The sequence below is a fragment of the Heptranchias perlo genome, chromosome 2 (genome assembly GCF_035084215.1).
Source record: "Heptranchias perlo isolate sHepPer1 chromosome 2, sHepPer1.hap1, whole genome shotgun sequence".
Classification (NCBI taxonomy): domain Eukaryota; kingdom Metazoa; phylum Chordata; class Chondrichthyes; order Hexanchiformes; family Hexanchidae; genus Heptranchias; species Heptranchias perlo.
The window spans coordinates 84992082-85064170 of NC_090326.1; the positions used below are offsets into that span (position 1 = coordinate 84992082).

At 42.3% G+C, this 72089-nt stretch overlaps 1 protein-coding gene across 1 annotated transcript; it reads left to right on the forward strand.

The window, feature by feature from the left end:
• The first annotated feature begins 1499 nt into the window (after nucleotides 1-1499).
• meox2a (mesenchyme homeobox 2a) lies at nucleotides 1500-30275 on the forward strand. Its single transcript, XM_068003865.1, has 3 exons — nucleotides 1500-2225; nucleotides 5698-5870; nucleotides 28373-30275. The coding sequence occupies exons 1-3, from the start codon at nucleotides 1724-1726 to the stop codon at nucleotides 28595-28597; spliced, it is 900 nt and encodes a 299-aa protein (XP_067859966.1). The 5' UTR covers nucleotides 1500-1723; the 3' UTR covers nucleotides 28598-30275.
• The last annotated feature ends 41814 nt before the right edge of the window (nucleotides 30276-72089 follow it).

The following is a 72089-nucleotide window of genomic DNA, read 5'->3' on the forward strand; positions in this document are numbered from 1 at the left end:
AACATGTACTTGTTATGGAAACTATATTTTGGCATTAATTTCAAATTTCATTATTTATAATTGCTGTATTTTAAAATATTTCACTAATTTATGATAAATGTGCGTTTCAAATAATTTACAGAATTCAGATATCAATTTTGCAAATTCAAAATAATTAAAATATCATCATTTTCGTGAAGCAGTTATCGATGAACGAAAACATTGTTCCACGTTTAGAACGATTTAATCTACATTGGACCCAACAGTGTGGAAGACACTTGATAAACGCGGTATGATTCTAAGGCAAGATTAATCCAGCAAACTCCATATCATCAGCATTCTGCTGTTCGATTGTGAATAAGGAATATAAATATAGATTTTATTTTTATGCAGAAAACGCGTTGCATTCAGTCCTTGTCTCCTATTATTTTAATCCAAGCTGAGACCTTATTCCTAGTGGTTTCAATATATTAATTGATTAACGTCACTGACAAAGTTTTTAATATTAATTCTGACAATGAACTTACTAACAAATACGTTTAAAGCTTTTTTGGCGGTGAGGGAGAGAAGATCATTAAAAAGGATGATGTTTAAATTTAATTCTGATATCAATCTCTGCTAAAACCCGTTCCATTGGATAGTCTTCCTTTTTATTTATTCCCCCCTTTTCATTTAGACCCTTTTTGAGACATTTTTCCACAGGAGAGGGGATTTAATCAGGGTTCAGCGAAAACTAAAAAAATGATTTCAACAGTAATGAAAAGTGATAATTAAACACAAAACTTTTCATAATTTTTCTTTTTTTTTGCAATTGAAAACATCCCAATTACAAAAAAAACCCACTTCAGTAATAATGAGGACGGGGCCACCGAATAAGGAAGGTCGGTCCGGGTAGGGAAATCTCCCGGTTTAAAAAAATGCACAGTACCAAAATTAGAAAATCAACTTATTTACATTCCCATGACTTCATCAGTTAAGAATTTATTCTGTCATCTGAAGATGTACTCTTCTGTTTCTTTAAGGACTCTGATGACAGGATAAACCTTTTCCCTCTCTCATTCCTTGCTGCTTTACTTGAAGACTCCTTGTATAAAGGCTGCAGACAGACTTTTCCCTGGCTCTTGAGACGCTGATTGACAGCCACAGGTTCCCCCCCCCCCCCCCCCCACTAAGGTACGACACGTTATAGACATCTGACACCCTGGAGGTGCCAAGACATTTTAGGAAAAGAAAAGGTTTGCCTCCTCTTCCACATCACTCGTTAATTGCGAACTTTTAAAATCGACAGCAGCAAATCAAAAAAAATCTAAAGTAATGCAAAGGGAAAAAAGCCTCCCCCTCAACTTTGAGAAACGTTTCTCTTTCTCTGTGCCTGCGAATTTCCGGTCATTAATTGCCATGATTTATGGGGCTGATGTTTTTTTGGAGGTAGCTTCACATGTGGTTAGGACCTTGCCTTAGATCCAGCCCCCCTCTCACGTTACAAACTATTTATATATCTTCCACGATTTTCCCCTTAAAGCAACTCCCTGGGACAACGTGCGATTGGCTTCTCTTGTCATCCGAGAAACAGGGTTAGCTGGTGTGTGTGTGTGTGTGTGTTTATTCAGAGAGCCCTGGCTGTTAAATTGCGATTGATCCAGATCGCTTTTAAAGACCCTTGCTTTTTTGGAAGCTGTTTACTTTGAAATCGAAGGTGCTTTGGATATAATTCCAGCCTCTTGGAATCTGAAACCCTACTACCATGGATCATACAATATTTAGCTGCCTGCGCAGCTCACATGCCCCAGCCCAGAGCCTGCACCACTTCTCTCAGTCTCCACTAGCTCTTCATGGAAGATCAGACCATGTGGTTTTTCCAGACCTGTCTTCTTCTTGTATCATAGCTGGATTTCCTAATGAAGAAAACATGTTTACAGCCCAGCGTCATCATCATCACCTACATCATCACCACCGAGGCCATCAACAGCATCAACAGCAACAACAGCAAGCGGCTGCCCAGGCTACCTGGCACATCCCCCACATCGCCTCGCCCCCTCCTCCGGCCAGGCACGCTCTCTGTGTCCAGTCGGAATCAGGACCCCCAGATCTGGGGACGAACCCCTCAAACCTGGTGGACAGCAATTCGAGTTTGGCCCCTAACAACCCTAACGTGGCTTCCTGTGTTCCTGGGGATTACGGGAGGCCGGCGGTCACTCCTGTGGAGACAGAGAAAAGGAACTCCAAGAGGAAAAGTGACGGCTCAGGTAAGCGATCAGCAACTCGGATAGAAAACAGGTCAAATTAGCAGCTATTAATGCACAGTGCAGAAAGTTCAACTATTTGTTTTTAAAAGTATTTAAGGTGAATATTTCCTTCCATTCTACAGGTTAAAATTCAAATCGCACGTAGATTGTTTGAAATTAATTTATGCTCACTTGAAAAAGATTTGTATATATTAACGCTACATTATGTGTACCAAACCTTGTTTCGATCTGATTCATTCGGTGGGTCCCACCAGTGAACATCCCCCTTTAAAAGCACGAATTGATTTTTTTCCGCACTCCTTAACCGACCTGTTTTGGACTAGTCTGTAAAATATAAGTACTGTAAAATCAGGAATAGCTTTGACCCAGAACACTTCTGTTAAAAGAAAGCAATGGTTTAACACAATTCATCGTACAGACAAACCCCGCATGAAACATTGCATCGTTCTCAGGTCACACATGGAACGGGGTGAAGCTCATTTCAGCGAGCGAGACTATTGTAATCTTAGCGACCAGCCGACATAAACTGAGAATAAAAAGCTAAAGATAGACACGAATTGGGACGATCGTTTCCATTGGCGTGTCGCCGGGTGTATTTCTGCGCTTAAATTACAATATTTAAACCGTTGCTGATCCAGCAAAATAACAATTCAAAATATTGTATCATCACATTTCATGCATTTAAAGTGGAGTCAAATTAATTCGAGTTCCAATCACAGATGAACTGTATGTTTTCCTGGTTGTTATGACAGTTACCATTCGGCCTGATGCTTAGTTCAAAGACACACCCCACTAATGCTTTCAATTTGAAATAAAATCACGTGAATTTATTTTTCTAAATAACATGCAATTTCTCAAACAGCTATAATTTTCAAACTTCCCATATAGGTAGATCATAGCATTTTCAATCAATGTTAAAGTCTCGTCCTGACATTGAGTTTGATAACCTCATTGTTTGTGCAATGTTGTTTCCAGAAATCTCAATATACTGTTTTTATAGGTTTTGCTGTCGTTAACTGTTCTAACTAGTGAACACAATAGATTGTTCAAGATGGTGAATTATTTTCATAGTTAATATTTAATGTTATTATCATCGAACAGGTCGCCTGGTGGCGAACCAAAAGAAGCATTCGATTAAATAACTTCATACTAAGAGTGTCGTTTTGTACAAATAAATATCCTACTTGAAGCAAATAAAATAATTATTAAAAGTTCTATAATGGATACCCTTTCTATATTTCAGTTGCAACCTTATGCATCCTGTAACTTTAATTGAAAACCTCGTTTTTAAAAACATCTTTTTGATTTGAATGAAAAGAGGCTGATAAGAGATTGGACATACTCAACACAATATTTCCACTTCATAAAAGTAATCATCTTTCTCCCAAGATTTATGTCAAAATGTACTGAGATTTACTTCGAAACAATAAATCTATCGTCGGTTAATGGGCTGCATTTCCTCCGGTTCACAAATTCATCACCTAACCTTACAGAGATAGAACATTGGCAGGAAACATAAAAGTCCTTTTCAGCTTCACTACAAAGACTGAGCGTTTAAACTGCAAAGGGCCAGACTCCATATTACTGTTTTTACACCTGCTGCCAGCACCATTTCGTTCCTCGGATTATTTGTATTCATTTCGTGATGTAAACAAAGAGGCAAGTCTTCAATGAGTCACACAGAGAAGTCTTTAGCCATTAATTTAGAAACTGCTTCTAGTCAAGGAAACTGCTTCACACCCTACAGGACCACTCGGTGCTCCCCGTACAAAATAAATACAATCAAAATCTCAATCGACTGGGAAAATGCAAATAATGGGTTCAACTCTGAAGAATCACTTAATGTCGTGTGAAACAGACATAAAATACAAAAGGCAAGTCAAATTTTAAAAATCCATATATGGATTCCATTTGGAAAATTCTCCCTCACTAACTTTCTTTACATAAATACACTCCAATTTTTAATTTATGTGTAAGTATGGATATCCCTTTTTATACGATGAATCTTGATAGGAACATTATTTAATTTAACGGTAGTATTAGAAAAACACGTAACACTGAACTTAATAAATAAGGATATTTTAAATCTTAAATATCCTTATTCTTTTTAGCAAGAACTTTTATTTAAGAGGTGTGAAAATTCAGCTATATAATCTTGTATTTTGTCTTAATTATTTGGAAAAATTTAGAAAGCAGTCAATTAATTAAATGTCATATTGAATTGAGCACTTTTATCAGAGTGTCATTAGTTCCTTTACAATATAAATTATATATATTTAGTATTTAACAAACTATCTATACCCAGTGTTTTGAAAAATAACATATGTTGCTTCAAAAAGAGGATAATGTAAAATATCCTTTTGTTAATATTTTTTAAAACGTATTATATTCAACCTGCATCATGTGTAAGGAATGTATCGTGTCATTAGGGGAGATAGTCATTAACAATGAATTTGAATAATCTCACATTAATATTTAAATATTTTAATATTGTTGGAAAGGTATTGATTTCAGCATCAGTCCAGTGTGATTTTGGATATGTTTACAGTAATTCCCATATTTGTGACTTTACTTATCAGATAAGAATTATTTTTAACATATTGTTCATAATTATGTTGAAGCTGGTACTGCCAACATGTATAAAAACATCTCAAACAGTGAGTTGCAAACACCTTAATGCTGCGACTATGACCTTTTCCCAAAAGAAATGCATTTTGTTTGCTATTAATCTGTAGATGTGCCAACATTTTTATAGCAATAACGATAGCAAACTGAAAGGGAGTCTCCTGGCATTAACCTGTTGATAACAAAACAGAAGAAGGAATAAAAAGATAAAATGACAATACGTGCTTTTGTTGAGAAACTCACTGGTAAAAGGGAATTGTTAAAATTCACAACCAGGCATTTACATAATATGTACACCTTGTTACAATACAGATAAAAAAGTTCTCATTAAATGTTTTAGCATTGTAATCAAGTAGCACACAGAATTTGCATTCTTAATGTTGCTGTACAGGCATATTGGAACTTATTACAAAATATTACAGTATAATACTCAGTCTTTCAAAAGTATACTAGACTAGCTATTGGAATACATTAAACCAAGGCCCTGTCTGCTCTCTCACATGGACGTAAAAGATCCCATGACACTATTTCAGAGAAGAGCAGGGGAGTTCTCCGCGGTGTCCCAGCCAAAATTTATCTCTCAACCAACATCACTAAAAAAACAGAAAAACAATCTCATTGCTGTTTGTGGGACCTTGTGTGAAATTTGGCTGCCGTGTTTCCCACATTACAACAATGACTACACTTTAAAAGTACATCATTAGCTATAAAGCGCTTTGGGACGTCCTGAGGTTGTGTAAGCCGCTATATAAATACAAGTGCTTTCTTATAATTAAAGGTACTTTTTTATTGCTGTACAAATGATTGTTAAAAATCTAAACTGGAATTACTATGATCCTGATTGTAGAGATACAAGAAGGCAGCTACAAGGGAGAGGTGAACAGCAAACCCAGGAAGGAAAGAACAGCTTTCACCAAAGAACAGATTAGAGAGTTGGAAGCTGAGTTTGCTCATCACAACTACCTGACCAGACTGAGAAGATATGAGATAGCAGTAAATCTGGATCTCACTGAGAGACAGGTAGGATACAATGAAACATATTGATTTTAAATACTTTCGAGAGTGAGAAAACAGTCACCAGGAACTTCAACTGAGTCAGAGCACAGCGATGCATACATATTTGTTATGGAGACCAGCGCAAACTGACAAATATAAGTGACTGATGGGTGTAGCAATCAATTAACCTTTGCTGAAAATATATGACCTGAGTTTAAAATGTGACATAACTGTCAACCTAGGTCTTGATTATCACCACTCATCTATCTTAAGATGACATATCGCATTGAAATCGAATAAGGCATGCCGTCTTAAGACTGATGAGCACCAAATGGATTCAGGCCCTTGGATGTGACCAGAGATGGGGGTCGCACTAGATAGGATTACATGGGTCTCTTTCCCCATTTTTTAATCCATTTAATTTTGCTTTTCTTTTGCCATTTCTAAGCTATATTTATATCATTTTCCATCTTATTTTGAAACAACGTGGCCCTTTTTTGCTTCCGTTTATCTTCTTGTTACATAAATCTTCATGTACTCCATTAATTCAAATTCTTCTAATTTTAATGCCCCTGTGTTAATGAACAACATGAAATCTAATTATCCATTCAATGTGTGCTAGAAGGTGAATTCGAAATCTTTAAAGGGACATTATCACTCCCATAACATTGCTAGACAAGCTTTCTTCCCACTCTATAAGTATAGAACGCGATGGTATAATTGGTGTTGGGATAATGTTATTCATGTCAGAAAACATTACTTTTGTGTCATTTAACATGGTATGTTTATGACTAGTGACTTTTCCAGCTTTCCCTTACCAAGGCGGCAGCTATTCCTTTTAAAAATTCAGTTAAACTTCCTTACCTGTTGAGATTGTATTCACTTTGGCTATGACAAAAGCAGCCTGGTTGAGATTTCTCCCAGACTTTATAATGAAGGCTGTTCCCCATCACTTCAGGCATAGGCATCTATTACATTCTTTGCAATGATGCAAGACTGTACCAATAGTTCAATTCCAGTTTAAATTCACAAGAGATATACAACACACTTATACCAGCCTGATGTGAATACCCCAATTTGCAGCCCCAAACAAGACTTTGAGCAGGAGTTGAAAATATTTCACTATGAAATTTGATCTCAGAAATGAACTCCCCACTGTTTATACTTCCCTAGTTTCTTTGATTGTGTTGTAAGTCTATAATGTGTGCAGTACAAGTGTGGATAGAGCATAAAAAGGCAAATGCCGATAAGCAACAAAAACTGTAAATAAAGCAAAAGGAAAGGTTAGGAGTTTTATTTCAGTGTGTTATCAAAATATCTACACCTACCCATTAGTAAATAAATAAGTAAATATAGAATGCATGGTGGGGAGTTATGATATATGAAAACACATCACCGAGTGACACAAACACTACAACTCACAAGTCCTGTAGGCATAGATGAACACTGGTGGCTGCCCCATGAAGGTTTTTTTAATATAAAGGGCCACTCCCCGACTTTTGTTATGTTTTAAATAGAACTTTTGCCCAGATTACTGGCTAATTTATTGTTGTGAAGGTTGTGAGAGACCAGAGATTATTGTAGCGTAACAGCTCAAAATTAGTAAAAAAAAGTTAAAATTAATTTAACTGTTGGCCTGCAACATACAGAAAAGTATTGTATATTCAAATGGATATTTAGATCTTCACTTGCCTAAAGGTTAGATATGCTTTAAAAAAATAAACAGCACACACATCAGGAATCGATAGAAAAAGAGGTTAAACCATTGATTTTGTTACAGTTTTTTAAAAAACGTTTGGAGGCAGCTCAGGGGAGTCATTAGCTACAGAGCATATACCACCTGCATAAACTAAACATGCTTTGCATAAAATAAACACAAAATAGTGGCTTCCAGTGACATTTTGGTCAACATTTTATGACCATTTTCATGATTATAAGGACCACTGGGAATCACAGATTTACTTTCAAAATATTTTAACATTTTTTTAAAAAGCTATGTGTTCTATATATATTATGAATTAAACGCACAAATTTTTAAAAATGAAATTATGAACATGCAACTTAATACAAATAAATATATTTCAAAAAAGTCACATTACCTACTATTAAATATAACACAATTTAACCTATTTTTGTAATTAATAGTTTTAAAATAAATATTTATTTTTAGTTGCTAATAAATCTAATTTAATTAAATTAAATGTAAATAATTTCAGAGGTTAGATTTTTTATAGGGTAAAATCAGTTTACAAAAAGCTGCTATTTTAAAATATGTACAATTGAATCTTCTTTTAATTTGATTGTTCTATGAACAAAGTCCAAACAACATACTGGATATATGATTTATTATGAGCCTTAGTTTAGCTCCTTGCTTCCTTAAATTACCACAGCCATTCTTTGCAAATCAGGTTACAAGCAGCAACTTCACCCATCATCATAATCTATTCCCTGAAAGGATTCAATTATATTTCCCGAAAGAGTAGCAGAATTACACAGATTAAATTAAAAAACTGACTTTTTTTAAATGATGAAAACATTTTATTGCAGTGGTATAGATTTAAAGATCGTGAACTATTTACTTTGCCATCAGGCTCCTAGCTATTAAAATATTTCATTTTACATTCCTGGTATGAATATTCTGAGTGTGGTGAAAAGCTCCAATTTTATTAAAAAGGCACCTAAGTGAAAAAAGGAAAGTAATGACAGTAATGTACCTGCTTGTAGTACCTGCCAAGTAGTGCAATAAGATCACTCAAGTGCTCCCCTTAGCCTCAAAAATAAAATAAACCATCAAATCATTTCGCCAACGAGGTTGCGCAATTCACAGCTCTCAAAAGCATGACCGCACTGCTGCTGCTACAAACAAATCCACTGCCCACCCACTACTCACAAATTATTACCAAATAATCCCAACAAAGGTGCAATAAAAAACAAAACAAATCTACAAAGCTTTAAAAAAACAAAACAAAAAAGATCTGTTACAATATTTAGAGCATTTGATGGGAATGGGGTTCCATTTATTGCATGTCTGAGGCAAGTCTATTTAACTCACTTGTAGCTCATCTCTCATGAACTATGAAATCAGTCTCAAACATGTGGTGATAATTTCACCATCTACCCCATAATATAATTTGTTGCCATGGAAATGTAGTGAATGGTTTGGTTTCTAATTAAATGTAATGCTGTTAGACCAGATCCATTTCATATTTTTTGTCAGTCTTTTTCCTTAACCAGCTGGCTGTCTTTGCCAACATGACTGAAGCAAAATAACTGGAAGAATAGCTTCACGGCTAATTCCCAAATTTTACAGGAAAGCTTCTGACAACATTAGCCTCTTTCTGTACAAAGCCAGGTTGGGTCTGATGAAAACACTTTCAATGGCAATGCCATCTGGAATTTTAACTATGTAGCTACGGGTGTGGTACTTTTCAAGCATTACAGGCGGCCTGTAGTATTTTGATTAGTAACAAGACTGTGGTCAAAACAATGTTTTGCCAAAATCTGTGACTTCACTTTCCTCAGTGTCAAACTTTGAACTATAACACAAATAATTGCACAAAACCTTTGCCAGAATAAATATTTTGTTGAACATTAATTGAAGTTATCAGAATATTAGAATAAAAGTTTCCCATTTGTCATTTTTATGAAGTCAGATTATAGGTTCATATTTCTTGAAATCTTTGGTATCAGATAAATATAAATAAACCAAACATAAAAAATAAATCAGTTCTATAAAGTGTTGTAAGAAACATGTCACAAAAACATTGCTGCCAAGAATCATAAAACTTTAAGAATTGTTGTTCAATATCTTTTAGTTTTTCACAGAGGATGTTCTAGTTCAACTTCAGATTCATGCTTCATTGTAGTGAAAAATATACTCAATTATCAGCCTTTTGAGTGTTAACAAAACAACAGTAAATTGCATTTTAAAATAAATGTTAACTGCACTTTTTCACATTATTACTGACATATCCCAAAACCTCAGTTTTAATTCTTGCCTTTACAAGCGCTGTGGTTATTTGAAATCTCAATGCTCCATTTAATTCTTTTGCAACATTCTCAACTTAAAATCTTATATATTATGTTTTTCCAAGTGAGTGTAGTCACACCACAAACAAGCTTTCACACATATTTTCCCACAGAATCCAATCTATAGATTGGAACAGAAAGCCTACCCTCTGGCTTGTGTCCAGAAGCTGTGAGCTTGAGCAGCTTGTACTGGAAGAGCACTACTGTGCTTTTTAGAATCAAAATGTTGAATATTTGTTGAATATCAAACAGGGAAATGAAATTCAGCTGAACAAGATCAGCATTAACAGAAGCCATCTGAACAATTACTGATTTTCTGAAAAAACACACGAGCTATTAGGTCTTGTTCTTAGTAAATTTTCTGATATTGTTAGGAAAATCCAATTTGCTTTCTAAATAAGCATTATAAATAAATAATAAGTCTCAGTAAATATCCTGATTGATGTTGTAAGTGTGGCAGTTGTCATATACCTATATATAATTAAATATTGAGCAATGCAAGCTGTATTCTATTTGGCTGGATGCTGCACACATACCCTCATCTGACTACATGTACCTTCATGTGTCCTGCTGATCCAGTAGGGCCTCATCACTATGCTGGATCTCCAGAGCTGAGTTAAACAGATATCCCATAAAAAATAGGAGCAGGAGTAGGCCATTCGGCCCTTCGAGCCTGCTCCGCCATTCTATATGATCATGGCTGATCCTCTATCTCAATACCATATTCCCATTCTCTCCTCATACCCCTTGATGCCTTCTGTGTCTAGAAGTACATCCATCTCCTTCGTAAATATGTTCCGAGACTTGGCCTCCACAGCTTTCTGTGGTAGAGAATTCCACAGGTTCACCACCCTCTGAGTGAAGAAATTTCTCCTCATCTCAGTCCTAAATGTCCTACCCCATATCCTGAGACTGTGACCCCTTGTTCTAGACACCCCAGCCAGGGAATCCCAAGGTGCATACTCTTCTACCTATGCCCACCCACCCTCACCCGTCATACACACACATGACCAAGAAGCCCTATTCAGGATCCACTGGCACAGATTACATCGTTCCGTAAGACTGACACTGCGTTAAGCAATACAGATGTAAAAAACAAAAATATGAATATATATCAAAAAATGAAAAGGTGTGGTTGGATAGGAGAAATCCAACTTTGTCCAATCTGATTTTTAATTGTTCAGATTATCTTCAATTCCTCTCTAGAGTACATGAGGTCATCTCAAATTAAATAAATACAGAGAGACTTATATAACTAGATGTACACATACAGCTGCTGCTGATTGCATGTACGCACATCAATTTTTTCATAGACCATTTTTTTCTTTTTGTAAAAATAAAGTAAATAGTGATCACCCAATGGTCAAACAATGCCCTAGGGTGAGATTTTGAATATAAGCATCCCAGCAACTACTGCTGAAATACAGGGTCAATGGTTTAAGAATTGTTGTTCCCAAGTGAGGGAGAGGATTGAAAGGAGCAAAGGTGTTTAACTATCCAGTTCTGGAAAACAAAAATGTTCAGGATTCCTTTGACAGCTTTATTGTTATCCCATGTCAATGATCAAGCCACGTGCCTCGTAAAGCAGAATGGCCATATTTGGAACAGAGCATGTAAACAGTAGTTTTAAAAATAAAACCACAGGTTTAATGTCAAGCACTAGTCACTAATTGAATAATCAAGATGAAAGCAATGATCACAACTACACTTCAGAAGTTAGCCACTGATGCACTTCATTAAAAGCAATTGCCTGAGACAGGCATAACTGGATACCTCAAGAACATCATTAATCATTCAGAAAACTGATGCTGAATAACATGAGACATATCTATAATCGTGATAGATAAATAATGCACTGAAAAGAGTTGTATGTCATTATTAAAAGCACAAAGAATTACTGATTTGATGTCCAAATCTTGCCTACACAATCCTTGAACAATAAAGTATAAAATTGATTTTAATATGCTCTTTCCCTGGTTGCTAGGGCTAGCATTTTGGAATTCAAATTCCAGAAGCTAAAGCTTTCTAGTTGTCCATCTGGAATAGTTGCAGTAACCCATATTTTTATTTTTAAAAATCTTAATTTATAAAGTTGCTGAAAATGAATCCTGCTGCTGGAAAAATACTAAGTACAAATATTCCAGTGTCTCTTTCACTTAGAATCAAATTTATGGCTGACAGTTCCTTGAATAATTGCAATTATTTTGTGCTGTTTATTCTGGAGAAGATAACTCTAGGGAATGTTCAATACTCACATCTAGATCTGTTCCATACATTTTTAATCAAGGTTTTTTATATTGATTATATGATTTTGCATTCTTTAACAGTGATTCATGTTTTTTCCATTTTTTGAAGCATAGAAAAATTAATTGCACTGTTCCATCTCACCTAAAAGTATTGAGGACCAAATAGTGCTGATATCATGGGAGATTTTGAATAAGAACCTTTAAAAGAAACAATATTATTTTTTCTTTAATGAAATGTATTAGTTAAAATAATCACATTTTAACAGCCTCTTCATTGTAGGCCCGTTAGTCCCATTTTGCTCAGTAAAATAGTGGAATGGACACGCTCTGGTGATGCCAGCTAAGGGAGATCCCTTTGGACTATGCCTGCTTCATAGAACTGGCGCCTATTATGAATTTGTTCTGTTTTCAGCTTGGTTATAAGCTTGTTTTTTTCCCCCCTTCATTTATGCTGAGTGGCTTGCTGACAATTTGGAAAACTTCATCAAGAATTCACACAAACTGAGAGAAAAATAGAAAGGAGGTGGCTCATGATCAGTCTCAAAGTTGACTGAACTTACTGGCACCAATAATAGACACCCAACAAGCTTCATGGAGATCTTCTGTGCTGTGTCACCACAGTGTGTCTAGTCCAGTAAATGGAGATCAACAGAGTTTCATTGAGAAGCTTTTAATGCACAACCATGCTGACAAAGATTCTGAATACAGATCTAGTCCACAATATTCATAATATTTACCCAGAGCGTTTCCTTCTTCTTTCCGCCTGTTTTACTTTGTGATTTTCTGCTCTCATGCCAGGATCTTCAGTACACTGAGAGTCAGTATCAAATAAATATAACAGCCCCCAAAAGTTCAATTCAAAGAATTGGTCACAAAGCTACAAAGCTAAAATATGTGTAAGGTATTCTGAGAGGGACATCACTTTGCAATTCAAGGACATTCAGCTCTTTACATGAAAGGCTGTAGAAATGAAATATGCAAGAAGGTCATTAGGATTTTGTATAATCATAGGTATAAACAATAGAACGTGCCTTTTGAGAGTTCAGCCAATACTCTTCTATTTCAAAATGTACAGACATAATTAAATATAATGCATCTGGCTTAAAATAAAATATAACTTGTACAAATGGGGGCATAGGTCCATGTGCAAGATCAGTTTGGAAAACTTGTCATATAAAGTCAAAACCTGCTAATTTTTAGTACACGTAAGCAATTGTGAATTTTTAAAGATTTCTTTTTCCCTTTTTGGATGGATAGGGTTATTTTCCTTTTTTTCTTTTCTTTCCACAATCCCCTTGTTTGTTAATGGAAGTATGTGCAAGGCTGTACAATAATAGTACTAACTCACAAAGTATCCTATGTGACAGACACTTTAGAGTACTTAGAGGTTTCAAATCACAGCTCATTCACACCTCACATCCCAGAGAAGAATGCAATGATAATATCCATCATATAGAATGCCATAAAACTCATGGTATAAATGAAAGTGGGAGACAGAAAAGTATGAGGCACCACTTTAAGAAAACAAATGAGAAAATCCCTTGGGTAACTTGCTACTTCACTATTCATGTTTTTATCCACCCTTGTTTTAATCAAACTGACAGTACCACATTGTGTAAAAGCCTCAATGTCTGTATAGTCCAAGAAAACACATTTGCACTAATAGTATGACTTACAAAATGCAATTAATTTACTTAAGTCTTTCTTTCCTTGGGACCTAACTTCAAACATAATGGCTCAGCACTTGAGCAGTGAAGACCATTCCACGTTCACTTATGGAAACATCTCTTGCTACATTCCACGTTGGAAATGAGCTTTAAAGCAAAATATTTGCTTACAAGTTAAAGAAATAATTTAATTGCCATCCACACCACGAAAATGTCTTAAAGTACATCACACTGTGAACTGATGTTTTGGGAATCCAGTGACTCCTGTTGTTTGCATGGCAGCCAGCAACGCCCCACAGGCAGCGATGGGATAAATAACCAGTTAGCCAGTTTTTTTTTGGCGGTACTGATTGAGCGAGGAATGTTGACCATGATATTAGGAGAAACCCCTGCAGTTCTTCAAATAGTACCATGAGATCTTAAACGTCCACCTGAACCACTAGAACAGGCAGATGTGATCTTGGTTTAACAATCTCATCTGTTGGACAGCACCTCTAACAATGCAGCACTCCCTCAGTAATAATGGTGTAATTCAATGTGCTTGCATACTGGTGAGGGGCTTGAACACACAGACCTCTGCCCAGATGAAAGTACTACCAACTGAACGAAGCTGGCACTGGATACAGCTAAAAAAAATAGAACTTTATTAAGCATTGAAATTAATATACTAACCGTCCAATCTAAAGAAGTTATTGAGGAAACCAGCTCTTTACTGCTTTCTGTTAGATTTGTGGTCTAAATTCTTCTCAGTAGATTTTCATTCATTTTGGAACTAATAAGGGAAAATTTTCCTGACAGTAGCAAATATCAGAAAATCAAGCAGGTGAGAATGGGCACCTGTAAAGGAATCACCCAATTTTCCTTCAGTTAATTTAAATGGAAGGAAAATGCGGTGGATTCCTTTTCAGGTATGCTCTTTGACCTACCTAATTTTTTGATATTCACAGTGCCCAATTGAACCAGTGCAGCTGGCTGCAGACCCAGGAAAGTATCCCCCTATAATGTCATACTAGTATTGCGTATAAATTTCAAAAGAGATAGTCCTCTTTCAGTTGACCTGAATCATGCCTTTATACGTTGTGGAAATTCATTTAGTTTTCCAATGATGTTTAATGGCAAGATTTGCAAAAATGGCATTAAAATTGGCAGAAAACTGGGAGCTATCAATGATGATTTTAAAGATGATATTAATGGAGCCAACTTCTGCTCATAATTTCCACAGAATTTTAGCTCATAATCCAAACACATTTATTAATTTTTGTGAGCCAAAAATCTTGTGGAAAGTTTATAGTAAAGCTATAGAGCTTTAATAGTGCAATTACAGAGCATAAGTACAGAGGGAGTGCTGCAGTGTCAAAGGTGCCATCTGCTTTCTCAGCCACAGCACTATTCAAAGAAGAGCAGAAGAGTTCTCTCAGAGTCCAGGCCAATATTTATCTCCCAACTAACATCACTAAAACAGATTATCTGATTATTTATCTAGTTGCTGTTTGTGGAACCTTGCTATGTGCAAATTGACTGCCCTGTTTCCCTACATTACGACAGTGACTACGTTTTAAAAGTACTTCATTAACTATGAAGCAGTTTGGGACATCCTGAGGTCATGAAAGGCATTATATAAATGCAAGTTCTTTCTTTCTTTCTTTCTTTCGTGGGCTATTAAAAATGTCATCTTCTTCACAAAGCACTGCACAGTTGAAAACAATAGCATGACGCTGGTAAGCCTAGAAATTACTGTTGGGGTTATTAGCAAATGGACACTTATTGAGTTCATGTGGCATTCTTCTCTCTGCCATTTTAGTGGAGATGTAAACTTGTTTATTTTAAATGGGTTAACGCCACTGCTAAAATAGGGTTTATTTTAAATGGGTAAATGCTACTGTTGCCAACAACATCGGTGTGCACTTAAGATTGTTATGTGAACATCTAAAGTGCGCACCGATGTTGTTGGCAACAGTAAGTTCTAGGCTGTAATGTTACAAGTTGGATTTCTCCACAACATGGGCTCGATTTTAGGGTCGGGTTACCTGCGGGTTTCCAGCGGGGGGGCCCCGAAAATCCCGATCTCCGATCACGTGACCGGATTCGGACGAAATCCCGGCCACTTCCGGGTACCGCGCTGACGTGCGGGGCTGCGCGCGCAAGCCCCGCTGGTGGGAATCCCGCAGGCAATTAAAGCCAGCGGGGTTCCACTTGAGAGCACTTAACTTGCTCGTTGTGGTCAGTTAATGAGCTGAAGCAGCTGTCAAAAGAGGAAGTGTGGGATTTTACGTTCAAAGCAGTCAGTTTCCCACACTGGGGGAAACAGGACCCTTCAAACCAGGCGTGTTGCAGCCAGCAGCCTGTGGCAGGTGCCAAGGTGCGCTCCACGGGGGAGCGCCCTCACCCACGCAGGAGGCCACCGCGTCACATAGGGCAACCCCTGCCCCCCACCACCCCCCGGCCAAGCCAGAGGACAGACCGACACGAAACCGCAGCCCCAGTCCGAGGACCCACACACCTACCCTGCACAACCCCTCAGACCAACACCTGCCAGTTGGGTGGTGTGTGGACACCCTCGGAGGACGAAGAGCATGACCACCACCAGCAGCCTCGCAGTCCACGCCGTCCGCCGCAGAGACGTGGATCCCCCCAACACGGTGTGGTTGCACGCCCACCTGCACAGCAGGAGGGAGGGCTACCGCAGAGAGAGATGCGTCGCAGAGGGCACTACCCTCGCCACAGGGTCCACAGACCGAGGCGCAGCTCCCCGGACCTCTCCCAGCAGCAGTGCACAGGGAGGCGCAGATTCGCTCGACATGTAGTCGTGGAGATCTGCAGCCTCTTTCATGCCGAGCTGCTCCTGGCTGGCCCCAGCACCAACTGCTTACCTGTCGCTGGCAAAGTCACCACTGTCCTCCACACCTTCTCCTCCGCATCCTTCCAGGGTGCAGCCGGCAACACCGCCGATGTCTCTCAGTTGTCTGCGCGGACGAGCCCTGCAAATACACCTGCACCTACTCTGCAGTAACACGATGGGTGGCATCAGTGGTGGGTCCTCATAGTGATACCCAGGAGCGGGCATTATTGGACACAATGGACAGGATTCGCGGAGACATGGCAGTGGTGGTGTCAATATAATGTGTGCTGTTTGTGGCTCTGAAATTCAATATGGGTAACACCCATGACAAACCCTCAGACACCCTTGTGCACCCCCTTCATGCTGACGAGACGTTTGCCTTACGCTGCCTACTGCACATATGTGATGCATGCCCTGTGGCTGCAGCACAGGTGGTGGCAGGTTGAGTGAGGCTGGCCGTGAGGGAGATGCACGAGAGGGTGAGTATGGGATGGAGCCATGAGATTGTATGAGGATTGGGTCGCGTGTTAGTGGCAGGATGAGTACTGGCGAGGTGAGTAGGTGGAGGTAAGATGAGGATGGGGTGTGAGTGGGCATGAAGGGTGATGTGACAGAATAGTGTTGGCGGTGCCGAAGGAGATTTGGGGTGGGGGCAGTGTTGTGGCAGACGGAGTGTAGGGGAAAGACTTCGTGTTCTCACTGTGGCTGACCTACTGCGGTCATTGCAGCGCCTCCTGCACTGTATGCAGGTGGGCGATATGTTGGTGGCGCAGGTGACCCCCTCTGCCACCTCGAGCCAGGCCTTCTTGGTGGCAGAGGCAGGCCGCTTCCTCCCGCCCGCCGGGGGGAAGATCTGTGTCCTCCCCCTCCTCCTCACCCCATCTGATGATACCTGGGGTGAGGCATCATTAAACTGGGAGCAGCCTTCCCCCTGGGCTGCTCCATGCTGCAATTTGTCCCATTGGTTGCAGCATCTGTCAGTGGAGGACTGCCCCTTTAACTAGAGAGCCTCCAGCTGACAGATCGTACTGCGCATGCGCAGCCCGCCCGACGCGCAGGCCAGCGCCGTGGACCCCGGAGGAGCAGGTAATTGGATCCTATTAGTGGATTGCCTGCTACGATCGCGTGGGCAACCCACTAATTTCGCCGTTCGCGTTTTCGACGCTCCCGGAGGACCACCCGCTGGGAACCCGCAGGCCTGCTAAATTCGAGCCCCATATGTTTGGAGCACAGATGATTTTAGTTGTGAGCAAACTAATAAAATTTATAATTTGTGAAGTGAGGTGGAGCTTCTCTTTAACAGTTCAGTTCTGTTAACTTGATCATGCAGGGTATTTTTCAAAGCGCCATTGCTCTTCATCATCAATGACAAACCAATTAAATTAGTTGAGAGGACGAGCTTAATGCTAAAAGTTAAAAAAAAGTAAATTAGAAGCCCCCTCAATGGCTCAGCACGTTTATCCAAGGAGTAGCTGAACAATACAGACCAGGAATGTTCCAAGTTTGATGACTAGTGTGTGCTGAGTTAACTGATCTCTGCAGGGACACCAGGAGGGGCACTACAATTAGTGTGCCTTTAGGTTAGGGATGGGAAAATTGGCTTAGGGTTCCCACTCCTGATCACTAGCCAGTGACTTCTGCTAGAAGTGCATATGTGTGAACATCAGGTGAGGATAGTATTGGGCTGAACATTAATGGCCCCCACAGTTAACTAATTTGCTGACACTCGCTGTTAAAGCTCACACATGAACAATGGGTACTTGGAGTGATACTGCAAGCCAATTGGTACATATAGAATTGTGTCCCAGCAAGGAGTCAAGGAGTCATTGACTTCAGGAGAGAAAAGGGGGGAGAAATTTGGTGAGAAAAAAATAAATAAAAGTTAGAAATGTCAGAGTACAAATGATCATCATTGAAGTTCAATTCCAACTTACAGTTAATACGTCATATTGGAATAAAGCCATAAATAGTCATGTGCAAAAAGAGACAGGCATACAGTCAACATCACAGAAACATATACCTCAGCCATGCAAAATCCTGATTTCCAAAGTGCCAAACCACTCCCTGTTCACCCCAATTGAATAGAATGCTAATTCCAAGCATCTGCACACAAATGCACAAAGCTTTAGGAAAATAATTGGAGAACTAAAAACAGTCATTGAGTATATTAATCGATAGATTTTTGGACTCTAAGGGAATCAAGGGATATGGGGATCGGGAGTTGAAGTCGAAGATCAGCCATGATCTTATTAAATGGCAAAGCGGGCTCGAGGGGCCTTATGGCCTATTCCTGCTCCTATTTCTTATGTTCTTATGTTCACTTAATTAGTACGGGGAGCTATACGGTCATAGCTTTGACAGAACCTTGGCTTCAGCCAGGCAGGACTGGGAACTAAACAATCCCGGCTGTAAAACTTTCAGAAGTGATAGAGGAAGCAAAAAGGGAGAAGGGGTAGGTAGCATTACTAACTGAGGAAAGAAATAAAAAACTTCCATTGATTTGTACATTATCACGTTCTCAGACATCTTAAAGCATTTCACATCCAATAAATTACTTTTTGTTTATGTGGGCAAACATGGCAGGCAATTTGTACACGGCAAGGTCCCACAAACAGCAGCTGAATAAATGATCAGTTAAGGATATGATTGCAGCATTAGTAAGGAAGGATATTATCAAAGATGGTGTTTAGACTGAGTCTTTCTGGATTGAATTGAGAAATAGTAGGGGCTCTGCGATAATATGGGATATTTATTAGAGACTACCAAATAGTGAGTAAGCAATAAAGGAGTGAAAGAAAAAACGCGCCTCACAGGCCTTGAAACATATCAAATCACTTCACATATAAGTAATTAATTTAAAGTTGAGTAACTGTTGTTATGGAAGTAACCATAGAAGCCAATATGCACACAAGATCTCACAAATGGAAATTGGATGAATGAACAGCTAATCTATTCATTTTTGGTGGTGTTGGTTGAGAGGTGAGGGATTAATTCTGGATGCTTGCCATTTCCTCCATATGTTTCCCTTAATAGTTCAGCAATACGAGAGATTCAATTTATTTATTCCACAGTCTGTCAATTTTCATGGGTAACATCTCAGGTAAGCTGCCCTAGCCATCAAACATACTTTTTGATTATTTCCTGATCACAGGCAACGAAATAAAGAAAACCCATTTAGGACATATGTCTCCTATTGAATAAACTGTAAAGGACTGATTTTGCTGCTGGTTATGTGTGTTGGTCACCAATATCACAAAAGGATGGAGTCCAACAGTAGGCTGTTGTTGTTTTCGTATCTTTACACCCTCCCTTGGAGAATAGTGTGAAGTATTGGAATGATTAGCAGACTGATTAACAGCCTGACAGGCCGTGACCTGAATGTTCCTTCCATGGCCATAACCTTCTTCATATCAGTTGTTAGGGTGGTTAGTCATAGGAACATAGGAACAGGAGAAGGCCATTCAGCCCCTCGAGCATGTACCACCATTCAATTACAACATGGCTGATCTGTATCATAACTACATCTACCGGCCTTGGCTCCGCAACTCTTAATACCCTTGCCTATCAAAAATCTATCAATCTCAGTTTTGAAATTTTCAATTGACCCCTAGCCTCAACAGCTTTTTAGGGAGAGAGTTCTAGATTTCCACTACCCTTTATGTGAAGAAGTGCTTTCTGACATCACCCCTGAATGGCCTAGCTCTAATTTTAAGATTATGCCCCCTTGTTCTGGACTGGGGGGGATGGGGGGGGGATACCTGTACCCATCGGACACAACCAGCCCACTGGGTATCAACCCAGAATTCAGAGCCGGAGTTCCGGTCTCCAGTTGCAGCGACTACGTGGAGTGGGGTTCAAACCCTGCGTCTTCTGAGTCGGAGGTGGGACTGCTATCACTAAGCCAAAGGCTCACTCCAACAACAGTAGGTAAATAATAATATTGTGTTAAGGAAATTGAAAAATTTTCAGCAAATTAATGGACTAAGTAGGTTACTAGACATAATGGGTAATTTTATAAATTTACACTCATGATATGGACTTTTATCCATCAGGATCGGATGTTAGGAATTTGGGCACACACTCCCCACAGTTTTCTGTTCAAATGGAACACAAGCTTGTAAAATTACCACCATGGTACAGAATACATTTCTTTTATTTTGTTTCTCCAATCTGTCCCTTTTTAAAACTGTTGAACTTGAGTTCCACGTCCAGCAGACATCCTATGATTTCTCATCCTAATGGCCATTACTCATGTGTGAGACTCTGCAGGGAGTGTTGGCAGGCCATCTGACTGCGGAGGACATCATAACTGATAGATCCTATCCTCATCTGACAGGCACACATGTGCATTCTCAATGAAGTTGCTGGATGGCAGTCAAGAAGTGAGAACCTTGGCCAATTTTACCTACCCTTACCCAGGACACTGTAATGTCCCAACCATTGTCCCAGCAGAAATCAGCTAATTCAACACAGTCTGGGGATCAAATTTGGGACCTTCCTTGTCTGTGTGATTTAGAGAGTTGAGGCAGATTTTCCTCTTTTGCACTTGGGCGTAAGTAATTGCTGGGGCAGAGCACATACAGAAAAATTGAGCAGGGGATCACGTGCCTGTAACAGAGCTCTCTTGAATTTCCTCTATGTGTGCTACCCTGGTACAGCTGTTACAAGTTTCGGGTATGCTTTCGATATCCTCTCCGGTACAGCAGTGCTGGTCACTCCTGTAAGCGGTCTGAGCGTCTTACATTCAGGAGTGTACCCGTAATGCCCAATGTCTAATTATATGACAGAGTAATCCAGGGGTGTAACAATAAAGCTGCCTTGTGAGCTGAAGTGGATATCATGGCTTAGAAATTCAATGGCGCTGCGCCCGTTTTTTGGGTGCTAAGCCTCCAATATGGTGGGCAGGGAGCGTGTGCTCATTATGTGTCGGAAGAGTGCTGCCCGCCATATTGGTACAGGCAAAAGAATAGGCATCCAGGACCCATACCTGAAACAGGCTTTAGGCCCTTTGCATATGTAAACAAGGGGTCTAACACCTGTTTCAGGCCTCCTGGGTTGGGTTGTCTTGAATGCAGCCGGCACTGGGTGAGCTGCATTCAGGAAAACAAGGTCTACATGCGGCCAAACCGGTGGACCTTAAAGGGACCGCTGCAGGCCGCCACCAAAAAGGTAAGTTTGTTAAAGATACTAAACTGAATGTGGAGTTGAGAGGTGCAGGAGTGCTCCTCTCAGCTCCACATTAAAACCACGGACCGTTGCTAGCCACCGCTTCTCCACCCCCCCCGATCGCCACCTCGCCTCCTCTCCAGATCGCCGCCTTGACACCCTCCCAATTGCCGCCTTGAACCCAGTCCTGACGTCCCTATTGCCCCCTATCCTATCACCCGATGTCCCAAACGCCCCCTGTCCTGGTCACCCCCCTCCCGATCGCATCAGCTTCACATATAACGACCTACCTGAGGGTCTCTTCTGGTGACGCAGAGGACTGAAATTCAAAGCCTCTTCGCCAGCGAGCTGCTTGGGGACCTGGGAACAAATTTCTAGGCCAAATCTCTTTTTCACAAGCCCTCTTGTGCACTTCCCCAATTTTTCTGAAGGGGACTGAAATACTTAGTGAAACAAGGTCAAATATGAGTTGTTCGGCTACAGGGTTTTACAGGCAGCAAGTGCATGTACAGAGTAACTGTTGTAATCAAATCTCACCTTGATTGAACTAACTACAAAACCCTCCACGTGAACAAGAAAAATACATCACAGTATCCCTATAGCGGGCTTACTTAACTTTTCCTGGTTGGTCTTCTGATCTTGATAGCTTTTGTGCTAAATATGAGCAAGTTTCCCCTCATTAAGCCAAATTTTCTCCCCATTGCTGGCTGGGTCCATGTGTCCCTTTGTTCTTTTCTCTCTCTGTTCAATGATTCACCAATAAGCCTGTCGATAAAGGCAGCTACCTCTCCTTCTCCTTCCCCCACCCCCACCCCCTCTCCCTTATGCTGTGGGCTTAAAGAAAACATCTCCTGCAATTCTCAGAACAAGTAACGGCCATCCTGGCTTAATAGCCTTGGGATGAAACAATCGACTTTCATTGGCAGAGTTTGAAGTTGATGGTGAGACACAACATTCCACAAATTGGCTCATCCAGCTTTGATGCACATCCTCAATGCAAGCAGCCTGTGGCTTTTTTTAAACCTATACAAATTCACTTTGTTTTAAAACACGAAACATAACTCATTCCCTAATCTTTTCTGTGAAAAAAAATTGAAAATCCTGAAACGTGTCAACGCCCAATAACAAAAGAGGAAAATCTGCCTCGGTGACTTTACCCTTGAGCTTAGAATACATTTTAAATGTGACATATTAAATGTGACATATTCAGGCTGAGCACAAGGGTTTCAGAAAATGATGCTTTGAATCATAGAAATATTGTCCTTTTCTTTTTAATTTCCCCAAAGTGTTACCAAATAAGAAATAATTTTGAGAAATTAAATATAAATAGAGTAGTTTAAACAAGTTTATTTACACAAAACTTTTTGTCATTGGAACATTTGCCTTTGAATAACTGAATCACACAAACAAAAATTAGCAGTCTGACGATTGAACTATTCCTCAACCCATAGTCCATAGCATAGATCGAGAATAGCAAATCAAGTTGTCAAAGTCTGGTCTCACAGAGATAGCAGAAGTCTCAGCTTATGGCTATTTATTTGCCGACCTTTTTAAGCAACAGCTTATTCATCACTCTGTAAGACATAAATACGAAGCAACTTGTCGACTAAGGAAATAGAAGAAGCTTTTGACATTCTGCAACAGGTGTATTAACACATCAATCTTTAATATTATACTGGTGCAGAAATAGTAGCTAATCCAAAACACTCTCCACTAAACCATACCATAAGAAAACTATACAAAGACTATATTAGTATTGCCATTGTTTTTTTTTGATTAACTCATGGATGGGGGAAATGTCTGTAAATTAGTTTTACGTTTTACTTTGGCAATCAATCAAAGCCAGGAATTAAATATTATAGCCTGGAAATTATGTTGTGCAATGTTCTTGTAAGAATGCAAAGGATGCATACCAAATTCATTTCTCTGCTATTTTAACAGAGCCGTTAACCCATAAATAGGTTAATGCCTCCATTTAAAGTAGCAGAGAGGAATTTGATACAAATACATTAAGCGTTCATATAATAACATTGCTCATAGTACTTTCCAAGCTTACATTTCTCAATCTTTATTTTATTTTTTAAAACATAATTTTTAAACATCTAATTTTTTCCTTCTTTCCTAAAGACACTGAACCCTGCTGGAATTTAGTTCCACAGGCACTGGCTGCTACTAGCACTATGCCTCATGGCCCTTCCTCATGTGTGAACCTGGACTGTGAGTTCAGTAGACTATTCAACTGCGATGAGCATCACAACTTAACCTGATCCTTTCCTTACCTGATATCTATATATGCACACTCATAAAATAATTTCTATAGTGTTCATTCTATATCATTTTGAAGCAATCAGGAGAGGGAACCCTTGATGATCTTTGCTCTTCACAGCCCAGGGGCTCTTATGTCAATTACAGCATCCCTTCCACTGCCCTGGCTAAGATCTGCAAAGACTGGGGATCAAATCTAGTACCTTTCATATCTGTATGGGTGAGTTCCACCTGAGGCATTGAGCTCACCAACTATGGCATTACTACTACTAATACTATTAAATTCCCATCCGTCAGCTCAGCAGTGACAATGGGGCCAAATTAATTCATTCCAGTGTAGTCGGTTCTGAACTAGCCTGGTTGCTTCAGTCACCTGTATCCCTCTCTGTGACAAGTCACTCCTGATATTGTCTATCCAGTGCTACCTGGCCCATCCTCGGCTTCTTATTCCACATACCTCTGTGTTCTAAATGTTTCTATTCTTGAAACGTGCCCAAAACATTGCAGTCGACTTTTTCGGATCTTCTGTAATTGCGCTGTTTCTTGTCTAAGACATATTCTTATTATTTCATATTTGGTTTCAGAGGTCTAGAATTCACCAAGTGTTCAACCATTATTCCTTGGCTTATCTCAGTAGGTTTAGCATGCCAACTGAGGATAGGTCCCAGGATGTGGCACTTGGAACCACGAGTGAGAGCTGGGTGAGTCGTCAGGACCAACTGCTTGTAAAACCACCCTTCTGGGTGCGGTTATTTACCATGCAGAGATGCTACCTTTAGGGCTCACCCTATTCACCCCATTAGGGAGCATCGATCATTATTTTATAAGGATTGCATACAGTTCATCTAGTAGTAAAATATTTCCCCTGTAAATTATGTGTAGCGAAATTGTGAACATGTTCTTCATAAATGCATATAAGGAGTGATTCTGTGATTTGACACTAGCAGCAGGGAGTGGTGCTGGCAGGGAACGTATCTCGGGAAATCAGGCAGGCAACAGCCCATGATTTTCTATTTAGTAAAATGAATGGACAAAAAGATCATGGACTGTGCATCCACGATTTTCTGAGATGCGTTCTCTGCCAGCACCACTCCAATAGCACACAGAAAATCTCCCCCGAGTATGAACTAAATTGACTTATTAAAAATATCCTTATTAATGGCATCAAAAACCACAACATTCTTAACTTAAACCTGTAATTCTGTGACCACAATGGATGCAATCCTCCGACATCTGGCATATATTGTCACTGGGAATTTCCTCGTATTCTCCTGATCGGCCAATGTAACTTCATGGAAGATTGGTGGAAACCCTGTTAGAACATAGAAACATAGAAACATGGAAAATAGGAGCAGGAGTAGGCCATTCGGCCCTTCGAGCCTGCTCCGCCATTCAATATGATCATGGCTGATCCTCTATCTCAATACCACATTCCCGCTCTCTCCCCATACCCCTTGATGCCTTTTGTGTCTAGAAATCCATCTAGCTCCTTCTAAAATATATTCAGTGACTTCGCGTCCACAGCCTTCTGTAGTAGAGAATTCCACAGGTTCACCACACTCTGAGTGAAGAAATTTCTCCTCGTCTTAGTCCTAAATGTCCTATCTCGTATCCTGAGACCGTATCCCCTCGTTCTGGACCCCCAGCCAGGGGAAACATCCTCCCTGCATCCAGTCTGTCTACCCTGTCAGAATTTTATATGTTTCAATTCTTCTAAACTCAAGTGAATACAGGCCGAGTCAACCCAATCTCTCCTCATACGACAGTCCTGCCATCCCAGGAATCAGTCTGGTGAACCTTCGCTGCACTCCCTCTATGGCAAGTATATCCTTTCTTAGGTAAGGAGACCAAAACTGCACACAATACTCCAGGTGTGGTCTCACCAAGGCGCTGTATAACTGCAGTATTTACGCAGTATATTTGAGGTTTCTGCCGATATCCCATCATAATTATGGCGGCCAACTGGGAGAATCCCCGAGGAAATTCCCAGCGTGTGCATTTGGCACTTTGGCTACTTTGACGCTTTACAAGTGAAATTCGCAGAGCCCAATATGTGCAAATGAGCTGCTCCTTATCATTCCTTTCACACACAAAATTTCCTACACAATTAATTTCTCAATCTTAGCTGTGGGATCTAGGGGCAGTTGCTGTGCAGAAGCTCGGCACTTCCTCACAAGGAGGGAGGAAAGTATCAAAGAACTAATCAATGGAGGCCATTTTTGTAAACCTTCTAGCTGGTGGGTTAAGAGTGACATTGGCAGATGCCTGGGAGCAGGCTGGCTTAGCTAAGGAATGAAAGTTAGTGTAGAACAGCTAAAGATAGGAGAGAAAATAAAATAGTTGTAGTCACAATTGTAGTAAGTATCTTTTGTTTCTGGTGTTATGGGGAAAGTTTTCCCTTTCTTTTGTACATTTTTACATCCTTTCTATGTCTGCTTCCATTCAACTCCTCCCTGCATGTAATGGCTGAGGTTGGGAACTAAGTGAAGCAGGCTTAAAACTGCATCCAGCCCTGCTCTGTGGTACTGAGTGTGTTAATGGGTCAGCACCTTCCCTGTAGTGAGTATACTTAGGGGCATTTCTACTCCATCCAACAGCTTGATGAAGTGATTGATTATTTCAACTTGTTAGATCAGCTTAATTGGCAACAACAGCAGCCTTATTCAAGAAAGTAGGAGAAAACTGTACAAATCACAGTATTTTTGAAGGATGTGACCAGTAGCAGCTTCAGATGAAAGTTTCTTCAGTACTAAGTGACCTCTGTGATCCAGTAGTTGCCTGAAGACATATCTCCTTCTCTGTGACAGTAGAAATGTCACTGAAACTGATGATCACAACAGATGTTCAGCCTAGTGCCACGTCGGATAATGCCAAGCAGGCGGTTTATTTTACATCAGGAATTTTTGGCTTGCAGTCTAGAAATACCTGATAACTACACTTTGTTAGCTCATGTAATCCTTCAGGATTTTCTAACAAAACATATCTATTAGTATATAAGCAGATCATTTTTATCTGAGAAAGAATGTTCTAATAAATTGCCAGAACACACAAGAAGGAGACACATTGCAATAAGTAGCAGTTTCAATTAATATTCCTTCAACTCAGAGTTCTTTCGTTATAAAGGGCACTTCTTTCTTTAATTTTTGAAGGCTGGGCAGTACAGACCTATTAAAGGGCTGTTTTTTGATCTGTTCATGTCCTTCTCTGTACAGACTCTTGTTAATAGCCAGCATAACATTATTTTGCTGAAAATTGTATCATGATTATAGAAAGCAAACATTCAGCACTAGTTAAGTGAAATGTTTCTCTGGGAGAGGATAGTACCTGCAAATAACTATGACATAAATGTCAGGTACCTCATTGTTAATAGAATCATAGAATGTTACAGCATAGAAGGAGGCCATTCAGCCCATCGTGCCTGTGGCTGCTCTTTGAAAGAGCTATCCAATTAGTCCCACTTCCCTGCTCTTTCCCCATAGCCCTGCAAATTTTTCCTTTCAAGTATATATCTAATTTCCTTTTGAAATTTGTTATTGAATCTGCTTCCACCACCCTGTCAAGCAATGCATTCAAGATCATAGAAATATAGTAACATAGAAAATAGGAGCAGGAGAAGGCCATTCGGCTCTTCGGGCCTGCTCCGCCATTCAATATGATCGCGGCTGATCCTCTATCTCAATACCATATTCCCTCTCTCTCCCCATAGCCCTTGATGCCTTCTGTGTCTAGAAATCTATCTAGCACTTTCTTAAATATATTCAGTGACTTGGCCTCCACAGCCTTCTGTGGTAGAGAATTCCACAGGTTCACCACACTCTGAGTGAAGAAATTTCTCCTCATCTCAGACCTAAACATTCTACCCCATATCCTGAGACTGTGACCCCTCGTTCTGGACCCCCAGGCAGGGGAAACATCCTCCCTGTATCCAGTCTGTCTAGCCCTGTCAGAATTTTATATGTTTCAATGAGATCCCCTCTCATTCTTCTAAACTTGAGTGAATACAGGCCGAGTCGACCCAATCTCTCTTGTGGGGGATTCCAAAACGAGAGGTCATCAATATAAAATAGTTGCTAATAAATCCAATAAGGAATTCAGGAGAAACTTCTTTACCCAAAGAGAGGCAAATAGCATAGATGCATTTAAGGAGAAGCTAGATAAGCAGATGGGGGAGAAAGGAATAGAAGGGTTAGATGAAGTAGGGAGGGAGGAGGCTCGCGTAGAACAGTTGGGCTGAGTGGCCTGTTTCTGTGCTGCAGTTTCGATGTAACTCAATGTAAGTTCCTTCACATGATAACCAGTTCTGAATTATTTTAGGTCAAGGTGTGGTTCCAGAACCGGAGGATGAAATGGAAACGTGTTAAAGGAGGCCAACAAGGAGCTGTCGCAAGGGAAAAAGAACTGGTTAATGTGAAGAAAGGGACATTACTGCCCTCTGAGCTCTCTGGGATCTCCACATCAGGTGCTCATCATGCTGGAGACATTCTATCAAACGATGAAAGCCAGGACAGTGATCACAGCACTGAGCTTGGCCACTTGTGATGTACAAAGAGAGAGAGAAAGTCTCAACAGATACTCAGGAAAGAAATGGCATGAGGAGAAAGCAAAGAACATTGTTTTACAGCCTCTGTGCGAATGACTCCTTGTGGACATGTTGCTGACATCAGAGCCTCTGAACATTCCATATTTGCATATGACAATCGGACGGTTTGCAAGTTTATGCTTTGACTTCCACTGTAAATAAGAACAGGAATTAATGCAAAAAAGCTAAAGAAATATTTACAAAAACTTGAGAGAGAACAATGGGGAAGATTTCTTCCATACAATCGGGGGAGCAAAATATTAAACACGTTTATAAAGAATTGGTGTACAATCTTGCCACAGAAGAAATCCTCACCCAGTAATGAGAAATGTAGCATTTCAATGCAATTGAAATTTTAAAACAATGCTCTGAAAGAGACAACTAGAAAATGCAGACACCTTCACCAATATTCTTAATCATAGGTGCAACACTTACTCAAATAGAAAAATAGCTATTTAGGCAGCAGCAACACACAAGGCATTGATATTTATAGGGCTGTCCTGGCACATATTTTAAGAGCTGATGAAGTTAGAAAATATCCAATCAGCTCAACAAAACCTTGAAACCCTACAGACTGCTACTCCAGTGAATGATACCAAAATCATACAGTAAAAGTAAAAGTTTAGTTTGTTGCCCTGTCAATAGTCATTTCATACACATCAGAGCCACCAGTCAACCGAGTGTTGGGAATCTTATTATCTCCTGTGGCTAAATACTATCAATTTCTATCAAGCAAACGCAAATAACAGGTAATTAGTAATTACCAGAAGGTTAAACAAAATTGAAACACTGAGGGCAGCAAAGATATCAACTATTGTTTTCTTTTCATCTTTCTTATTCAGAGATCCGATAGAGATTCCTATTTCCAGTCTGTTATTTTTACTTCAGTCATTAAAAAGTCAAACAAATATAGTGAAAAAACTGAATATCCAATCTGTGCAAACTGTAATTGGAAATTCAACATTGCTCAATCAATATCATTAGTTTTACTATTAATTATCAGTCTTAGTGAAGTGACTATAACTTCCATAACAATTGCACCCAGAGTTATCAAGATAATTTGATTGGCATTATCCAACATTTGAGAAGTTTTTAAAGCACTTCTAAAATGTATAATGTTGATAATCAATACAATTTTATGCACTAGTGTTTAATGCATGCCAGGTTTAGGGGATATAAAACATGAATGTCTAATAGCATCCTGGAATTCTTTTTGGCCCTTAAGTAATTTTCATGTTTAGTATTGCTGTTTGGGAATGACTTGCAATACAAACGATAGATCTATTAAGTAAATGTTACACATTTTATTGAAGTGTAATAAATTGTTGAACAATGTGCACATCTAAACCAACCAAATTTCAATCAGTATCTTATCTATGGTATTATATATAGAATAATAGATACCCAGGTGTGAAATACAAGGTTGTGCCTCAATTGAGAAATTGGGGATGTAATTCCTGATTTATCAGGAAGTAGAGAGATATGAGCTTGGTGCCAGAATAAGGGAGAGTTACAAATGGGCTGTGGGTCTTGTATGTAATGCATAATGACAGCGTGGACTCAATGGCTGAATGTTCTTTCTTCGTTCCTACTATATTATGTATAAACAATAAAAGTAACACCAGAAAGGTTTACAAATGCTGTCTGATTTCCGAGATTAGGTTACAGCTTTTACCTCACTCCCCCTGGTATGTTTTATTATATTTAATGTGTATGAAATTTTGTTGAATTGTCAAATTTGTAAAAAGTCACGAGTTTCTTGACATTCTGAGTTTGTTCCTAATGTGGACATGCATTCCTTCAGAATATAATTATGATAGGTTTACTGGTGAATGACCTGCAATGGATTGCAGGAAAATTTCATACAATATATATTTTAGTATCCGTAGTACCAATTTGCTTCATACATCAATCAAAATATATAAATAGTTGTAAATAATGTCTTAAACTTAGAGTTTCATTCATTACTTGGTAAATATTTCTTTTAAAGTTTTGAGTAAATGATTAAGTCTTAACTCTGAAAAAGTCTGATTCACAGGGAGTACAGCATTGCAGTGATGCTGCACTTCAGCCTTCAAAAGATGGAGGTTTGACAGTGATAGACATATACTTTCATAAATCTGGATATGCAATCCTATATAATGATTTTGCCTCAGTAGCTTGTGGTGACTAAACAATAAATGACATGAGAAAGGATGAAAACATTATTGACATAAAAAACGTATCTGGTTTTGTGTTCAAAGCTTGCAGGAATGTAATAAATGTCTTCTGAAAAAAGAGTTTTGCATGCTGATATTATATACAGTGATGCATTTACACTTTTCAACACAACTGTTAGTGAAGAAATGAAAAAGGTTTGCCAAAGACTTTTTCATGAAGACATTGCCCCTTCAAGCAAATAATACTCAAGCTCCTTAGTATTGTTTCCCAGGTATTCTGTTTATGTAACAGTCCCTAAACGTGGAGCTAATGGTAGATTTCAAATGGTTTCTGAGGTAATATATAGACAATTCCTGGTGGTATCAAAGCAAAACAGTTCAATTAGCTACCTCCTGGGAATGATAATTATGCTATTTGCTTAATGAACTTCAAGCAGAATTAAATACAATGTATTAACAGTAATCACCTGAGAAACATATGGCTTCCTGCAGTTGCAGTAGGGCAATTAAATAGCCAAACCCTTGGCAACATATTGTTTACAATGTTCCAACTGCCTTTGCCTTTGTACAATAATTGCACATTGGACACAAAAGTGTCTTAATGTTTTGTTGTGTCTTGCGAAAGAAATACTATTGCTTGCATTTAGTTTCTTGTGTTTAATGAGAGGCTTTTTAAAGAAGTTTGAAATGTGCCCCTAATAAATTCACATTGAAATAGTAATCACCAGGGAACATATTGTTTATTTTAAGAGTTCTAATGAGGGTTTTTTTTGCCCATAAAAGAATCGCAACTGATTTACATATATCTTGGGCAAGTCCAGAAACCGACAGAACTTTAATTAATTGCATTTCACTGCCTCCATTTTGTTGTCTTTTGAGAAAAGTATTAAAAAAGAGCAGTATAAAAAGAAATTACTCAGCATTTTGCATTTGCTTTGCATTTAATTATGTATTCTAGCACTATTTAGCTCTGCATCTACCTTTCAGAAAAACAAAAAAAAGGATTAAAATCTCTGCAGTATGGAGACACCTCCAAGCAATGACTTTTGAGAGGTGAACATCCAATTCAAAAAAATTAATCCACTTTATTTTTATTCTCTTGGGTTATCACATCCAACCAGCAGCCTGGCTGATGTAAAATCCAAGAAAATGCCACTTCGTAACCTCCAGCTTCCAGAGGTTGATTCTGTGCAATACCTGTTACTGCAGAGCAGCCAATTGACTTGCAGTAACTGGCATACTGTAAACTGCTGAAAACAAAGGCCAGAATTGTGATGGACAAATGAAAAAGCATTTGTGAAGCACTCTCACTGGTCACATTCTTTAGTGTCGTACCTATGTACTGGAATATTAACTGCAAAATTGGCCATTTACAGGAAATGGCTTGTTTGAATACTTGCCTCAATATCATTTGAAATTGAATGTCTAAAACATTAGTTGCAACCCATGTTGCAGCAGCTATAGAGTTTGTGGGCCCGATATTAGGAGGGAGGCGGGTTGGCAGCAGGGGGTCGACTGGGTGCGTGGGTGACGCGCCCAGTGAAATCGGGGTGCTCCACACGCGATCGCAGCCTGATTGAATGTACTTATGCGTGCTTCCGGGTTTCCCATTCCGGACCTGCGCACCCGCGTCACAGGCCGTCAGCAGGACGAGCCCTATTTAAAGGGGCAGTCCTCCAATGCTCCTCCTGCAGCAAAGAACCATTTTGGCAGCATGGAGCAGGCCAGAGGCAAGGCTGCTCTAAGGTTCTCAGACTCCTCACTCCTGGTCCTGCTCAATGTTTTTCCCATCTGATGGGAGGAGGTGGCCTCCCTCTGCCACCAAGATGGCTGGAGGTGGCCGAGGAGGTCAGCAGCAGCAGCAATATGTGCCGAACCTGGGTCCAGTGCAGGAAGCGCTTTAATGACCTAACCAGGTCAGCCAAAGTGAGTATACTTACGCATTCTCCCACACTCCATCTTCCACATCACCTCCACCACCACACAACTCCTTCTGCGCTGCCACCACAACGCTCTCGTATCACTCCTCACATCCACTCAGCCATCATCCTCACCTTGCCTGCGCTTACTCACCGCCCCAGTTCCCATTCGAACACTAACACGCAACCCAATCCTCATACAATCTCATGCCTATGCCTCAAATGCACCCTCCCATGCATCTCCCTCATGGTCACCCCCACCCACACCAATGCATGCAGCCGGACACTATGCAACCATCACTCAATCACGCCTCTGTGTTTTGCCTGGATAGGAAAAGAGATACCAGAATGCCCGGGAGAGGGCAAGGGCCAGAGGGGGCCCGCCACACCAGATGTTCCTAACGGACGTGGAGCAGCAGGCAATAAAAATAAAACGCACGCTGGAGTGCCTGTCCATGGTGGACGCTGAGACTAGGAGCACACAAACGGCTGGTGACAGAAATCAAACACTCAGCACTCATGATAGCGAATGATCTTAGCATCACTTGGCATCTGCAGCACCTCAAAGTCTGTCCACATGCTTAATATTGCTTTCTGTTCTCTTGCAGGGTCATCTGCAACCGCAGTGACTGTGGAGGGCGATTCTTCAGAGGACCTGCCAGTCTCTGAGGGTGCATCGTCACATCTGAGCCAGCCATCCACCAGCGCAGATAACACACCTCAGTGGTCCCCGTCCTCAGTTATTTGGGCTTGCAAATGTTGAGTCACCACGCACGTGAGCACGAGCAGACCCTGGTGGCAGGGGCAGCCGTGGAGAGTCCACGTCGGTGGGAGCACTCTTCTCCAGGCTCTGCTCAGCTGGACCCAGATGCTGAACCCTGGGGGCCAGCCATGAAAAGGAGAATCATCGAGGGGCAGCAGCACATTGCCGACGTACAGTTGCCATGCGCACTCTCCACAATCGCGCAGAGGATGGAGGAGTCCAACTCCTGCATGAGTGGAATGGTGGCGCAGATACAGGAGGGTATCTCCGAGATAGTGTCGCAGGGACGTGAAGGCATCTTTGAGATAGTGTCGCGGGTAGGTGCAGGAATGTCTGCGATGGAGGAAAGGCTAGCCTCCATCGAGCTTCAAGCACGGCTCAACAATGAGTCCATTCAGGCCCTGACAACGGCCGTTCGGATTCAGGGTGAGCAACATTCTGCCGCCTTAAACAGGCTGAGAGATACATTACAACTGGCCTTCCAAGGCTTCACACAAGTCCTCCAAACTGTCGTCCAGCAGGGTGGATGGAGTGATGTGGGCCTGGGCCAGGAGAGGGATGATGGTGAAAGGGGACATGGAAGTGGGACACCACTCAAAGCGTTCCCACGTCTCACCCGTTGCCCCCCTCTCAACCAGTACCAGCAATGCTGCCTCCTCTCCAGGTGGCCGAGTCTGCCCCTGCACAGGTGCAGGTGGAGCAGTCTTCAGAGGGGCCCTCACGGGCACTGAAACCCAGAGGGCATCCGCGCAAAGCATCTCATCAGTCAGGGCATGAACAAGAGCAATCTGCCACCAGCTCTGCTGAAGCCACAGGGGTAGCACCACATAGGGGTTCCCGTAAACGTACGGCAAAGGTTTTGTGAGCACAAAGGGGATGCACAAGGGTGTATGACAAAATGTCATGTTTTTGATTTAGTTTTGTTTGTTTTGCAAAGCACATTAACATTTATTAGCACCACTACTGCCACGTCTTTGCAAATCTTGTCTGGTTTGTGCAATAATTCCCTTTCCTGAGGATCACCATGAAGACCAACACCTAATGCCACCCATTGTGTCACTGCAGAGTGGGTGTTGGTGTATTTGCAGGGCTTTTTTGTGCAGACGACTGAGGGACGCCGGTGATGTCCCCGGTGGCACCCTGGAAGGATCCGGAGCAGAAATTGTGGAGGGCAGTGGTGACTTTGACAGCGACAGGTAAGAAGATGGTGCTCGGACCAGCCAGGAGCAGCTCGGCCTCAAGGATGCTGCAGATGTCCACGACTACATGTCGAGTGACTCTGAGCCTCCATGTGCACTGCTCCTTAGAGACGTCCAGGAAGCTGAGTCTCGGTCTGTAGACTCTGTGGCGAGGGTAGTGCCTTCTGCAACGCATCTCTCTCTGCCGTTGCCCTCCCTCCTGCTGTGCAGGTGGATGTGTCACAGCACTGTGTTGTGGAGCTCCATGTGTCAGAGGTGGACGGCGAGGCTGGTGATGCTGTTCATCCTCCGAGGAGGTCATGAATGCAGCTATAGCGGCCCCCATCCACAAGATGTATGTTTGAAGGGGTCTGCAAGGTCGGTAAATGTGTATGCACACTGGAGTTGAGGTTCCAAGTTGGTGAATTTTATTGTTAGGAGGAGGGTGGTGGAGGCCAAACTTTGTCCAAAGTGACAGAGTGGCCTCCTGCAATGAATGAGGGTCTCCCCCCACCCCCAACCTATCAAATGGACCTTTGCAGTTCCCACAGGCTGGTGGCTGCAACAGGTCTGTTTCAACTGGGAGTGTTTCCCCCAGTACGGAAAACACACTCAGTTGACCTGAAAATCTCACCCCTCCTAAAATATCCTCCCAATCAGGTCTGCTAACGACCTGAAGTATCAAATTAATTGCTTTAAGTGGGATCCCGCTGGCTTTAATTGCCGGTGGGAGTCCCGCATGCGGGGGCTGCGCGCGCATCATTTGGGAACCCGGAAGTGAGCAGGTTGGAGCCGGGCTCCGGACCCGCCCCAGGAATCCTGAATTTTAGCAGCCTCCCCACCACAAATGCACCCGCTCGGACATCTGAAAATCGACCCCTGTGTTTCTTCAGTAGAGGGTTAATAGGGATCAAGATATTGATTCTCATTATGTGATTGTGAATTTCTTGGAGTATCATGCACATGTACTCACTTGTGCTCAGAAAACTAGCAATTTAACACTCATCTTGCAAGGGAATTGTTTGAAATATCATTGCACTCAATAAAGTTTCTCAGGTGAATTTTTCCCCCTTTTGCAAACTGCTCACTGTCATGTTCATTCCTTCTCCAGCCAAAAGGTAAGATATGGCCTGTTGACTTCCACACAACTGTGGTCAAAGTTGCTGAACAGAACGCAGGAGGTAAAAGCTAAGATTCAAGTATGGGGAGTTGGACAAGGCCTTATGAATTATGGTTCCAACCTACTGCCCAAGGTTTGTGCAAATATATAGGGGGTGAAATTGGTCTTCGGCAGAAGATCAAAACGGGTGATGGCAAATTGGCAGCCTATTTTATACTCTGCCCAAATGAATGGAAAAGTAAATCGGGTGAGGTGTAAAATGAGCCATTGCCTTTCACCCCCCAAAACTCTTTTTTTTCTATATTTAACTACAATGGTGTACTGGTGTCAATAACAGAAGGTGCATTGCTCTTAATTTATGACATGTTCATAGTTATACCATATGAGGTTATCAAATATAATACTGGACCTACCTCATTTGAGCAATGGTTAGTCTATATTTATGACATAGGCTCATGCAGCTCTGCAAAGAGATTGCCTTCCTGAGACTTACTCCCTTATAAATCTGTGGGGTATCACAACACACAAAAAATGAAACCAATTTGTTACTCTTAGTATTACGATTGTAAAGTAACCGTTTTTCACCCTTGGAATCTATCATGGAATGTTCATTGACAAGTGTTGTCTTGATAGAATCCTTGCTGGTTGAGTTCCAGGATTCTCTCTTAATTAGCAGGCTCTTTGACCATACCATAGGTATTGCTAATTGATGGTGACTGCTGTTGCAGTTTACAATTGGGCCGATAATACGATAGTGAGCAACTGATGTGCTCAAGTTTATTGGGTACCCGCCAGCCCAGAAAATGGGGTGTGGATGCCTGAGGTCTACAACACACCCAAAGTGCTCAGCACAGCCCAGAGGCAGTGAACACAAAGTGGGGTGGGAGTCACTGCACAATTTATGCACAATGATTAGTAGGCCCATTGTTGCACTTAAATGATGTGCCCAGTCAACAATGCAGTTGGAGCACCTGAGCAGTGTTCCAGCTGCACAACATTTATTTGGAATGGATAATGAAGGGAGGACACCTTTAAGAAATGTTTTAAATGATTTAGGCACCTCTGCCCTATGCCCACCCCAGCACTTTGACCCCAGCACCAGTGCTCATTACATTGTGAGAGACATGTCCAGAGTGCTAGTAAATGATGCAAATAGTCTGACCTTGCATTATCTAAATGGTTCCACGTCAATTATTATTGCCCCAATTTAAGTCCTCAAGCAGTGAAACCTTGGTAATGGACATGCATAGCATATACGATGCTCAGTGACCAATGAATTTGGAAAGGTGTAGGCTTAAACTGGGGGCCTGTATCAGTAAATTCACACTAAAGGATGGTGGTCTTGTGGATTCTGAGAGCCCTGCAGGATTTTGCAGTGATGGTTACCGATAGAGAAAAAAATACATTTTGTGGAAAATGTTCACCCCTATTAACAGTCAGAAAACTTTCACTGCAACAGACTGCAATGGAGTGAACATCCTGAAATGAATGCTGAATCTACCCATTGCAGCATTCAGGACAAGACTGCTTCTGAACTCCCAAAAAATATGAATGCATTTCAAAATGGACTGCTTACAGTTGATACACTGCACTGAATAGAGCCCACACCTTTTCACATCAGTTTGAAATATTAATGGCCCAGATTTTGCGCTGAATGGTGAATGAACGGTGCCCGCCGCTCATTAGATTTAAGCTTACCCACAAACTATCCATCGGCTGTTGGACGCCAACTTCCTGCAATGAGGAGCCGAAAAAAGTGCAGCATCCTCTTTCGAGCCTCTGTGGGCTGTGTCAGCGGGGCAAGGAACTGTGTATCCCCTTTACCAATCAGTATCGTTAACAAGCCGCACAAACACAGAACCAGGAAGTGTTAGTTAGAATAGTAAATTCAATGTAAAATCAGTTAAAGAAAGCAAAATAAAGAGAGGATAAGAAATATTGAATCAGAGATAAAAGAGATGGAAAGAAAAAGTAAAATAATTTAAATTTAAAATTTTTTATTTAAATGTCCAACAACAATTAAATTTTGAAGGAATGAGACTCCACACTTTCTTAATTCGTTTCCAGTTGGGCAGTGCAGCAACTTCACGCCACTGCAGCTAGTTGCCGGTGAGTCAGCCGGCAAGCTGTCCATCTCGTGCAACTTCTGGAGAAGCAGTGCATCTGGTAGAGCAACTTCCAGATTTCTGCGTTTGACTGCGTATGTGCACTCACTGGAAGTTGCTCTTCCATTTGCCCTGAAATAACGGTGCTGTTAGGATCACCATTATTTTTAGAGCGAATTCTATGCCATTATGTTTTACCTTCAGCAAACTACAGAGTTGAATTTTAAGCCTAGTTTATGCTTGCCATGGTCTGGATTCTATCATAGCAATATCAATTGCCCAGTTCAAATTGATAGTACCCATCATCCAAATCTCAGTATAACATGTCCGTAGTTCATACCAATGCCTATGATTCATATGTCTATATCTACTGCCCAAGTCTCTCAAAATTTATCACGTGAACATCAACCAGTTGGGATTTTGATATCTTTAGCCATTGCTCAACCAAAGGAGTCTCACTTCCCTATGTGGACTTTAGAATAAGTTTCTGTTCACTGTTAGATGACTGTCAGGTTGATGATCCACCTGCTGCTAACTTTAATACCATCTACACACCATCTGATTTTGCCTAAAAGTGTTCTTGGGTGGAAATAACAATGATTTGCAATTTCCCCCATAAGCTCAACAGGGTTATAACATATGGCACTTGTTAGCTTAACAAGACCAATTAATCCAATTATTGGGAAGTGGATTCAATTACCTTCAGCCACTGAGGAATTTCCAAATCGTAACATGGATGATATATTTCAATTTGCAGTTATGTTTCTCTTTGTTCATGCTGCACGTGTGTTCATTCAGTAAGTATGATTTCAGAACGCAATGCACATGAAATTTCAAACTGTTTGTCAATTCTCTGTATTGATGCGTGGTGTCAGTTCAGCTGAAAAAGTTGTTTACATTATCATTCCGGACCTAATTTTAATGCCATTGTGTTCAATATAATAATATTATTATGCCCAATCAGGGTAGTGTAATGTAAACAATGAATCCTGCTGTACAGATGCATGGGGAGGCGGTAGACTTATGGTTATAGGCACTGGACTAGCAACCCAAAGGTTGAGTTTCAATCCTACCATGAAAAACTGTGGATATTGAATTCAATAAATCTGGTAATTTGTAGTCTAGAATCAGAAAATGTCAGATTGTTGTAAAAACACAACTGTTTCACTAATATTGTTCAGGGAAGGGTACCTGCCAACCCGATCTCATTTTGCGGCTCCAGTCTCTCACCTTGTGGTTGATTCTTAATGTCCTCAGGGCAATCAGGGATGGGAAATAAATATTGGCTTGTCAGTGTCACCCACATCCCTAGAATAAATTTTAAAAATGCAGCACAACAGAGAATTGTTAAGCACATTATCAAACTTTGATTATAAAAAATATTGCAGGTAAATAAATTGTATTCTGTTGAAAGGCCATGCAGGCATAATTATCTGCACTGCAGTCTAAGGTAGTTTGTTCACTTGAATAGATACAATGTACATAACACTGAAATACATCACAGAGCAATGCCTGCCATTGCAATGCATTTCATTGAGAATGCTCTGTGCAAGATTTTGTAAAATATAATGTTATTGAAATAGAAATAAAAGAAAGAAATTGCATTTATATATCATTGTTCATGTCTTCGAGACATCCCAGAACACTTCACAGCCAATGAAGTACCAGTTGAAGTATAGACACTATTGTAATGTAGGTAAACACAGCAGCTAATTTGCGCACAGCAAGGTCCCAATGATCGGATAATCTGTTCTAATGGTGTTGGGGTTGATGGATAAATGTTGGTGAGGAGAAATCCCTGCTCTTCTTCAAAATAATGCCATGGGATATTTTACAATCACCTGAGAGGGCAGACAGGGCCTTGGTTTAAGGTCTCATCCAAAAGAGTAGTGTTATTCCATCAGTGCTGCATTGAAGTATCACCTAGATAATGTGCTAAAGCCTCTAAAGTGGGACTTGAACCATCAATCTTCTGAATTAGAGGCAAAAGTACTCCCTTTAGGCCAAGGGTGGCACTTAATAATCTTATATCACTTTATTAGATGCATGTATTTGAGGGAACTAACACACACTTTTCAGATTTTAAAAATATTGGCTGCCAGTCTTTCTGAGAACCTATCCCTCACAGTATGCTCCACCAGTTATACCATGGAGGGCAGCTGGTCACCTTAATCACAGGTCAATCAAATACTCTCCCTCTACCACAAATGAAAAGGCCTCAGGAGTCTTTTTTAAAATTCATTCATGGGATGTGGGCGTCGCTGGCGAGGCCGGCATTTATTGCCCATCCCTAATTGCCCTTGAGAAGGTGGTGGTGAGCCGCCTTCTTGAACCGCTGCAGTCCGTATGGTGAAGGTTCTCCCACAGTGCTGTTAGGAAGGGAGTTCCAGGATTTTGACCCAGCAACGATGAAGGAACGGCGATATATTTCCAAGTCGGGACGGTGTGTGACTTGGAGGGGAACGTGCAGGTGGTGTTGTTCTGATGTGCCTGCTGCTCTTGTCCTTCTAGGTGGTAGAGGTCACGGGTTTGGGAGGTGCTGTTGAAGAAGCCTTGGCGAGTTGCTGCAGTGCATCCTGTGGATGGTACACACTGCAGCCACTGTGTGCCAGTGGTGAAGGGAATGAATGTTTAGGGTGGTGGATGGGGTGCCAATCAAGCGGGCTGCTTTGTCCTGGATGGTGTCGAGCTTCTTAAATGTTGTTGGAGCTGCACTGATCCAGGCAAGTGGAGAGTATTCCATCACACTCCTGACTTGTGCCTTGTAGATGGTGGAAAGGCTTTGGGGAGTCAGGAGGTGAGTCACTCACCACAGAATACCCAGCCTCTGACCTGCTCTTGTAGCCACAGTATTTATATGGCTGGTCCAGTTGAGTTTCTGGTCAATGGTGATCCCCAGGATGTTGATGGTGGGGTATTCGGTGATGGTAATGCCGTTGAATGTCAAGGGGAGGTGGTTAGACTCTCTCTTGTTGGAGATGGTCATTGCCTGGCACTTGTCTTGCGCGAATGTTACTTGCCACTTATGAGCCCAAGCCTGGATGTTGTCCAGGTCTTGCTGCATGCGGGCTCGGACTGCTTCATTATTTGAGGGGTTGCGAATGGAACTGAACACTGTGCAATCATCAGCGAACATCCCCATTTCTGACCTTATGATGGAGGGAAGGTCATTGATGAATCAGCTGAAGATGGTTGGGCCTAGGACACTGCCTTGAGGAACTCCTGCAGCAATGTCCTGGGGCTGAGATGATTGGCGTCGAACAACCATTACCTTCTTCCTTTGCGCTAGGTATGACTCCAGGCATTGGAGAGTTTTCCCCCTGATTCCCATTGACTTCAATTTTACTAGGGCTCCTTGGTGCCACACTCGGTCAAATGCTGCCTTGATGTCAAGGGCAGTGACTCTCACCTCACCTCTGGAATTCAGCTCTTTTGTCCATGTTTGGACCAAGGCTGTAATGAGTTCTGGAACGGAGTGGTCCTGGCGGAACCCAAACTGAGCATCGGTGAGCAGGTTATTGGTGAGTAAGTGCCGCTTGATAGCACTGTCGATGAGATCTTCCATCACTTTGCTGATGATTGAGAGTAAACTGATGGGGCGGTAATTGGCCGGGTTGGATTTGTCCTGCTTTTTGTGGATAGGACATACCTGGGCAATTTTCCACATTGTCGGGTAGATGCCAGTGTTGTAGCTGTACTGGAACAGCTTGGCTAGAGGTGCAGCTAGTTCTGGAGCACAAGTCTTCAGCACTACAGCTGGGATGTTGTCGGGGCCCATAGCCTTTGCTGTATCCAGTGCACTCAGCCGTTTCTTGCTATCACGTGGAGTGAATCGAATTGGCTGAAGACTGGCTTCTGTGATGGTGGGGATATCGGGAGGCGGCCGAGATGGATCATCCACTCGGCACTTCTGGCTGAAGATGGTTGCAAACGCTTCAGCCTTGTCTTTTGCACTCATGCTAGACTCCGCCATCATTGAGGATGGGGATGTTTGCAGAGCCTCCTCCTCCCATTAGTTGTTTAATTGTCCACCACCATTCACGACTGGATGTGACAGGACTGCAGAGCTTTGATCTGATCCGTTGGTCATGGAATCGCTTAGCTCTGTCTGTAGCATGTTGCTTCCACTGTTCAGCATGCATGTAGTCCTGAGTTGTAGCTTCACCAGGTTGGCACCTCATTTTTAGGTACGCCTGGTGCTGCTCCTGGCACGCTCTTCTACACTCCTCATTGAACCAGGGTTGATCCCCTGGCTTGTTGGTAATGGTAGAGTGAGGAATATCCTGGGCCATGAGGTTACAGATTGTGCTGGAATACAGATATCTGAATGGCTCATTCTGAAACAATATGGAAGAGGGCTGCTGAGTATGGATCAATGTAATGAGTTGGCTGACTAGAGAGCTTATCTGCTCAATCAACAGTTTAATAATTATTTGTGAGCAAAGAAGGTGGAAAGATAATTTTAAACTCTACTCTATCCCTTATTAATGTGACATGTATACCTCTAATTAATCGAAAGTTCTATATATAATAGAAATGAATTAATCCAATAACAACACAAATTTTGCAAAAATTAATATGTATGTTCCCAATGTGTGTATTTCTATGATTTATTCCATCTATGAGTGGGTATGGGGGAATTTTCAACTTCACCAGCTGGGCAGTAACCTGGCAGAGTGGATTGCCTGCTCATTGTAGAACCGGTCTGATTTTCATCTCCTTAAAATCCATGGGATGAAAATCAGGCAAGTTCTGCAACAGACGGGTGATCTGCTTTGCCAGGTTACAGGCGGTGAAGTTGAAAATTGTTCCCTATATGTTTATGATTTGTGGTGCATCCTTTGTAATTGCCAATGGTGCCAGTACTACTGCGAGTAGAAGTCACACCTAAAGGAGAGTTTGTAATTTGGAGTGAGGAAGTCATCAACAGCAGCACTTTTTAATGTCTGGACATAGTAGGTACAGCACAGGAGGAGGCCATTTGGCCCTTCGTGCCTGTGCCGGGACATCTGGACATAGACTGGACTGAGGTATCTCCAGTAAGGGTTTAATATCGTCAAGGGAATGCTGAAATTGGATAGTGCTAGGATTCTTCAACATCATTGACAAATCACTGATCTGAGAGCCAACATCCTCTCTATCATGTTGCTGACTCTGTACTGCATTCACTGAGTATAAATGCTGTCTTCCGTCTGTATCACACCATATTGAATTACATCCTTCACCTCTAATAAACCTTCTCTTAGCAATGAGCACACTCCTTCTCCAATTTCAGACAATTTTGACCTGAGTACTGCTTGGAGAGTCGACCTGCTATCAGATACAACAACACAAAAAGTAAAGTGCAACATTGACCCATGTTGTTGCATCTAAAAGAAAGAACTTGTATTTTTATGGAGTCTTTCACATCCTCAGGACATACCAAAGTGCTTCACAACCAATGAATTGCTTTTGAAGTGTAATGGCTGGTGTTTTGTAGGCAAATGCAGCAGCCAATTTGCACACAACAGACAGCTATAAGCCCAGTTAATCGGTTTTGCTGTTGCTGACCCGAACACCAATTGAACTCCTTGCCCTTCTTCGAAAAAGTGAATGGGATATTTAATGTTCACCTGTGTAGGGAGACGGGTCCTCAGTTTAACATCTCATCCAAAAGACAGCACCTCTGACAATGCAACACTTCCTCAGTGCTGCACTGAAGCATCAGCCTAAGTTATGGTTCAAGTTCTAGAGTGGGGTTTAAACCCACAACCTCCTGACTCAGAGGTGGGAGTGCTGCAAGTGAACCAAGTGACACTTAAAACAGCATTCTCTGTCCGAGAGGCACAGATTAGCTGGGATGGAAAAATGTCCAGATCACTTGGTGTTAGGAAGGCTAAGGCTGAGGAAATTCCCAGCATGGCCCCGCCACCTCCAATGTTATTGGCCATGATTGGGGTGGACAGAGGTTCTATCTACCCCACAGCAAGTCAAAATTGGGACTCACCTGATTTTGCTCCAGCTACTGTTGCACTCCTGACTGATTAATGCTGGGAGTGTGCTTCCAGCCCCAAAGAAATTCTGGGTCCAAATATGCTAGACAGGCTGTAATGTGCCCTGACATTCTTACACTTTTCATGTATGAATTTTGTTTTGTAGAATCATAGAAATTACAGTATAGAAGGATTCCATTCCAGTTCTGTGACTTATTCATCATCTTCGATCTCAGCTTTTTGGTTTGTTATGACTTTTGGATACTATTCATCCTGCATTATAATGAACTGAGAGGTTATAACTATTAGGAAAGATGAACAGGCTGGGGCTCTTTTCTTTAGAAAAGAGGAGGCTGGGGGGGTGAATGAATAGAGGTCTTTAATATTCTGAAGGGGTTTGATAGGGTAGACGTAGGGAAGATGTTTCCACTTGTGGGGGAGTACAAAACTAGAGGGCACAAATATAAGATAACAACATAAGATAAGAAATAAGAGCAGGAGTAGACCATACGGTCCCTCGAGCCTGCTCCACTATTCAATAAGATCATGGTTGATCTTCTACCTCAACTCCACTTTCCTGCCCTTTCTCCATATCCCTTGATTCCCTTAGTGTCCAATAATCGATTGATCTCAGTCTTGAATATACTCAACAACTGCGCATCCACAGCCCTCTGGGGTGGAGAATTCCAAAGATTCACAAACCTCTGAGTGAAGAAATTTTTCCTCATCTTGGTACTAAATGGTCAACCCCTTACCTTGAGACTATGACTAGACTCTCCAGTCAGGGGAAACAGCTTCTCAGCATCTACCCTGTCAAGCCCTCTAAGAATTTTATATGTTTCAATGAGATCACCTCTCATTCTTCTAAACTCCAGAGAATATAGACCCATTCCACTCAATCTCTCCTCATAGAACAACCCTCTCATCCCAGGAATCAATCTAGTGAACCTTCATTGCACCCCCTCTATGGCAAGTATATCCTTCCTTCGGTAAGGAGTCCAAAATTGTACACAATACTCCAGATGTACCATCTACAAGATGCACTGTGGCAACTCGCCAATGCTTCTTCGACAGCATCTCCCAAACCCACAAGCTCCACCACCTAGCAGGCGCATGGGAACACCACCACCTGCATGTTCCCCTTCAAGTCACACACCATCCTGATTTGGAAATATATCACCATTCCTTCATTGTTGCTGGGTCAAAATCCTGGAACTCCCTACCTGGGAGAACCTTCACCACACAGACTGCAGCAGCTCAAGAAGGCGGCTCACCGTCACCTTCTCAAGGACACTTAAGGATCGGCAATAAATGCTGGCCTTGCCAGCGAAGCCCACATCCCATGAATGAATAAAAAAAAGGTGTGGTCTCACCAGAGCCCTTTATAATTGCTGCGAGACCTCCTTACTCTTATATTCCAACCCCCTTGCCATAAAGGCTAACACAGCATTTGTCTTCGTAATTGATTGCTGTACCTGCATGTTAACTTTCTGTGATTCGTGTACAAGGACACCCAAATCCCTCTGAATATCAACATTTCTTAATCTCTCACTTTTTAAAAAATATTCCGCTTTTCTATTCTGCCTACCAAAGTGGATAATTTCAATAATAAATCCAACAAGGAATTCAAAAGAAACTTCTTTATCCAGAGAGTTGTGGGGAAAATGCTGGAGTCGATAATTAAGGATAGGGTGACTGAACACCTCGAGAATTTTCAGTTAATCAGAGAGAGCCAGCATGGATTTGTGAAAGGTAGGTCGTGCCTGACAAACCTAATTGAATTTTTTGAAGAGGTGACTAAAGTAGTGGACAGGGGAATGTCAATGAATGTTATTTATATGGACTTCCAGAAGGCATTTGATAAGGTCCCACATAAGAGACCATCAGCTAAGATAGAAGCCCATGGAATCGAGGGAAAGGCGACAGAGAGTAGGGATAATGGGTAAGTACTCACATTGGCACGATGTGACTAGTGGAGTCCCGCAGGGATCTGTCTTGGGGCCTCAATTATTCACAATATTTATTAACGACTTAGATGAAGGCATAGAAAGTCTCATATCTAAGTTTGCCGATGACACAAAGATTGGTGGCATTGTAAGCAGTGTAGATGAAAACATAAAATTACAAAGCGATATTGGTAGATTAGGTGAATGGGCAAAACTGTGGCAAATGGAATTCAATGTAGACAAATGCGAGGTCATCCACTTTGGATCAAAAAAGGATAGAACAGGGTACTTTCTAAATGGTAAAAAGTTAAAAACAGTGGATGTCCAAAGGGACTTAGGGGTTCAGGTACATAGATCATTGAAGTGTCATGAACAGGTGCAGAAAATAATCAATAAGGCTAATGGAATGCTGGCCTTTATATCTAGAGGACTAGAGTACAAGGGGGCAGAAGTTATGCTGCAGCTATAAAAAACCCTGGTTAGACCGCACCTGGAGTACTGTGAGCAGTTCTGGGCACCGCACCTTCGGAAGGACATATTGGCCTTGGAGGGAGTACAGCGTAGGTTTACTAGAATGATACCCGGACTTCGAGGGTTAAGTTACGAGGAGAGATTACACAAATTGGGGTTGTATTCTCCAGAGTTTTGAAGGTTAAGGGGTGATCCGATTGAAGTTTATCAGATATTAAGGGAAACAGATAGGGTGGATAGAGAGAAACTATTTCCGTTGGTTGGGGATTTCAGGAGTAGGGGGCACAGTCTAAAAATTAGAGCCAGACCTTTCAGGAGCGAGATTAGAAAACATTTCTACACACAAAGGGTGGTAGAAGTTTGGAACTCTCTTCCGCAAACGGCAATTGATACCAGCTCAATTGCTAAATTTAAATCTGAGATAGATAGCTTTTTGGCAACCAAAGGTATTAAGGGATATGGGCCAAAGGCAGGTATATGGAGTTAGATCACAGATCAGCCATGATCTTATCAAATGGTGGAGCAGGCACGAGGGGCTGAATGGCCTACTCCTGTTCCTATGTTTCCTATATAGTAGTTAGAATGTGGAACTTGCTACCATATGGAGTAGTTCAGGCAAATAGCATAGATGCATTTAAGAGGAAGCTAGATAAGTACACGAGAGAGAAAGGAATAGAAGGATATGCTGATAAGGTTAAATGAAGTAGGGTGGGAGAAGGTTTGTGTGGAACATTGTGTGGCATAGATCAGTTGGGCCAAATGGCCTGTTTCTGTGCTTTAATTCTATGTAATAATGCCTCTTTGAATTGCAAAGTTGTGGAAAATTCAACAGATAACGGTCATTCCACAGACAATGTAACGGTTGGACTGCAAGGCGCTTCCATTATCAGTTCAAGTATCTGAAGTGCTTCAAGATCTCAATACATGGATGGTGCAAAGTTGTTATCAGCTATGGCTGCAGCAGGTACTCAAATTCTGCAAACAGCCAATCTTGCAATCTTCCACTCCCTTCCATTAATGTTAGCAAGTCAATTGCCTTAAAATGTAGGCCTTATGTGAGCTCCCTGAGAAGTAGACGCTCACCAGCATGATTTTGTGCCGGTGGTTACATACAAGCTGGACATATATCGTAAAGACCCTGTGGTTCATATAAGGCAAGAAATTGTGTACAGCAGTATGAATGCCAGCATGGGTGCCTCTGAACTCTTGGGAAGCCAGCAGTGTTATCGAAATGTGTTGCCCTATTCTGCTGATTCAGTTGCTCCATTTGAAACAGTATGAAATTGTTGGCATGGTACCTCGGTGATGGATCTGCGCTTGCCTGGAATAAGTCCTGATGAAAGGTCCTAAGACGTGAAACATTGACTGACTTCTCTTTTTCCACAGATGCTGTCTGACCTGCTGCATATTTCCTTATTTTTCTTCTTTTGTTTTCTGGTCTGGAATAATCTTGAGATATGGAAGTGCAGAGGCATGGTGATCTTTGCTGCCACTGGCAGTGCCATACTGATGTTCACTTGCATCTGCATCTTTGTTCAGCAGATAACACAGTTTAATCATAGCATCCTGAGGCACTGTTTCTCCATAGCTTCCAGGTAGCTCTGGCTGGGACGGATGCGTAGAGTACCTAACCATACCTACCAATATAATTTCTGTGACACCTCATCCCATGTGCTGCCCTCTGCTGTTTCTCCTCAGCCAACTGCAGTATGAATGTTGTGAATCCAACACCTATAGTCAAAGGACTTCCTCATTTTTGTAACTAAAATGAAGAAGTCTGTGGCGATGCTGCAATGCCAGTTATAAATTATCATTCTCAGTGCATTACACGTACGAAGTGAAAACACTGGAGTAGGATGCAAGCTGTGTACCAAGCTGAGCAACACGAGCACATTACTTCAGCGTTACAGCACTGAACATCTACTTCATGCCAGAGTAATTATGTTACGTGTGATAAGCCTGGGCAAAATTATGTGGCATTCATGAAAATTCTGACCTGAATGCAGAAATAGCACATGCATTAAACAAATGACTCAAAGTAATTTGCAGGTTTAAATCATTGTCATTTTAAGTGCCTCATATTGTAATACACAGAGCTGCGCAGATTATTTTCAGTAATTTATGTAATTCTCCTGATAATTCATCCTCCTATAATGCTATGCATCAAAGCCCTATGCTATTCTCCAACCAAATTTTCTCTAATACATTCAGTTTCAATGGGGTCACTGCGGGATGTCAACGGGGAGGGGGGGGGGGGTGGTCAATGGGTGCGTGGGTAACCCGACTTACCATTTCCTCGCAATCGCAAGTTAATTGGTGGCTCTTAACGTGGCTTCTGGGTTTGCCGTCCGAAAGCTGCGCAGTGGGCAGACTGCACACCCGCATGACAGGCTGTCAGCTATTGCGGCTCTATTTAAAGGGCCATTGCTCCAAAGGCTTTTGCTGCAGCAAAGACCAATAAATACAATAGAGCAGCACAGGGGCAAGGCTGCTCCAAGATTTAATGATGCCTCACTGCAGCAGCTACTGGCCGGGGTGAGGAGGAGGGAAGTGTTTTACACCCCGGATGGAAGGAAGTGCCCTGCCTCTGCCACCAAGAACGCCTGGCTTGAAGTGGCAGAGGAGGTTACCAGCAGCAGCAACATAACCCGCATCTGGGTCCAGTTCAGGAAGCGCTTCAATGACCTAACTAGGTCAGCCAAAGTGAGTACATTTAATGATTCTCCTGCATTCCGTGTTCCACATCACCACTATCACCCCGCTGCAACTCATTCTGCACTGCCAAGACGACACCATCACACCACTCCTCACACCCACTTAAGGCTCATCCTCAACTTACCTTCACTTCCACAGCACTTCCTCACCTCCCCATTAGTCACCCCCCCACTGCCACTCACCCCAATCCTCATCCAATGTGATGGCTCTGTCACATACTCACCCTCTGATGCATCTCTTTCATGATCAGCCTCACCCAAAGCAATGAATTCATCGGTTGGCCACTTCACCATTACTCATTCACACGTCTGTACTTTCTCCCCTTCTAGGAGAAGAGAGCTCAAAATGCATGCGAGAGGGCGAGGTCTTGAGGGGGGCCACAAAAAATAGTGGTCCTCACAGACACAGAGGAGGAGGCTCTGCAGATCAGCCGCACCCTCAAGTGCCTGTCCGTCGGGGACACCGAGGCTGACACCCCACAAACGTCTGGTGACACAACTTTAACATTCATCCAATGTGTAATGTGGCACTACCACCGTGCTAAATGGGATAGATTCAGAACAGATCCATGAGGCGCTGTTAGCCATCAGCAGCAGCAGAATTGTATTCCAGCACAATCTGTAACCTCATGGCCCAGCCTATTCCTCACTCTACCATTACCAACAAGCCAGGGGATCAACTCTGCTTCAATGAGGAGTGTAGAAGAGCATGCCAGGAGCAGCACCAGGCGTACCTAAAAATGAGGTGCCAAACTGGTGAAGCTACAGCTCAGGACTACATGCATCCTAAACAGTGGAGGCAACATGCTACAGACAGAGCTAAACAATTCCAGAACCAACGGATCAGATCAAAGCTCTGCAGTCCTGACATATCCAGTCGTGAATGGTGGTGGACAATTAAACAACTAACGGGAGGAGGAGACTCTGCAAGCATCCCCATCCTCAATGATGGCGGAGTCCAGCACGTGAGTGCAAAAGACAAGTCTGAAGCGTTCGCAACCATCTTCAGCCAGAAGTGTCAAGTGGATGATCCATCTTGGCCTCCTTCCGATATCCCCACCATCACAGAAGTAAAGAATCTTACAACACCAGGTTATAGTCCAACAATTTTATTGGACTATAACCTGGTGTTGTAAGATTCTTTACATTTGTCAACCCCAGTCCATCACCGGCATCTCCACATCACCATCACAGAAGCCAGTCTTCAGCCAATTCGATTCACTCCACATGATATCAAGAAACGGCTGAGTGCACTGGATACAACAAAGGCTATAGGCCCGGACAACATCCTGGCTGTAATGCTGAAGACTTGTGCTCCAGGATTAACCGCGCCTCTAGCCAAACTGTTCCAGTACAACTACAACACTGGCATCTACCCGACAATGTGGAAAATTGCCCAGGTATGTCCTGTCCACAAAAAGCAGGACAAATCCAATCCGGCCAATTACCGCCCCATCAGTCTACTCTCAATCATCAGCAAAGTGATGGAAGGTGTCGTCAACAGTGCTATCAAGCAGCACTTACTCACCAATAACCTGCTCACCGATGCTCAGTTTGGGTTCCGCCAGGACCACTCGGCTCCAGACTTCATTACAGCCTTGGTCCAAACATGGACAAAAGAGCTGAATTCCAGAGATGAGGTGAGAGTGACTGCCCTTGACATCAAGGCAGCATTTGACCTAGTAAAATTAAAGTCAATGGGAATCAGGGGGAGAACTCTCCAGTGGCTAGAGTCATACCTAGCACAAAGGAAGATGGTAGTAGTTGTTGGAGGCCAATCGTCTCAGCCCCAGGATATTGCTGCAGGAGTTCCTCAGGGCAGTGTCCTAGGCCCAACCATCTTCAGCTGATTCATCAATGACCTTCCCTCCATCATAAGGTCGGAAATGGGGATGTTCGCTGATGATTGCACAGTGTTCTGTTCCATTCGCAACCCCTCAGATAATGAAGCAGTCCGTGCCCGCGTGCAGCAAGATCTGGACAACATCCAGGCTTGGGCTGATAAGTGGCAAGTAACATTCGCACCAGACAAGTGCCAGGCAATGACCATCTTCAACAAGACAGAGTCCAACCACCTCCCCTTGACATTCAACGGCATTACCATTGCCGAATCCCCCACCATCAACATCTTGGGGGTTACTATTGACCAGAAACTTAACTGGACTAGCCACATAAATACTGTGGCTACAAGAGCAGGTCAGAGGCTGGGTATTCTGCTGCAAGTGACTCACCTCCTGACTCCCCAAAGCCTTTCCACCATTTTCAAGGCACAAGTCAGGAGTGTGATGGAATACTCTCCACTTGCCTGGATCAGTGCAGCTCCAACTATACTCATGAAGCTCGACACCATCCAAGACAAAGCAGCCCGCTTGATTGGTACCCCATTCACTACCCTAAACATTCACTCCCTTCACCACCGGTGCACTGTGGCTGCAGTGTGTACCATCCACAGGATGCACTGCAGCAACTCGCCAAGGCTTCTTCGACAACACCTCCAAACATGCGACCTCTACCACCTAGAAGGACAAGAGCAGCAGGCACATGGGAACAACACCACCAGCACGTTCCCCTCCAAGTCACACACCATCCCAACTTGGAAATATATTGCCGTTCCTTCGTCGCTGGGTTAAAATCCTGGAACTCCCTAACGAACAGCACTGTGGGAGAACCTTCACCATACAGACTGCAGCAGTTCAAGAAGGCGGCTCACCACCACCTTTTCAAGGGCAATTAGGGACGGGCAATAAATGCTGGCCTCGCCAGCGATGCCCACATCCCATGAACGAATAAAAAAAATCACACACAACATGAATTGATGTTAACGATGCTTGCCATGTTGAACACTTCAGTATGCTCATCACATGACACATCTGTGATGATACTTAATATTGCCTTCTGTTCTCATACATGCCATTCAACGACCGCAGTGACGGCAGAGGGCAATTCCTCAGAGGACCTGCCGGCCTCTGAGGGTGCACTGTCACATCTTAGCGAGCCATCCACCAGCGCAGATGCTCACACCTCGGTGGGTCCTAGTAGTCAGTTAGTTGGGTTGGCACCTGGTGAGTCACCACACACAAGTGAGCACGAGCAGAACTGGTGGCAGGGGCAGCTGTGGAGAGTCTGCGTCAGTGGGCACGCTCCTCTCCAGGCTCTGCTCAGCTGGACGCAGATGCTGAGCCCTAGGGGCCATCCTTTAAAAGGAGAATGATCGAGGGATAGCAGCACATTTGCGAGGTGTGGAACAGTTGCCGCACGCATTCTCCACAATAGTGCAGAGGATGGAGGAGTCCAACTCCTGCATTAGTGAAATGGTGGCACAGGTACGGGAGGGAATTTCTGAGATACTGTCACAGGGACATGTGCAACTATCTGAGACAGTGTCACAGGTAAGTCCAGGAATGTCTGTGGTGGACAGAAGGCTAGCCTCCATGGAGCTTCAAGCACGGCTCACAAATGAATCCAGTCAGGCCCTGACAACAGCCATTCGGACTCAGGGTGAACAACATTCTGCCGCCTTAAACAGGCTGACAGATAATTTAGAAGTGGCCTTCCAAGGCATCACACATGTCCCACAAACTGTTGTCCAGCGGGGTGGTAAGAGTGATGTGGGCCTGGCCCAGGAGAGGGATGATGGCGAAAGGGGACATGGAAGTGGGGACACCACTCAAAGCGCTCCCACGACTTACCCCTTGCCCCCCCTCTTAACCAGTACCTGCAATGCTGCCTCCTCTCCAGGTAACCGAGTCTGCACCTGACAGGTGCTGGTGGAGCGGTCTTTGGAGGGGCCCTTACGGGCTCCAAAACCCAGAGGGCGTAGGCCAAAAGCATCTAAGCAGTCAGGGCATGAACATGAGCAACCTGTCACTACCTCTGCTGCAGCCACAGGGGATGCACCACGTAGAAGTAGTAGGAAGAGAAAGGCTAAGGATTTGTGATCACGAAGGGTATGCACAAGGGTGTCCGACAGACTGTCATGTATTCATTTGTATTTGTTTTTTGTTGTATTCACATTAAATGTTATCATTCTCACCACCACTGCCATGTCTTGCCCATTCTCGACTGGCTTTTGTGATAGCGCCCTTACATGAGCTTCACCATGAATGGCGACACTTGATGCCACCCAATGGGTCACTTTACAATGGTTGCATGTACAGTTGCAGGACTGTTTTTGCAGGGTGCGGTGGGGGTTCGGGGGGGGGGTGTTGCTTGTGTTGGCGCTGCTCTTTCCAGGTGGCCAAGGGACGGGACTCTTCACACTTTCTGATGTTAGGAAAACCGTTCACATATGATGACTTCCTGGCCTCACGAGCAGCCAGGTGAGCTCTTGCTCTGGCCATGGGTTCGTCCTCCTCCTCCACCTCCTCCTCCTCCTCCTCCTCAATGTTGATGGCAGATGTGGATGGGGCCTCCTCAAGTGGCACCCCTCTCTGTTGTGCCATGTTGTGCAGGACTCAACACACTACTATAATGTGTCCCACTCTGTGTGGTGCATACTGAAGCACTCCTCCAGAATGATCAAGGCACCTAAATCGCATCTTGAGCAGCCCTATAGCATGCTCAATTGTAGACCTGGTGGCGATATGTCTGTCGTTGTATCGATGCCGTTGCTCGGTGATGGGGTTCCTCAGAGGTGTCATGAGCCACATGTGCAGGGAGTATCCCTTGTCCCCGAGGAGCCAGCCCTTAAGGGTGTTCGGTGCGTGGAAGAGGCCCGGGATGTTGGATTCCCTCAGAATGAAGGAATCGTGGCAGCTGCCAAAGAATCTGGCGCAAACGTGAAGGAATCTTTTCCAGTGGTCACAAACAGTTTGAGCGTTGATGGAGTGATACCCCTTTCTGTTGATGAACAGTCTTGGCTCGTGTGGAGGTGCTCATATTGCTATATGGGTACAATTGATTGCACCCTGTACCCATGGTAAGCCAGCCACAGAGTGGAATCCCACTGTCCTCTCCGTCTGGCTGAGGTCGTTCATGGGGAAATTGACGTATTGCGAGGCCCTGTGAAACAAGCCGTCGGTGACCTGCCTTATTCACTTGTGTGCAGATGACTGAGAGACCCTGGCGATGTCATCGGTGGCACCCTGGAATGATCCGGAGGCGAAGAAGTTGAGGGTGGTGGTGACTTTAACAGCGACGGGTAATGAGATGCCGCCAGGCTCAGCCAGGAGCAGCTGAGCATGAAGGAGGCTGCAGATGTCTTCGACCACCTGGCGACTCACTCTGAGCCTCCGTATCCACTGCTCCTCAGAGAGGTCCAGGAAGCTGAGCCTCGGTCTGTGGACCCTGTGGCAAGGGTAGTGCCTCCTGCGACGTCGCTTCCTCTGTTGTTGCCGTCTATGCTCTTGTGCAGGTCCCTGTGATGCAGCACTGTGTTGTGGAGCTCCAAGTGGCGGAAGTGCATGCCGTGCCTGGCTAGAATGGTGATGTTGCTCGTCCTTGGATGTACTGGTGAATGCAGCCACGGTGTCCCCCCACCCTGATGGTGTCAGTTTGAAGGGGTCCAAAAAGTTGGTAAATACGCGTAAACAGAAGAATTCTGAGTGTAAACCAAGAATTTTCAGTCTAAACACAAAGATCTCCCAGCCAAAAGTTTGTCTGAGACACCTGAGTGACCTGCTGCAAAAACTTACCTTTTATCCCCATCTGTCAAACAGGCATTCAAATGTCCAACTGGCTGCTGCCTGAAACACGTCTCCTTGAACATGGAGTGTTTCCCACAGCACAGGAAACACGCTGAGGCTGAATTAAAATCACACCCCTGCCTCGATCTCCACAAAATTAACGACTTAAACAAAATAAACGATGTCAATAAGTGGTTTAACTATCATCCCACCGGCTCCCAAACCCGCTCAGGATTTTCCCGATTTTCGCAGCTCCTCGCCCCCAACGCACCCGCAATTCCATTTTAAAATCGGCCCCTATATGTCTACCATTGCTGAAATTCGGAAATATTCAATAAGAAATGTAATATTTCCAAAGAGAACTGATGAAGGTTAATTTGTTAATTATGCTATTGATATTTGCCTGTTTCTCAGCTGCCAGGCTCAAATTTCTGTCAGTTTTTGCAGACAGTCTGGCTTGCTTCCAGAATAAATACTGATGTGTAAAAGCTGAACTGACTTTCTAGCGTGTGAAAATCTGGCTCAGAAAGACTGATTTCCTTAAGCACTGGCATGGAGGAAAGACAAAATATCAGTAAAAATACTGAATAATAATTTAATATTAAACAATCTGATCATTACATTGGAATTTGCAATTTGCGTTCTTTGATGCCGTTCATCCTTTGTTTCCAATTACAACCAATCTGCCCATTAAAAAATGTAGTTACCAACAAAATTGATTATGTATGTTTTATATTATATGTCAAAGACTTATGGCAGAAGTACTCATGGTTTTGAACTAATATTCACACGTACATAGTAGCCCAAACCAAACAGGGGACTATATACTCCTTATTAAACATGGATGGTCAAGGATAGGTTAATAAGGAGTGTGTGGTTCCCTGTTTGGTTTGAGCTGCAATGTACATTCTTAGCTGCACCATGTGTGTGAATATTAGTATTACATGAGTAATTTTTCCATAAGTCTTTGAATATCCATTATTCTGTATACAAACACAGGCTATGTCACAGTCAAAACTAATATATGGCAAAAATCTCCACAAGTGAGGTTGGCTAAATAATTCATGAGGAACATAGTCATAAGGTACAGTCACCCTCACAAGTAAAGATTATTTCACAGCTAGCCATGACATTTCTATTTAAAATAAAATATTCAAATAAATTTATGATCTGATGACACAGAGAACATAAATTTAGTTGAATATTTTACTTGAAATATGGAAAATATCTTCAAAATGACAATGTCTGCTGCAATGTTGAATATTAAACAGGAAATGATTCTTCAGTAATTATTATTTCACTATCTGGCAAGTTGGATCTTTATCATATTTATGATGAAAAATATGCACTATAACATTTCTAAACTCAAATTTTGAAGTGGAATATAATTTTGAGAGATGCATGTGAATTATTTTCCAGGATCTATTTGGCACTAGTCAATTGTATTGAGGATTGTTGGGAATCAATAGGGATTGTTGGAATGCTGCTTAATTCTCAGTGTATAAGATGAACAGCTAACACTTCAACTGTGTTGCTGACAAGTGGAAACATTTCCCATAAAATCTGTGTGCATGTTACTGTCACAGTTAACACTGACTAAAGTGAAAGTCTCAAAACTATACTACTTTCCAAAGTTAGCCTGACTATGATATTTCATTGAAGTTAGACATCAAACTTCAAATGTTTACTGTTTAGAATCCATATGTTAAATCACAATCACAGAATTTTATTTATTTTTAGCCTCAATTTTGTAAGTTATTTTATTTACAGTCCCAAAACTACATTCATTCCATGGTAATGAGGGTTGGGCTGATGTCCTGGGATATCAGCCTTGGCTTAGTTGGTCGCACTCTCACCTCTGAGTTAGAAGGTTGTGGGTTCAAGCCCCACTCAAGACTTGAACATATAATCTAGGCTGACACTTCAGTGAGGTGCTGTCTTTTGGATGAGATGTTAAACTGAGGTCCTGCCTACCCTTTCAGGTGGAATGTAAAAGATCCCATGGCATGATTCGAAGTAAAGCATGGGAGTTCTCCCCAGTGTCCTGGCCAATATTTATCTCTCAACCAACATCACTAAAAAACAGATTATCTGGTCATTATCTCAGTGCTGCTTGTGGGACCTTGCTGTGTGCAAATTGGCTGCTGCATTTCCTGACATGACAACAGTGAGTACATTTCAAAAGTACTTAATTGGCTGTAAAGCGCTTTGGGATGTACTGAGGTTGTTAAAGGTGCCACATAAATGCAAGTTCTTTCTTTTCTTAACAGGCCTTTGTCAATAGCATTCTTAAGCTAGTTGTTAGGAGATATATCGGAGTAACCTGCAGATAATGTAGCCTCCACCTTTCCCTGCTACTCCTATGGGGAAGTTGCTGGCCTCCACTCAGTAACTCTCTTGCCTGAATAGCTGAAATTGAAAACTCTGCATGGAATATTGTCACTGCAAACTCATAATCTGTCACTAGGTGGCACAAAGCATTTATGCTGCAGTGCACTGCACCATCGCCTCTTAATGTCTATTTGGCAAGATAGCACCCTGCTGCTTTTATAATTTAAAAATACAATTAAAATCGACGAATAACTTTAGTGAATACACATGTACTAACTGTGAAACATTCTACAGATTTTTCAAAAGTTCAAGCATTGAAAAGTACATTGCATTGGTTGATTCAAATGGAAATTGTTTCACAAAAAAAGGAAGACTTGCATTTATATAGTGCCTTTCATGACCTCAGGATCTCCAAAATGCCTTACAATCAATGAAGTACTTTTGAAGTATAGCTACTGTTGACAGAACATTAATAGATAATCTTGGAAGTCCCAGTGTGTCGCTGTTAGTGTGAGTGCGTGTGTAGGTGAGAGAGAGATAAGCATATCTTCTCGTGGCTACAATTTTAAAGCATGGCACAGAATCCTGAGAACAAATTGTCAAAATCTTTGTAAGTTACATCAGAGCTTTGTGAACACATTATAAAATGGAAAGCGTATTATGCCTTCAACTGCTCAAGTTATAACAGAGGAGTTTGAAGGCATCTGTTATCAATCACAAAAATCCACATAACTCTTGTTGAAAAGTTATTTTGCAGTGTAATTAAACTAAAGTTGTAACAGTGCAAACTCAAGATTAAACATTGGCTCAAGTGGTAAAACAGAAAGACTCTCATCACTCAAACTTGCTTTGTCTTGGTTGAATAAGTTTTATCAATTATTGACCAGGCTCTTAGATGGAGCAGCAAACTGACAGGGAAGTATTCCAACTCAAAGGGTGGGTCGTGGTGTGGAAAAGGTCGTGGAAGAATCACATTATTTCTCCTGTTCTGCTTGAATGTGCCTCTTTTGGATAATCACAGAGTAGTGTCAATTGAGAAGTGGCAGCTCAGACCATGCCAATCTCTTCAGTTGGCAGAGGCTGTATTCTGGTAGGCAGTCTTGCACAAACGAAAAAGCGAATAAAATAATATGTGCATTAATGCAGTGCCTTATCATATCAAAGCATGTCACATAATTAATTTCCATTTTCTTTAAAGTGTAGTGAATGACAGTTGTGTAGATGAAGGCAACAGCCATTAGTAAAAAAAACAGTAGAAAACTGGCATTGTTCAGCAAGCTGCTGATGAGTGAGGCTGAACTGTTTTGGAAGAACCTGAAGTAAAAACACATGTGGATTACATGCTTAGTGCATATTTGTTATTTGTAATAAGTAGTCCAAAAAACCCAGGCAATCCTATTGGCTGCATTTCATAAAGGATTTATTACAATTATTGCCATAGGCTAATCATGGGACAGGACAAGAAGCAGATCAGCATGTTCCACTTAGAGAAACATTCATAGTCACTATGTTTTCATCAGATTATTTTTTTGTCTGATCAAAGGGGCAATGCTTCTGAGACTATATTCTGTTTTTCTTCTAGTTTTTGTGGCATAATGGTCAAAATTGTTCAATGCTGCAAACATGCTATTTGCCCTGCAAGAGCAATCAGAATTCATTTTTTAAATTAAATGATTGAATATGCAAATTATATGTAAATTCCTTCAAAGTGGACAGTGTTCGTTGCAACAATAAATGTTCCCTTTGGTCATCATACTACATTAAAGTGTTGACATCTGTTCTGTTTTTACCATTTTAGAAATAGTAGATGGTACCAGAAGCCAAGGCCATCTTTTATTCTGGAGTTTATGGGCCTGTGTTCTTCCCTCCCATCATAAATAACATACTGCTTTCCATTGCTGTCTTCTGTTCTGTTCCGTTGCTGCCCTTGCCTTTCTATCTGGGGCTGTTAGTTGTTAAATAATTTTATTTCTCTTTTTTGTTCAAATCTCACAGAATGATTTGATTTTTTTTAGATTTAGGATTTTAAAATGAGGACGACATTGATCGATGACAGTGGCAATCTTTGGTGATTGTTCCATCAAAGCAGCTAGAGCCAATAACAATCTCGAAAATGGTAAAAACAGAACAGATGTTGCAGTATGAAGACCAAAGAGAACATTTATTGTTGTAATGGGCACTTCAATATTGCACAGATAAGTAGATAATTGGACTTCCCATGTTTGAAATTTGGCAGCTACAACCATAAAGGTAACTGGTGCTTTTTTGGGAGAAGAATTGAGGTGCAGTTTTTTGTGGTGGATTTGAGGCAGAAGCCTTTAAGAATACATTTTCCTCTGTTTTTTTCTGCCCCAAATCCATCCCAAAATGGATCATAACTCAGAGTTCTTTTCTAAATGTTGCCATGGTGTGCTTTTGGTGGCGAGAGGTTTTAGCTGGAGGCACTCTGCTCTTTACTGAGCAACTCATTTCATAAAATTGTTCAGCATTTCTTTGAGTAGAATTTCATTGCACACTCCTCTTCCAGTGCTGCGTTCCAAGTTTCTGTGGACATATTCCTCCCAGAAAACATTTCTCTGCACTTAGGTTTTGACAGAAGATTTTCTAAACAAAAGCTCTCCTTTCAATTAGAGCAACGATGAAGAAATTATAATATTTCAGATTAGTTCTGTTACTGCTTCTGTGACAGAAACATAGCAGCTGTAATAATCTGAGAGCTGAACAATCATACAATCATAGAATCGTTACAGCACAGAAGGAGGCCATTCAGCCCATCGAGCCTGTGCTGGCTCCTTGTAAGAGCAATCCAGTTAGTCCCATTCCCTGAATCTTTCACCGTAATCCTGCAAATTTTTTCCCTTCAAATATTTATCCAAACTTTTTCCCTTCAAATATTTTTGAAAGCCACAATTGAATCTGCTTCCACCACCATTTCAGGCAATGCAGTCCAGATCATAACAACTCAATGCGTAAAAAAGTTTTTCCTCATGTCGCCTTTGGCTCTTTTGCCAATCACCTTAAATCTGTGTCACCTGGTTCTCGACCCTTCTGCCAATGGGAACAGCTTCTCATTATTTACTTTATCTAAACCCTTCATGATTTTGAACACTTCCATCAAATCCCTTCTCAACCTTCTATGCTCTAAGGAGAACAACTCCAGCTTCTCCAATCTATCCATATTACTGAAGTCCCTCATCCCTAAAACCTTTCTAGTAAATCTTTTCTGCACCCTCTCTAAGCCTTCACATCCTTCCTAAAGTGCGGTGCCCAGAATTGGACACAATACTCCAGTTATGGCTGAACCAGTGTTTTATAAAGATTCAACATAACTTCCGCATAACAAACTGGAAAAAAGCAGGCTTATTCAAAATTCAGCACTTTGGATAAATTCTACTTGGAAGAGCTTCTACTTTTTGATTTAGACATGTGACCCAGCATATATGTGTTCCCATATTACTTACTTTACATGAACTGCTGGGTCATATTCCCCATTTCTGCAAATCCATGCCACCATATAGTCCTTGAAACCTGTGTCATGTTACTAGATTTTTACACCGGACATTTTCTCAGCTTGGGTGTCATTGGCCATTTCTGTAAGCAGACTTTACCTCCCTTACAATCTGGAATGCACTTTTTCTGCCCAATATCTAGGTAAATAATAGAGAAACCCAGGGATTGTGAAAGATAACCCTTACTCTGCACAGTGGCTACTAGGACTTATCATGTGATTCTCTTGTCTTTGCAAGGCAGACTGGATATACACTCTTACCAGACTGAGACACAGGCTGTACACCAAGAATGATTTTATTTAAATAAAACAGGCCAATGTATAGTATATGGAATAAAATTGTGAACTGTACATACCAAGACTCTCCTTGGTACATAAAATACAGACTCCTTCTGCTTTCACTTGAAAAGAAAAAGAAAGACTTGCATTTATATAGCACCTTTCATGACCTCAGGACATCCCAAAGTGCTTTATAGCCAATGAAATACTTCTGAAGTGTAGTCGCTATTGTAATGTAGGAAACATGGGAGTTTCTATTGAAAAAAACCCTGAAAATGGGCATTGAGATCACGGTGCGCGATTAACCAGTGCTCGTTCGTTGCGATGCAGGCAGTACATAAAATTTGTGCTGCCTGCTGATTTAAATGATTGGTGCGTGCAGCCAGCGCTACCTGCGCTGTTCATTGCCTGCATGCATCAGCAGTGGTCCCGCCATATTTCCCGGTGTATATGAGTAAAAACTATGGTGCATTTCAAAATAACATCAACAATTCAATCAATAAACTGATCAGTCCCATCAGTTGCTGAACACTGCATTTCACTATGAATGATGGATGTGCAGTGTGAATCAAGAGATATGTCCACGGTCACTACTTAATGCATGAACATACCACTGAACTATTCAATGCCATCAGTTCTTAAAATCAAATCTGCTAACTTGCGCTTTATTTATGATCATTTATGAGTACGATTGGGGAAGGAGGATATAGGCTGTGCCCCAAGATCTTTCCAAAAATACCACTCCAAAAATGACTGGAATATACAAAGCTAAAGCTACTTAAAGGCAGCCTGCACCTCATAAAGGGGAGGAGCACTGTGGCTGATGGAATTGGTGTCAGGAAGTGGATTGCTTTGGAAGAGGTTTTGTGAAGACGTCTCAACCTGCGAGAGAGCGTGCATCTAGGTTTTCTGATAATGCACCGGAGTCCTTGGTGCAAGAGGTGGAGAGAAGGAGGGATATCCTGTATCTGCAGGGGGGTAGAAGGCCCTCCAGTCATATGCACAAGAGGCGGTAGGAGGATGTAGTGGTGGAGTTCAATGCCAGGAGCATAGTGCCAAGAACATGGATGCAGTGCAGGAAGAAGTTCAACGATTTGACATGAGTGGTCAAGGTGAGTGAGTTCAACTGTCAAGTGGCATCTCCTACCAATTGCACCACTAGCCGCATCCACTGCTCCATGCACTACACCCTCCATCACCCACCTACCAACAAACTCTTTCAATCAGTACTCAACTCTTCGAATCAGATGCTTCTTCTCACCCTCACACATTACCACAGTTGCAAGTCGCACACCCACAACTCACAGGTCACACACACTGGCAACTATTCAACCATGACAATCACATCACCCAAATATCTTGCAAGACACTCACTGGCACACTTCCCTCGTTCTTTTTTTAAATTGGTTCACGGGATGTGGGCGTCGCTGGCAAGGCCAGCATTTATTGCCCATCACTAATTGCCCTTGAGAAGGTGGTGGTGAGCTGCCTTCTTGAACCGCTGTAGTCCGTGTGGTGAAGGTTTTCCCAAAGTGCTGTTAGGTAGGGAGTTCCAGGATTTTGACCCAGCGACGATGAAGGAACAGCGATATATTTCCAAGTTGGGGTGGTGTGTGACTTGCAGGGGAACGTGCAGGTGATGTTGTTCCCATGTGCCTGCTGCCCTTGTCTTTCTAGATGGTAGAGGTTGCGGGTTTGGGAGGTGCTGTCGAAGAAGCCTTGACGAGTTGCTGCAATGCATCCTGTAGATGGTACACATTGCAGCCATGGTGCGCCGGTGGTGAAGGGAGTGAATGTTTAGGGTAGTGGATAGGGTGCCAATCAAGCGGGCCGCTTTGTCCTGAATGGTGTCGAGCTTCTTGAGTGTTGTTGGAGCTGCATTCATCCAGGCTCTTGTAGCCACAGTATTTATGTGGCTGGTCCAGTTAAGTTTCTGGTCAATCGTGACCCCCAGGATGTTGATGGTGGGGGATTCGGCGATGGTAATGCTGTTGAATGTCAAGGGGAGGTGGTTAGTCTCTCTCTTGTTGGAGATGGTCATTGCCTGGCACTTGTCTGGCACGAATGTTACTTGCCACTTATGAGCCCAAGCCTGGATGTTGTCCAGGTCTTACTGCATGCGGGCTCGGACTGCTTCATTATCTGAGGAGTTGCCAATGGAACTGAACACTGTAAAATCATCAGCGAACATCCCCATTTCTGACCTTATGATGGATGGAACGTCATTGATGAAGCAGCTGAAGATGGTTGGGCCTCGGACACTGCCCTGAGGAACTCCTGCAGCAATGTCCTGGGGCTGAGATGATTGGCCTCCAGCAACCATTACCATCTTCCTTTGTGCTGGTTATGACGCCAGCCACTGGAGAGTTTTCCCCCTGATTCCCATTGACTTCAATTTTACTAGGGCTCCTTGGTGCCACACTCCGTCAAATGCTGCCTTGATGTCAAGGGCAGTCACTCTCACCTGACCTTTGGAATTCAGTTCTTTTGTTCATGTTTGGACCAAGGCGGTAATGAGGTCTGGAGCTGAGTTGTCCTGGCGGAACTCAAACTGAGCATCGGTAAGCAGGTTATTGGTGAGTAAGTGCCACCTGATAGCATTGTTGACAACACCTTCCATCACTTTGCTGATGATTGAGAGTAGACTGATGGGGCAGTAATTGGCCGGACTGGATTTGTCCTGCTTTTTGTGGACAGGACATACCTGGGCAATTTTCTACAATTGTCGGTAAATGCCAGTGTTGTAGCTGTACTGGAACAGTTTGGCTAGAGGCGCGGCTAGTTCTGGAGCACAAGTCTTCAACACTACAGCCGGGATGTTGTCGGGGCCCATAGCTTTTGTTGTATCCAGTGCACTCAGCCGTTTCTTGATGTCACATGGAGTGAATCGAATTGCCTGAAGGCTGGCTTCTGTGATGGTGGGGATATCGAGAGGAGTCCGAGATAGATCATCAGCACTTCTGGCCGAAGATGTTTGCAAATGCTTCAGCCTTGTCTTTTGCACTCATGTGCAGGGCTCTGCCATCATTGAGGATGGGGATGTTTACAGAACCTCCTCCTCCCGTTAGTTGTTTAATTGTCCACCACCATTCATGACTGGATGTGGCAGGACTGTGGAGCTTTTATCTGATCCGTGACCTGCTCTTGTGCTTTCTCCCAAAACATCTCACCTTGTGCGTCCATTGCAATCAGCTATTCTGGACAATGAGCTGGTAGCTTTTCTGTTGAGAAGTATTCTGTCTGACCTTGGGTGTTAACCTCTTGTATATTTTTACTAGTAATACAAAATACAACACAGGCAAAAATCCATTTTTGTCATGTCACTCTCCCCCACCTTTAAAAAAATCCCCTCACATGTGACACCAGTGCCTCACTTGTGAGGACTGTGTACACAGTGCTAGACATGTTACAACAGCTGCTCATTCTTCTGGGTTTCTGAATTCCATGGGTTGTGTGGAAATCTACCTGACAGGAACGCCACTCCTGTACCTGGCACCTCTGGCATTTTGATCTTGTCACAATTCCTTTCATTGCACAGTGACGATTCATGGTGTAGACCTGACTGACAATGAATTGCCTATGTTGGCCCTTTGGCAAAAGACCGGGCACCCTCAGCTCTCTCCTAAATTTTTAGCTAGCTGCTGCTGATGAGCTTTGCTTGGAATTTCCCAACTGGCTTATCCACCATCTAACTAAAGCAGCAGTGTCTGATGAAAAGTTCACTATACCCCTGCCAGGGTGTGTACCATGTGACAACCCCACTTCTCCGCCAATGCATTCTTTGCTTGTGTAGGTTAGGCATATTATCCTGAATGAGGTGTGATGTAGAACTATTAGCCATCTCAGGCACCTCACGATGGCTAAAAATACATTTGCTGGATAAAATTCCTTTTTTAAATTCAGGCTGTGCAGCAAGGTATGAGCTTTCTCTCTGCCTTTCCTGGGTCTAGAGCATTTGAATGCAGTGGGTAGGTGGCCATCCATTAATGACGTATCTGGGGTACCCATCTTAGGAAACTCACAGCTGGGCCCAGCTGCAGTGTAATGGTGCTAGCCTAAAGATATATAAATTTTATAAATTTGGCTGTTTTTTTTTGAAAGATTGGTTTCTGCATTGCAGTTGTTCACTGTACAATTGATTCCAGTAAGGAAACTCTGGCCTTTTCAATTTCATCTGCCTCTGATGCTCTAGCAAAGCTGGATGCCAAGGACACGCAGGTGTTCCTTGTGCTCACCGTTGCTCAGGGTAAGAATTTGCATGAACCCTCTCATTTGCAGGTGGCTAAATTATGTGCCCATCTGGCTGGAAATCTCAATGAGCAGAAAAAGAGGTAGGGACTTGGTATAATTGTGTCTCACCCTATTTGCAATCCTGCTAGCCCCCACCACCCTGAATATATTGTTATTAAGCTGAAATGGCTGAGGATATTTGGCCCCATCATCCATAGGTTTTGGGCCAACTTCCACCAGTTAGCTTTACTTCTCTTGCAGTATCCTTGACTCTGTGACTGTTGCCATGTTATCTGACTGCCTGCCACGGATGAGCCAGAACTTACTCAACTAAACACTGACAAGATCAAAGTCATTTAGTTTGGTTCTCCTGAACCAATCCTTGTCCTTGGTTACTCGGTCAAGCTAAACCCAACAGTGTACAAACTTAGTACAAATTTAGTGTTCTCTTTGATCTTGAAGCTGAGCTTCAAACCACACGTCCAGTACATCACCAAGACTGTCTATTTTCACCTCCATAATATTGCCCACCTCCATTCCTAACTGGTCCCTACCACTGCTAACATCTTTGTTATCTCCAGGCTCAAGTTCTTCAATGCTCTCATAGCCATCCTCCCAAGCTCCAATTTACACAAACTCCAACTAATCAAGAACTTCATCGCTTATTCAGGATTAAGTTCTGTTCATCTACCATCCCTTTCCTCACCAACCTACATTCAAAATCCTTATCCTTATCCTTCATTCCACCCTACCACTCCAACCTTCTCTAGCCTTATGTCCCAGCTCACATCCTCTGCTCTCTGGACTTCTATGCATTTTCTCTCTCCTCCACTCCACTATTGGTGCCAAAACCTTCAACCATCATGTCCCTGCTCTCTGGAATTCTCTCCCCAAACTCCTCCCTCCTGTTACATTTCTCCCACCTTCAAAAGCCTCATTATAACCTTCCTCTTTAATCTTCCTTTTGATCTCTTTCCCTATCTCTTTTCCCAATTTCTACTTGATATCTGAATTTTCATACCCTTGTGAAGCTGGGATGTTTTGCTAGGTTAAAGATGCTATATAAGTGTAAGAGGATGTTATGTTTTTGATATAGGATATCGACACTTGAGAAAGTAGAGTTAACAAGTAGCACTAAAAATTCTATTAAAATGTGATCTTTGACTTGTGAATGTTTATGCATTAGAATCAGAATGTTATTAACACAACTACCAAAATCCATTACACTTACTAATATTCAGTTTATTCATGTGACATAATTGAATTTAGCATTTCCATTTAATATGGGCATTCAAATTGGGACCCAAAAAGAATGCCTGAGCAAGAGATGAATTTATAGGTTCTGATGAGTCAAAAGGACTACTTCTGAACTGAGCAAATGACTTAGCTGCTGCGACTGCCAGTTCAGAAATACTTGCATTCTTTATCACTTTTCCATTACTTACAGTGCAAAATAGTAACAAGTTTTTAAGTATCATGAACATGTACTCCAGTTTTTAAGACATCCCCAGTATGGCAGATACTACTCATTTGCATTGGAAATAAATGTAGAACATTCTGAATGTATATGGCAGGTCTGTCAGTATGTCACAAAAAAGATCTGTTACTATATCAGATAGAGACCCTTCATCAGGTCCAGCAACAGGTCTTTCCTTTTCTCTTCTGTTTTATTGAAATAATTACAGAAAATTAGTAATTTCTTTCAGATGCTGGCAAACCAATTATGCAGTAGGAACTGGTCCAGGCTGGTGGATTACAGGTTGCTCTGGTTTGCTTCCTTTCTGTCCTGAAGTGAGTGAAGTTGACATGATTTCAACCTTGGGCTCAACAATGCAGGTCTTTACCTGAAACGTTAGCCTAGAAATTTCAAAATGATCCTTTCATTCCTTTAATCAATGTATTTTATTTGAAGGGAATGAAGCTTTACATTAAGTAAAGCTTTTTTCTGCAGATTGTTCACTGTATTTGCAACCTATTGAGGTTGCTTAAAAAAAAACCCCAACATTTGTAATGTTTCAGTTCAAGAAAGATTCTGTTCTTCAATTCAAGATGTAAACAAGTGATTTCAAGTACTTGGTGTGTTCAGCATTATTACAATGCAAAAATACTTCTACTCGCTGAATTGGTAACCTTGTGATTTGTTGTTCTTTAATGCAGGTAAAACTGGGCATTCCCATTTCTGTATGTGTACTCTCGGTCAAATTATATATCCTGCCAGCTGGAATTTCATTTTTACCTCCAATGCCATACTTTTCTCAGTGAGAGCTATATGGGAGATGGGGAGTGATCCACAATTCTTTGCTGTAGTCCTTTAAATTGTTGCAGGAAGGATTTGAAATCTTGCCTTGAAGCATGGGAGTTCCCAGGAACAGCCTGCTGGACACAAGGTCATCATACATAATTAGGGTCTGTGAACTGGCCACAGACAATATACTGGATGGATATGCTTCTGCGCACTGTTGTCAGGTGTTGTTAACTGCATTTTCCCTCTTATGTTTTTGATCTCAGGCCAGTAGTGTAGTTTGACTGCAGCCTAAAACGTATTTAGCTTTCTAAAGCATTTTGAGGGGGAGGGTGGGGGGTGGGGGTGGAAGATTCGACCCCCCCACTGCCTCTGATTTGTCACGTTGCTTGTCCAATATCCAGTATTGAATGAGCAGAAATTTTCTCCAATTAAATATTAGGAAGACCAAAGCCATTGTCTTTGGTCCCCGCCACAAATTCCATTCCCGAGCAACTGATTCCATCCCTCTCCCTGGGCATTGTCTGAGGCTGAACCAGTCTGTTCGCAACTTCAGTGTCCCATTTGACCCTGAGCTGAGCTTCCGACCCTGTATCCTCTCCATCACCAAGACTGCCTACTTCCACCTCCGTAATGTTGCCCGTCTCCGCCGCTGCCTCAGCTCATCTGCTGCTGAAACCCTCATCCGTGCCATTGTTACCTCCAGTCTTGACTATTCTAATGCTCTCCTGGACTGCCTCCCAACCTCCCAACTGCTTAACTTGAGCTCACCCAAAACTCTGCTGCCGTATCCTAACTCGCACCAAGTCCCATTCACCCATCACATCGTGCTCATTGACCTACATTGATTCACAGTCCGGCAATGCCACGATTTAAAAATTCTCATCCTTGTGTTCGAATCCCTCCATGGCCTCGCCCCTTTCCTATCTCTGTCACCTCCTCCAGCACTACAACCCTCCAAGATCTCTGCACTCCTCCGATTCTGGCCTCTTGCGTCTCCCCAATTTTCATCGCTCCACCGTTGGTGGCTGTGCCTCCAGCTGCCTCAGCCCTAAGCTCTGGAATTCCCTCGCTAAACCTCTCTACCTCCCTCTTCTCCTTTTAGACACTCCTTACAACCTACCTCTTCGACTAAGCCTTTGATCACCTGTCCTAATACTTCCTTATGTGGCTCAGTGTCTAAATTTTGTTTGATAACGCTCCTGTGAAACGCCTTGGGACGTTTTACGACGTTAAAGGTGCCATATCAATGTAACTTTTAGCTGTTGAATGTAAACAAAATGATTATGCATTTAATGGAAACGAGAAGCAATTTGTTTTAAGGAATCGTGGTGAATCTTTATCAATTCTTTAATGATAATGGTAGAGTCCAATTCGTGTTTACTCTCTTGGCAATGGCATGGTCCAACCAGTGCTTAATCTCCTAATAATGGTATGGTCCAATCACTGCTTACTTTCCTGGCAATGGTAGGGTCCAACCAGTGTTTACTCTCCTGATAATGGTATGGTCCAACAAGTGTTTACTCTGTTGATAATGGTATGGTCCAACCAGTGTTTACTATCCTGATAATGGTATGGTCCAACGAGTGTTTACTATCCTGATAATGGTATGGTCCAAACAGTGTATACTATCCCGATAATGGTATAGTCCAAACAGTGTTTACTCTCCTGATAATGGTATGGTCCAAACAGTGTATACTATCCCGATAATGGTATAGTCCAAACAGTGTTTACGCTCCTGATAATGGTATGATCCAACCAGAGTTTACTCTGTTAAGAATGGTATGCTCCAACCAGTGTTTACTCTCCTGATAATGGTATGGTCCACAAATGTTTACTCTGTTGATAATGGTATGGTCCAACTAGTGTTTACGATCCTGATAATGGTATGGTCCAGTCAGTGTTCACTCTGTTGATAATGGTATGGTCCAACCAGTGTTTACTATTCTGATAATGGTATGGTCCAACCAGTGAATACTCTGTTGATAATGGTACGGTCCAACCAGTGTTTACTCTGTTGATAATGGTATGGTCCAGCCAGTGTTTACTATCCTGATAATGGTGTGGTCCAACCAGTGTTTACTCTGTTGATAATGGTATGGTCCAGCCAGTGTTTACTATCCTGATAATGGTATAGTCCAACCAGTGTTTAATCTCCTGATAATGGTATGGTCCAACCAGTGTTTACTCTGTTGATAATGGTATGGTCCAGCCAGTGTTTACTCTGTTGATAATGGTATGGTCCAACAAATGTTTACTCTGTTGATAATGGTATGGTCCAACCAGTGTTTACTCTCCTGATAATGGTATGGACCAACCAGTGTTTACTCTGTTGAGAATGGTATGGTCCAACTAGTGTTTACTCTCCTCATTATGGTATGGTCCAACAAATGTTTACTCTGTTGCTAATGGTATGGTCCAACTAGCGTTTACGATCCTGATAATGGTATGGTCCAACCAGTGTTTACTCTGTTGATAATGGTACGGTGCAGCCAGTGTTTACTCTGTTGCTAATGGTATGGTCCAACCAGTGTTTACTCTGTTGATAATGGTACGGTGCAGCCAGTGTTTACTCTGTTGATAATGGTATGGTCCAACCAGTGATTACTCTCCTGATAATGGTATGGTCCAACCAGTGTTGACTCTGTTGATAATGGTATGGTCCAGCCAGTGTTTACTCAGTTGAAAATGTCATGGTCCAACTAGTGTTTACTCTGTTGATAATGGTATGGTCCAACCAGTGTTTACTCTGTTGATAATGGTATGGTCCAACCACTGTTTACTCTGTTGATAATGGTATGTTCCAACCAGTGTTTACTCTCCTGATAATGATATAGTCCAACCAGTGTTTACTCTGTTGAAAATGGCATGGTCCAACCAGTGTTTACTCTGTTGATAATGGTATGGTCCAACCAGTGTTTACTCTCCTGATAATGGTATGGTCCAGCCAGTGTTTACTCTGTTGATAATGGTATGGTCCAAACAGTGTTTACTTTGTTGATAATGGTATGGTCCAGCCAGTGTTTACTCAGTTGAAAATGTCATGGTCCAACTAGTGTTTACTCTGTTGATAATGGTATGGTCCAGCCAGTGTTTACTCTGTTGATAATGGTATGGTCCAAATAGTGTTTACTCTGTTGATAATGGTATGGTCCAACCAGTGTTTACTCTGTTGAGAATGGTATGGTCCAACCAGTGTATACTCTCCTGATAATGGTATGGTCCAATCAGTGTTTACTCTCCTGATAATGGTATGGTCCAGCCAGTGTTTACTCTGTTGATAATGGTATGGTCCAAATAGTGTTTACTCTGTTGATAATGGTATGGTCCAACCAGTGTTTACTCTGTTGAGAATGGTATGGTCCAACCAGTGTATACTCTCCTGATAATGGTATGGACCAACCAGTGTTTACTCTGTTGAGAATGGTATGGTCCAACCAGTGTTTACTCTCCTCATTATGGTATGGTCCAACAAATGTTTACCCTGTTGCTAATGGTATGGTCCAACTAGCGTTTACGATCCTGATAATGGTACGGTCCAGCCAGTGTTTACTCTGTTGATAATGATATGGTCCAGCCAGTGTTTACTCTGTTGATAATGGTATGTTTTTTTTATTCGTTCATGGGATGTGGGCGTCGCTGGCAAGGCCGGCATTTATTGCCCATCCCTAATTGCCCTCAAGAAGGTGGTGGTGAGCCGCCTTCTTGAACCGCTGCAGTCCGTGTGGTGACGGTTCTCCCACAGTGCTGTTAGGAAGGGAGTTCCAGGATTTTGACCCAGCGACAATGAAGGAACGGCGATATATTTCCAAGTCGGGATGGTGTGTGACTTGGAGGGGAACGTGCAGGTGGTGTTGTTCCCATGCGCCTGCTGCCCTTGTCCTTCTAGGTGGTAGAGGTCGCGGGTTTGGGAGGTGCTGTCGAAGAAGCCTTGGCGAGTTGCTGCAGTGCATCCTGTGGATGGTGCACACTGCAGCCACAGTGCGCCGGTGGTGAAGGGAGTGAATGTTTAGGGTGGTGGATGGGGTGCCAATCAAGCGGGCTGCTTTATCTTGGATGGTGTCGAGCTTCTTGAGTGTTGTTGGAGCTGCACTCATCCAGGCAAGTGGAGAGTATTCCATCACACTCCTGACTTGTGCCTTGCAGATGGTGGAAAGGCTTTGGGGAGTCAGGAGGTGAGTCACTCGCCGCAGAATACCCAGCCTCTGACCTGCTCTTGTAGCCACAGTATTTATATGGCTGGTCCAGTTAAGTTTCAGGTCAATGGTGACCCCCAGGATGTTGATGGTGGGGGATTCGGCGATGGTAATGCCGTTGAATGTCAAGGGGAGGTGGTTAGACTCTCTCTTGTTGGAGATGGTCATTGCCTGGCACTTATCTGGCGCGAATGTTACTTGCCACTTATCAGCCCAAGCCTGGATGTTGTCCAGGTCTTGCTGCATGCAGGCTCGGACTGCTTCATTATCTGAGGAGTTGCGAATGGAACTGAACACTGTGCAGTCATCAGCGAACATCCCCATTTCTGACCTTATGATGGAGGGAAGGTCATTGATGAAGCAGCTGAAGATGGTTGGGCCTAGGACACTGCCCTGAGGAACTCCTGCAGCAATGCCCTGGGGCTGAGATGATTGGCCTCCAACAACCACTACCATCTTCCTTTGTGCGAGGTATGACTCCAGCCACTGGAGAGTTTTCCCCCTGATTCCCATTGACTTCAATTTTACTAGGGCTCCTTGGTGCCACACTCGGTCAAATGCTGCCTTGATGTCAAGGGCAGTCACTCTCACCTCACCTCTGGAATTCAGCTCTTTTGTCCATGTTTGGACCAAGGCTGTAATGAGGTCTGGAGCCGAGTGGTCCTGGCGGAACCCAAACTGAGCATCGGTGAGCA

Bases quoted from the DNA above. Each gene is read 5' to 3' on its own strand.
- meox2a (XM_068003865.1), top strand. From the start codon at position 1,724: ATGGATCATACAATATTTAGCTGCCTGCGCAGCTCACATGCCCCAGCC. The intron at 2,226-5,697 runs GTAAGCGATCAG...TCCTGATTGTAG, and splicing joins GAGGAAAAGTGACGGCTCAG to AGATACAAGAAGGCAGCTAC. The intron at 5,871-28,372 runs GTAGGATACAAT...GAATTATTTTAG, and splicing joins TGGATCTCACTGAGAGACAG to GTCAAGGTGTGGTTCCAGAA.